The sequence below is a fragment of the Cornus florida genome, unplaced genomic scaffold (genome assembly GCF_030987335.1).
Source record: "Cornus florida cultivar Cherokee Brave unplaced genomic scaffold, ASM3098733v1 CherokeeBrave_3.0.0_Hap2_Chr06, whole genome shotgun sequence".
Classification (NCBI taxonomy): domain Eukaryota; kingdom Viridiplantae; phylum Streptophyta; class Magnoliopsida; order Cornales; family Cornaceae; genus Cornus; species Cornus florida.
In genome coordinates, this window is record NW_026775576.1 from 44,679,240 (window position 1) to 44,751,328 (window position 72,089).

A 72,089-nucleotide genomic window follows, 5' to 3' on the forward strand; every position below is an offset into this window, starting at 1 on the left:
AATGCAACTACCAAATAAATAAATCTACTCATATAGATAAAGATCAAGGGTACATGCAGCACGTCTCCACGTAAGCACAAAATCATGTCACTAAAGCGCAGTAACAACATGGCATCTCTAAGCATATAAAAAAGGCATACTAAAGCCACATAACAAAAAAAGAAAATGTGGATACACTTCCACCAACTCATGCATTACAATATCATAAATCAAACTACTAACATGGTAACAAATGAAACGACAGAAGATAAAAATGATGCAACAATGTACCCTATAGACATTGTGTCCTAGAGTGTCTAGGTGAAAGGAAAGACCAGTCCTAGCCATAAACTGACTCCAAAAACCAATGCGACAACAACTTGTCTCAAAGTAAATGTGAGCCCTTACCACAATGGTAAGACTCTAATAATCCATCTTTGAATCTAAAGGTGACATTACAAGTGACACTAACAATGTAATGTTCTTTCTACCTGAACATCAATCAATCGACTTGATCCCAAAAGCGTCATCATGCAAGGAAAACTCAAAGAAAATGGTAACTATAGCCATACCAACAACAACCAAATCAATCACTACAACTGATCCCCAAAACAACTATAATCATTATTGATCCTATCAAAACAAAATCAACAATGACTCCATCTGAACTGTACTTGTAGCTAGCCAGTACAGTAGCATGACAGTGCCATGCACCCGCCCATAACGTACCCGCCCACGAAAATTGCAATCCAAGAGGAATCATCCCGATCAACCAAGGATTCTAAGAGGTCCATAACCTCATCATAGCCCAAAACCAACAAATCTAGCACTACGGCAACACCAAATGACTCACCGCACGAGAGCCTAAACAAAAGCTGTCTCACCACCTACCTCAAAACCAATGCTAGGTCGACAACAACCTACACTACCATAAAACTATGTGGACAATCACCAATAACCTCAAGGAAGAATGCCTAAACTATGTGGACAATCACCAGCAACCATTGCACTAAGTGCAAACTCACTAAACAGCTCAACCTCAACTAGAACATCAAATGACTAATCCCAAGTCCTGCCAAAGTTGCAAAACAATCATGCATATACAATTCTACTCTAGCATACATCACATGTCATGCTCTTTACAAGGGAATAAAGTCATGCTAAACAACGGCATACCACATATAGCACATAAACACATAAACATGTAATCAAACCAAAACATGTTATAATAAAACATACAAACATATAGAGTATGACAACACAAGCATGATATGCACCCAAAACCCATCGTCCTAAGGTTTTTGAACCTAGGAGCTCTAATACCACTTGTAACGGCCCAAGTTTTTTAACCCGGTGCGTCAGTGATGAACCGAAAGTTAATCTGATAACGGATCCAAAATGCGAAAGCAAATGATAAACCAAGGTCTTAAGAGATAGGAATCACTCCTAAGACACTAATGTGACCTTTCATGAGATCACGGGACTTAAAGAGAGCAAAAGCGGAAACAAAGGTCTAAAAAGGACAAAAATCGTTATCAAAGGGGCAAAACAGTCAATTCATAATTAAAGAGAGAAACTTGACTCTAAACAAGTCAAATAAGGTGAATACAACCTAATCTAATCATTTACAAACATTCCACGAGGTTTTAAGAACATTGGCCAAGAATCCCACAAATTGCCCTTTTCCAGTTGAAGTGAAAACTGACACTACTCCACTAAAACATGAATATGTCTCACTGTGTTTGGAATCTGAGAATGACATAGGTACCATTGGAAATCTAACTCAAAATCCTTGAGTTTAGGCCTAAGAATCACCCCATTTGGATAAGGAACGAAGAAGTTATGGCCTTGAGAATCACACTATTTTAAGGCTTGGTTGGTTCGGTAGACCGGTTTGAGGCATTGGTCGACCGAAATAGAGTTTTGGTCGACCAAAAAACCCTGAAAGGTTGCTGAATGACCTATTATGAATTAAATTTGTTGAGGCTTCACCTAAACCTCAAACCCCAACATGAATGTGGACTAAAAACATAATTTTAAACTATACAAACATGCCAACAAGTGTAATTCACATATTAAAGTGTGCTACAATGGCCTATGGCCTTATTACATAACATTTACAAAATTTGACACGTCAAACCTCTAAGTTAGTGAGATTACATTTCAAAAGCAAAACTTGGAATCAAAATGCATATACTTGAACTTAAAATTTTGTGGCCCTTGGCCTCAGGTCATATATATCAAATAGGTCACAAATAGTGTATCCAAGTACACTTTACATGTTATAAGGCAAAAATGACATATTGAACCTAACTAAGTATTACATCTTTAAAAGCAAGACTCAAACATGCTAACACTTGCATGTGAACAAGAATACTTTAAAAGAAGCTTCAAATCTAAGAATTACCCAAGGTAAGTGCAAATATCCTATCTTGAATCCTGTACCTGAACAAATCCCCCAGTAACTTCGGGGTGAGTAAACAAGTTTACTTGTAGAGAATGAGCGTGCATTGACTCGATTTCTTTATAGATTTTTATTACGATATGAAACAATTCAAAAGGGTCATGCCACCTAACACCTATGACAAGGTGAGACTCAAGGAGCATCCTAAGCTACTCATGCAATTGAAATAAACTACGGCATACAAGTACACATGCTCAAGTATACTAAACAATGTTAAAACATGTTATAAAACATACAAACATACATTTCCAAGTATACTAAACAATGTTAAGACAAGTCATGCAATGTCTAAGCATATTTACACAAGTATGCATTTTATATGAAAATCTCGTAAATCAAGTATATCGACATAAGCATACTAAGCAAAAAGAGATACGCCTAAGCAACTATAAGACCTTAAATCCTCAATACAACAAAACCAACAACTCCAATGTCTCAAAACACTCCTATTAACAACACCAATCACGAATCCAAAGCCTGACAAGAAAAACAGTTCTCCAAAATCCCAGAAATCAACCTAAAATAGATTAACTATAAGACTACTCACCATAATCAAATATCGGATCAAAATCCCTATCACGGATAACTAAATCCTCGAAATACAAGTCCACCAAGTGGCATACACATCAAAATCCAGACAACAATCAAGATCACAAAACGAGTCTCTCAAAACCGTACTTGGCAACACCAAGTTAAATCAAAATTCCTTGATTTCAATCCATAAACAATCACTGGAACTTCGAATCCTTAAAACAATACCTAATCATAACTAAGACGAGAAAACTCCTCAAACAAGCCACATCCAACGACGATCTCTCAAAGCTCTTCCGAAGAGTCAACCACATGAAGGTCTCCAAACTGAAACGAGTCTCTAAAAGACATCCTCAAAAGAACATCGAGCTCACCTCACGAATCAAACAGATCCTCAATAATATGGACACAAGTCCTCGAAAAATGATCTCACACACCAATTCACTCACTCTGAGCACCACAACCCATCAACAATCACGGCAAAACTCCCCAAGGGAAGACACGAAGGAAAAAGAACCGCCAGTCCTAAGAAGGACAACAACTCGACTCTATCTCTGAAATGAAAGACAAAATTGTCAAAGACTTCACCCCTACATAGAAGTAAGCCAACCAAAATCAACCAAATCCTCACCAAGGACTCAAGACAACAATGGTGATCCTCATGCACTAGCCAACCCCAAAGTTGTGCATAACGCAACGAAGAGAAAAGACTCACTCCTCGTGAAATCCCTAACACGAGCCAAGAAGAAGAGGAGAAACTCTATTCCCCCCACAAGTGTTAACACGACAAATGAGAAATGGGAGCATTCTTCCCACCTTAAGGAAGTGGATAGCTCAAGACAACGCAAATGTGACAACTCCTTTACAAGGAATGTCACCACGAAACCATTACAGAAACCGGCGCACAAACAATGTGCGACCGTAGGAAACAAAATGGAAGACCAAGTATGGAAGTCATGCATATGACAAGGAATGCAACTACCAAATAAATAAATCTACTCACATAGATAAAGATCAAAGGTACATGCAGCACGTCTCCACGTAAGCATAAAATCATGTCACTAAAGCGCAGTAACAACATGGCATCTCTAAGCATATAAGAAAGGCATGCTAAAGCCACATAACAAAAAAAGAAAATGTGGATACACTTCCACCTACTCATGCATCACAATATCATAAATCAAACTACTAACATGATAGCAAATGAAATGGCCGAAGATAAAAATGATGCAACAATGTACCCTATGGACATCGTGTCTAGGTAAAAGGAAAGACCAGTCCTAGTCATAAACTGACTCCAAAAACTAATGCGACAACAACTTGTCTTAAGGCAAATGTGAGCCCTTACCACCATGGTAAGACTCTAACAATCCATATCTGAATCTAAAGGTGACACTACAAGTGACACTAACAATGCAATACTCTTTCTACCTAAACATCAATCAATCGACTTGATCCCAAAAGCGTCATCATGCAAGGAAAACTCAAAGAAAATGGTAACTATAGCCATACCAACAACAACCAAATCAATCACTACGACTGATCCCCAAAACAACTATAATCATCATCGATCAAAAGGATAACACCTATCAAAACAAAACCAACATTGACTCCATCCGAACTGCACTTGTAGCTAGCCAGTACGGTAGCATGACCGTGCCTTGCACCCGTCCACAACGTACCTGCTCACAAAATTTACAATCCCAGAGGAATCATCCCGATCAACTAAGGATTCTGAGAGGTCTATAACCTCATCATGGCCCAAAACCAACAAATCCAGCACTATGGAAATGCCAAATGACTCACTTCATAGGAGCCTAAACAAAAGGCGTCTCACTACCTACCTCAAAACCAATGCTAGGTCAACAATAACCTACACTACCATAAAACCATGTGGACAATCCCCAACAACCTCAAAGAAGAGTGCCTAAACAAAACCAAACACACCAACCATTGCACTAAGTGCAAACTCACTAAATAGCTCAAACTCAACTCGAACATCCAATGACTATTCCCAAGTCCTGCCAAAGATGTAAAACAATCATGCATATACAATTTTACTCTAGCATACATCACAAGTCATGCTCTTTACATGGGAATAAAGTTATGCTAAACAATGGCATACCACATATAGCATATAAGCACATAAACATATAATCAAACCAAAACATGTTATAATGAAACATACAAACCTATAGAGCATGATATGCACCCAAAACCCATCAACCTAAGGTTTTCGAACCTAGGAGCTCTGATACCACTTGTAACTGCCCAAGTTTTTCAACTCGGTGCGTCAGGATGAACCGAAAGTTCATCCGATAATGGATCCGAAATGCGAAAGTAAATGATAAACCAAGGTCTTAAGAGATAGGAATTACTCCTAAGACACTAATGTGACCTTTCATGAGATCACGGGACTTAAAGAGAGCAAAAACGGAAACAAAGGTCAAAAAAGGACAAAATTCGTTATCAAAGGGGCAAAACGATTAATTCACAATTAAAGAGAGAAACTTGACTCTAAACAAGTCAAAAAAGGTAAATACAACTTAATCTAATCATATTAAGACATTCCAAGAGGTTTTAAGAACATTGGCCAAGAATCCCATAAATTGGCCTTTTTCGGTTGAAGTGAAAATTGACACTATTCCACTAAAACATAAATATCTCTCACTTTGTTTGGAATCTGAGAATTATACAGGTACCATTGGAAATTAGACTCAAAATCCTTGAGTTAAGCTCAAGAATCACCCTATTTGGATAAAGAACGAAGAAGTTATGGCCTTTCGAAGTTGGACCATTAGTGTTGAAACTGAACTAAAGAGCTGCGCAAATGAGGGCTATTTTGGTCGACCGAAATAGAAGTAGGGTGAGTTTCAATCGACCAAAACTCATAAAATACTTTTTGAAAATATGGTTTTAAGCCTTGCTTAGTTCGGTAGACCGGTTTGAGGCATCGGTCGACCGAAATAGAGTTTCGGTCGACCGAAACTCCTTGAAATGCTGCTGCATGACCTGTTATGAACAAAATTTGTTGAGGCTTCACCCAAACCTCAAACCCTAACATGAATGTGGACCAAAAACATGATTTTAAGCTATACAAGCATGCCAACAAGTGTAATTCACATATTGAAGTGTGCTACAATGGCCCATTGCCTTATTACATAAAATTTACAAATTTTGACATGTCAAACCTCCTAGTTAGTAAGATTACATTTCAAGAGCAAAACTTGGAATCAAAATGCATATAATTGAACTTAAAAGTTTGTGGCCCTTAGTCTCAGGTCATACATATCAAATAGGTCCCAAATAGTGTATCCAAGTACACTTTACATGTTATAAGGCAAAAATGACATATTGAACCTAACTAAGTATTACATCTTTAAAAGCAAGACTTAAACATGCTAACACTTGCATGTGAACAAGAATACTTTAAAAGAAGCTTCAAATCTAAGAATCACCCAAGGTAAGTGCAAATCTCCAATCTTGAATCCTGTACCTGAATAAATCCCCCAGTAACTTCAGGGTGAGCAAATAAGTTTACTCGTAGAGAATGAGCATGCATCGACTCGATTTCTATATAGATTTTTATAATGACATGAAACAATTCAAAAGGGTCATGCCACCTAACGTCTATGTCAAGGTGAGACTCAGGTAGCATCCTAAGCTACTCATGCAATTGAAATGAACTACGGCATACAAGTATACATGCTCAAGTATACTAAACGATGTCAAAACATGTTATACAACATACAAACATACATTTCCAAGTATACTAAACAATGTTAAGACAAGTCATGCAATGTCTAAGCATATTTACACAACTATGCATTTTATATGAAAATCTCGTAAATCAAGTATACCGACACAAACATATTAAGCAAAAAGAGATACGACTAAGCGAGTATATACGGCACAAGAATACTAAATGAAATTTAAACTCACGGAGAAAGTATACAAGTTCAAGTATACTAAACAGGATTTAAATATCCAAAGCAAGCATTAATTCTCAAGCTACAAGTAATCCATGAATAACAACTTGAAATTAAATGCGAAATCAAATAATGGAAAGACTAGGACATGCAGTCTCTAGACCAAGCAAATATTTTCGGGTAATTACGACCCACAAGGTACCACCTAGTGCGCACTTATGACTTAGAAGACTCTTATCTCCGTACTAGAGCCAAACCCTTGCCACCACATAATTTATGTCAACACAAGCTTTCCAAATTAAATCAATAAGTTCAAAACTTTTGCAAAATCAAATGCAAGTTACCATATTCCATGCACAACTAAGGTTAAATTCACCTAATTCATGTCATAGAATTTAAGTCTAAATAGCATATGACAAGTCACGTCCTTAATATGTAATTTATACACAAATATAGAATACTTCACAACAATTGAGCCACATTACCATCCTAAACCACAAGCACTAAATAAGCTTCAATTTAGTAACTAGCTTCCAAAGTAAACAATTATGACATTTTAACAAGCTATATACATACACAAGATATATTTAAACAAACTTTGCAAATCAATGATACTCTAAATCATATTAATCCAATTACCATTTTAAGCGGCCATGAGTACTAATTATACATCAAGTTAGTAGCATGCTCACAAGGTAATTAGAATACTACATTTTAAGAGATTTTCAACCTTATTATGGAAAGTCACTAGATTTCAAATCTATCCCAAATAACCTCAAATTAATAGATGTTAAACAACATACCATGCTCATTGCATATATCAAATCAAAAGAGCAAAATGAGTAAGACATCATCTTGTAGATTTTAATTAATTTAAATTAATTAAATCTCTAATTTTGCAAAGTTGTTCAATTGATCCCAAATAAATATATAACAAGAACTAAGTCATGGTTATGCCATATATCAAGTCAAAAATGGAAAACAAGCATGGTACAATTAAATAGAATTTAAATCAAATTAAATTCATTTAAATCTCTAGATTTGAAAACTCATTTAAATGGCTCCAATTAATTATATAACAAGGATCAAGTGAAGGCCATTCCATATACCAAGTCAAAAGTGAATTATATGCAAGTTACAACAATCATTAATTTTTCAAAGTAACATTAAAACATACAAATCACTTGTATTCCATTACAAAAGCAATTAAAATCAGTTGAAAAATAAACTATAACACCCCCTACCTCAATAGATAATTGAATCTCTATAATCCCAAGTAACCAAGCTCAAAAATGGAAAACAAGACAAGGGTTTTAGAGAGGAGAGCAAGAGGAAACTTTTGTCTCCCAAGGTTTAAAGTCTAAAGTAAATGGAAGGCTCTCAAAAATCAAGGTCAAAGCCTAAGCATCAAGCTCCTCTAATGGTGGCTAGGGTTTGTGGTGAAGAAGATAATGTTACAACTGAGATTAATTGTGAGTGGAGGAAATATAAATCCTCCATTCACTATGTGATCTTACACTACCTCTCACACACACACTAATACAAGACCAATTTGTGAGCCTACACTTGTCACAAATCCAAGGCTCCTTCTTAGGCTTAATCTCAAGCCTACACTTGTCAACCATCTAAGCCAACAAGTGCTCCAATCCTAGGCCAACAAGTGGGTGAATCTCGACCTTCCAAATGTCAATAAATTATGCTTCCAAGTCTCCCCACCCAAATGCCGACAAGTGGCTCCATGAGAATGTGACACTTGTCACATTTTTCAAGAATTATAAAAGGTCCTTTTTTTAAAATATCTTCCAAATTAAATTACAAAATGGTCCCTAAGACGAAAAAAAAATACTTTATTTAATTACACTAAAACCCCACAAGTTAAGAATAATTACAATAAAATATACATCCATGCCCCTTTATGAAACAAGTAAACAACTAGCATGCTTTTCTACAAAAGTAAAAATACCAATGTCATGAAAATCAAATATTATGAATGCATGTAGAACCGGAATCAAATCCGAGTACAAGAAGTAAGGTTCTGCAAGGAAAAATGATAAACGGGAAAAAGACAAAAAGTGAATGGTGTCGAAAAAATAAAAACGTGGAATTGACGCGGTCCTCAAAGAAAGTTATCAATCCAAGGAAAAAAGTCTCGGAAACCATTACAGAGCACTCAAGACAACACTAAGTGATGAGAAACCGAACTTAGAAAGGAAAAGATCAACGAAAAAAAAAATATTCGCGAAAATCTGAGAAAAAGAAAAGGAAGCAAAATGACCGCGTCATTACAAGTAGCTCATCCATATACCTCATTAACTTTAACATAGCTTCTGTACGTTCTACTGGTCTCCAAGGTGTGCAAAAATCCGTCAGCTGCATCCACATATCCTTATAAAGAAGTTTTGATTTCTTACAATGATTTTATCGCTGGCAATATCCTTGAAGAGTTCTTACACCGCTTCACTAAAACCCAATTTGTTACTTATGACTCCGACTTCTTCAAGCAATTCAACATCTTCTGCAGAGTCCAAGAGGATGCTTATGGTGACAGCATGCGATGTGAAGTAGTTGTCAATACTGGGACAACAATACTCGAATACAATGAGGTTTCTCAATAATAATTCAATAGATTCATTGATAGAGAAACGTGGGATTTTAAAATGAGCTCTTCTCCACAAACAAAAGCGACGACGATCCGTGCTAAATATAAAATCAAATAGGCTTTCTCTTCTAATACGTGGCCTAAACATGACTCCTACACTCGGGAATTTTGTTGCACTGTATTTGAATGTAGGTTTCTCTTTGTGTTGTACAATATCGATGACTTCTGCAAAGGAGATTGGTGGGAAATGTGTAAAAAATTGAGTATGTGGAAAGGGGAATTGTTTTTTAGGTTTTCTATTTCACTAACAATATTTTTTAGTGCCATCGTATCTCCAAACAATGAAAGGACACATCTACGGAGGGAGACTGGGCCGCGCTTTATAGTAGTACTACTTACCTGGATAGGTTCCACTGTTAGCCTGAACAATTCTTCAAGAACGAAGAAGGGGATCTAGTTCTTGAGCAATAGCAGGTCGCGTTTGACCTGATCGTACTTCAAATGGTTCTGCAAAATTGTATCAAACATCTTTACGTATTTCTTGTAAAGAAGTTCAATTATGAAGCAACTATCTTATTGGGGAAACGGAAGTTTTTAAAACTTTATAAGGATTTTCAAATAAAGATCTTGATTCATGTGTAGAGACAAGTTCTATGCATGAAGAACATAATGATACATTCAATTTAGGGATAAAAAACTTACATTATGGTTTGAGTAAACCTTATATCTCTCCTATAAAGTGAATGTTCTCACTTATTGTAGTTCCCTTTGCAAGATGCCTTCTCCTTGAATCTCCATCTTCTTAGTAATGATCTTACTTTTAGGAATCACCCATAAGCCTCCATGAATGACCTTGGAAAGCTAGGCTTGTGGAAGCCTCCATTAGATGAGAAAACTAACCCTAAAATTTTAGAGAGAGAATATTTTCTTGTCTTCTAAAATTATTTTACAAAACGTAACTTAAAATATACATAGACTCCATGTATATATAAGCAACATAAAAATAATAATTAAAGACATTATATTTTTCTCAATCTCTAAAAGTAACGTGATATCTCAAATCTAATAGAATTCCAATATCAAGTTCGGCTATGAGTGAGAATCTTATTAGGCTCATTATTTTCTTGGCTACAATGAATTAATAATTGGTCCGGTCCATGGACCCAATTAAATTAATTCATTAATTAATTTCTACTCCATTAAAAGAAATTAATTGAATTCTAATTAAATAATAAATAATCTCTAAGTCAATGTTGCATTTTGACCCCTCTATGCATAATTAGTAATCGAATAAATAAAGCCATCAACTCAACTACTTAATTAATATATTTATTTTGGTACCTTTGATTATTTCCGGCTTGATCATAATAAAATATTTGTTTGACAAAAATAATAATTTAAATAACTAAATATATAATAAATCATTTTGTCTAAAAACACACGAAGGCCTTCGAATTTACTTTGTGATCAACCATAATCAATACAAAATAAATTCAAGTAGCAATGATGCAAATATTGCAAATATAACTCTCTAACTATTAATTACATAATTACCCAAAGTGTCAGTCTATGGATTCCAAAGATTCCGCCAAACAAATCAAAGTAATTAATAATTAATAAAAGAGTCTATATTTCTCTCATGCTTAAGTGTTAAATGCCATGACCAAGATAGGGAGGAATTGTATATGACGGCTTTCGCAATATATCTCAACCTAACGCGAATCCAGTTCAAGTCTTAGTTAATAATGAGTCCATCCATAATTATCGACTATGAACAATTTATGATTACTATTTATATTCATGTATTAATCACCATCAGATACATATATAAATATCTTTTGTAATCAAGTGGACACTATCAATTCCAAAATGAATTGAAACATAATACATTGAATTCACCAATTATATAAATTATAAATATTTCATATATGTCAGGAATATATGTCACTATAATCAAAATAAGAATTTGCTATGCTAGGGCATATAAATCCCAACAACTCCCACTTACCCTTATATTCGAATTGCATCTAACTCCCATGTTATCCAAATGACGATCAAAAACTATTGATCCATGACACCTTTGTTAATAGATTAACGAAGTTGTGTTCCAATGCAATGTTCTAGCCACGAGTACATTTTTCTTACCAGACAATATCATATAAGACATGATACTTCCTCTTAGTGTGCCTTGTTCCTCTACTGAGCCTTGAGTCATTGGTTTGGGCTACTTCTGCACTATTTTTGCAATATAGCTTGATACGCAGGCTAGTATGCTCCACAACCTCTAAATCAGTGAGATCAAACCAAAAGGCTTCCTTTGCTGCCTTTAAGGCTGTAATGTACTCCACCTTCAGGTTTAAGTAAGCAGCTGAAATCCGTGTGACAATCTACCAACTGATTTTCCTTCCATTGAGTGAACATACACCAAGTCATGAACCTCATAGTATCTACATCTGATTAAAAATCAGAACTAGCATACCCAACTGGGACCATATCATCATATCTATAAATGAGTATGAGATCATTGGTTCTCTTAAGGTATTTTATGATATTTTTCATAACAGACCAACTATCAGTCCAAGATTGGACTGATATCTACTGACTATCCTTACATTATAGCGAATGTCCTATTTGGTATAAACCATGGTATAAATGATACTCCTACATGACGAATCATATTATTCCAGTCTCATTTGCTCAATCTCCTCTGCTAGTCTTGGAAAACTACTTACTAGATAGAGCAATCCGTATCAATAAAGTAAGAACTCATTCTTTGAGTTTTGCATACTAAACCTGGTCAAAACTTTATCAATGTAGGATTATTAAGATAAGCCTATTTTCCTTTTAACTTGATCTTGCAAAAGCTTGATCCTAGGAATATAGTTTACATCTTGAAGATCCTTCATTTCAAAGTAATTGAACAACTACCTCTTTACTGATGATGAAACTTCCACATCATTATAAATGAGTAGGATGTCATCAATATATAGAATTAGAAAAAATAATGACATTATCCTGTATACACATGGTTCATTCACTAAGAAATCTCCTGGTATCCTTTGGTAGATTAACTTGCCTTCCATAGGTATCACCCTACTATAAAGTTCTACAAGATCCCAGATATTATTAGAATACATAGATTTCAACTTTGATTTCATAGCAACTTGCCAAAACTATCTATATCCATATTGGTTTACGCTTTCGTGTAGCTTATTGGGTCCAACTTATGTTTAACAGGGATGTCCATAACGGTCTCACCTAAAACATGATTTTGTCGGATTGGATGATAATCCTCCCACTACATCAATGTAACGATACAAGAATTTATGTACTAGATAATGCCGACACATCAATAGGGAATTCATATATAATTCTTAATCTCTATAATAAGTATGTTCGTATGTGATACATCTGGTACTTCTATCATATTCTCTAACATTATGCTACTAGGTATATGATTCATAATATGATACTCCTATGGATAAATAGTGAGTGTAAACAATCAAATTTTATGATTTAGTTCATAAAATAATCCATCATAGTGCCTTTAGAGTAGCCATCAAATCAATCATACCTACGATTTGCTTCCAACTTACTTGTCCATATCAAGCGCACATGTGCAAGACTACCCCATATGTGCATGTGATTCAAACTAAGATTTAGTCAAAAACACAGCTCAAAAGGTATCCTTAAGATAGACTAAGATGGAATGCAGTTCATTTTGTGCATCGATATTATTAAGGCTAAACTATAAAATGAAAGAGATAATATAGCATAACTGATCATTGATCTAACCATGTTAAGTATAATTCTGTTATTCCTATTTGACACCTCAATTCATTGAGCGTTAATTACGGAAAAACTGGTACACATCACCCTCATTGACCATATAGTCTTTGCGCTATCCCAAGAAATACTCATATCTACGATCAGATCGAAGTATTTTAATAAGTTTATCTAATTTGCGCTCCACCTCAGTCTTGACACTCTCAGAATACACCAAAAGTTTAAGACTTGTGTCACATCAGGTAAATATATCCAAAATGTGAGTAGTCTTGCTTTGATGTTCATAAGACCACACATGTCAATGTGTACCTATTCCAATTGTTCTTTATGTCTATTTTATTTGGCTAATTAAAAACCTTAGCATTACTATCATTCAATACATGATTCACAATTTGGTTTAGGTTTCCCTGCCTCACTGGGTAATAAATCTTCTCTAACCAATCTTTGAATCTCATTTTGACTGATTATAACCCAATAATAGACACTAAAAATACAGAGTCAGGAGTAACAAATATTCTCTTAACATTCAATCTAGAGATGCAACATTAGTTTCTATATCCTGCAAATATTAAGAGCTTGTGGTTATAGTATATTAACCATCTTTCAATACACTAGAAGTAATCGCACATCTATTCAATTTTATAAAAGCAGTTTTACCAAAAGTAACAGTACAATTTTTATAAACCAAAAGTGAAACAAGAATGAGATTGCGTCTAACATCTGTGCATAAAGATAGTTATCTAATACTAATATCCCCATACTCTCTAATTTCAGATGTAATACTTCCACTGACTTAGCTACAACCTTGGCATCAGGTCAAAAGACAAATATATATCTATTTCATCAAGACTTCTGGATTCCTGAAATTCTTGCAATGAATTAGAAACATGTTTAGTGGCTTCAGAATCTATCCATCAGGAACTAATAGATACAACCATATATAAGGATGGCAATTTGACTCGCCCCCGCGGTTACCCGCCCCGCTCCGCCCTATTTTTGGCGGTTTTAGAGGACCGTTTAGCTAATTTGAGATGTGGCCAAGTTTTACATTTAGAAATTGCCACTACTACCTTTCACTAAAAATATAGCTGGGGTGAGTAGGGATCGTCCCAAGGGATTGAGGGTCGCACTATAGTTGAGGAATCCAAATTAGGGTTAGTAGGTCGAGTGATCAAAATAGCGGTTAGTTGGTTGGATTAAACTAGATGCAAATTAAATTAAAGTAAACAATAATGTAATAGAGAGAATAAAAGAGAGAGAGATCTTGGGGTTTAGAGATCACCACTAAGTATAGCTTTTTTACACCTTTAATGAATGATTAATGAGGGGGAGAAACATGTATTACAACAAGGTGTGTGTGTGTGGTTGTTCCAACAAGCATGGATGACAAATTAAGCATATATTGTTTAAACAACATGGTGGATAGCATAACATATCAAATTAAGCCATTAATCATTTCTTTAAGCTCACAATCCAAACACATCACAAGGTTAGAGATACATGTTACTTGTTTTTCATAAGTATGGAACATTAATAACAAGCATGGATTGTCCTCCCATTTAACAACTACACTACAACTAAGCTAATGGCATGAAATTAAACTAATTAAACTAAGAAGGAGGTACAATCCAGCAAGAAATGAGTATGAACCATCAAATAAACCACAAGAACATGACATTAAGTACTATGTCTTGACAATTTCTAGATCTATAGCATCAACACACATAAACATGCATCAATAACACAAGAAATAGAGACGAACACATGAACATCTACTCTAGCATACATAGACATATGGATAGAATGAAATGATCAATTGGAAGCATTAAACCACATAAATCATTGAAGAAACAAGATCTATATATATAAAAGTGTCAAAACATGAATCACAATACAAATCCCCTCAAAATACATAAATCAAGAATAGAAAGCATGCTTAGGGCTAACTCTAACCCCAAGAGGATGTCTAGCCACTCATGGATGATGTCCTCCAACACTCAAGGGCAAGCTCCATGGAAGAAATCTGCTCTTTGGTTGATGAAGAGTCTTCAATGGGGTCTCTAGCCTCCTCCTCTTCTTTGCTTCCTCCCTAAGAGTTCTACAAGGTATGATATGATATGATATGATGTAAAAAGTAATCCTTATCCTTATATAAGTAGGACAAATGACACCCAAAATGAGCGGGGGTCGTACAACAAACATTCCCCAATGATTGGATAAAGGATAACTTTTTGTGAGCTAGAAATTTAATTTTTTCGCACTGGAGGAAGTTCGATCGATCGAACCTTGGACTTGGATCGATCGAACATGGCTGAGATTTATCGAACTTAGGCTGGATCAATCCTCAATGGCGGTACCTTTTTGGATAAAAATAAATCTGAGATATTTTGAAAATATTTTTGGGAAAAGGACTAAAGCGGTTGGTAGAGTGGTACAACTGGATAAGATCAATCATTTGGATAAAGACTGGAATGTTCGATTGATCAGAGAAGGATGTTGGATTGATCAAACTTTTGAGATCTTTGTACAGGGACAAACATGGCTCAGATCCATCTTGAAGTGCTGAGATCGATGAAAGTTGGATCGATCGAACTTTTCTTGAGATCGATCGAAGTTGCTGAAGTTCCATTCTTTGCTTCCTTTTGCTCTACTTTGCTCCTTTCTTTGATTTATCTCAGAATTGCTTCAATTATTCTCTTATTTGGCTGAGTTAGCTTGTTTTGGGGATAAGTACCTGAAAATGGAAATAACACGAAATCAATATAAAATGGTAAAATAAGATAGATGAAGTTCCTAGAATACTTACGCTTAAGGGGTATAAATACGTACTTTTCTGCGCTCATCACACCCCCAAACTTAAATATTGCTAGTCCCTAACAATGAACTAGAAAGTAAAGGAATGAAATGAACAACTAATTAACTATGAACTAGAAAGTAATAAATGGATAACGCCACTTTCATAGGGAACACGATTGCATTTAGCATATGCAACAAGCCTTTTAAACCCCTAGGTTACCCCTAGTGGACTAGTGAAGTCTCGTGAGGGTTTCCAGAAATGATACCCACAAACATTAAGCTCATTCTTTCAAAAGGGGCACCAATATTGCAAACAAGCATTTGGAGAAAACTACCTGTAAATGCAAGAAAATATCTCTCCAAATTTCTTTTGAGTTTCATTACATTTTTCATTTTCTCTTCCAATTTCTTTCTCTTCTATGCCTATTTATAGGCAATTACAAGTGTTATAGCTAATTTCTTATGTTGGGTTCTTAGTCTTCGGGCCTTCTTCCTTTTGGGCTTGACCCAATTCGGTGGATCTCAGGTGCTGGGCTTGTTGTATTACTCTTTAAGCTTGGGCTAGAACCTGCTACCCAACCCGATGCTTTCCTCTCGGGTCAGATCCGGCCCACTCTATCTTTAGTATCCTCAACTGCCCCTATAATTACTCCCTAATAAATTAGGGGTTAATTATTAATGGTTGCGAATCATGATTTTGACGGCTCATGGAGATCTTATGGGAAAAAGGACGGTTGGACCTAGAAATGATGCTTCAAGATTCACAAAACTTCTCGTTTTCCTGACGCTTCGACCTTCGGGCCCACTTTGTCTTTATAAGTCTCAAAGATGTTCCCATAACCCTCTTTACCGTCTCCATCCTGCCTTGTTGTTAGTCAAATCCTCGCTTGTCCCTTTTGAATCAAATCAAATCTCTTCTGGCGAACTCTTGCGAAAGCTTCTTTTCCTGAGGTTAGTTTTGCTTCTATTTCTTCTTTCTAGGGATTTGCTTTACTTTCCCAGAATTCTTATTCGCTTTCATCATGAAAATCAACCTGGATATCCTTCGTATGAAACTTAATCTCCCCAGTGACGTTTAAATTAGGGTATGTCCTAGAGATGTACATGTCAAAACTGGTACAGGTCTTCTTCCCGGCGAAGTTCTATTTTCTCATCTTCATCTTAACATCATTAGGTTCCCTCTGCACCCCTTCTTTAGCTACGTTTTTAATAGATTAGGGATTTCCCCTCTGCAGGTAAATCCAAATTTCTTTAGAATATTATCCATTCTGCTGCTCCTAACCCATGACAGAGGTCTGGATCTTGATATCATAGATCTTCTCCTCTGTTAATCCGAACTGATGAACCGTTCTAACACTTTTACCCGTTTGAAAAGAAATCCATATGTAAGGACACAATCAAATCTGAGAAGGGTTGGAGAAAGAACATAATAGGGGTTAGGGGGGCCTAGTCTTCTACAACTACAAAGGATTATCCAATCCTGAGCGCCTTTGGCGTGTGCTCTGTTTCTTCATATAAGAAATTCAAAACACACAAGAACGATTTTCCCTGTGAAACTTGTATTCCTCGCTTTTGCACTTTTTTATGCCATTCCCTAAGCATTCCTTGTAATGACTTGAGTTATGGTGTTTGCAGGGATAGGGTTAATTACTTGAAGAAGTATGTTCTGAATAATATTCCTTCCTGCTCAGATCTCCTTACTTCAGATAACCTTTTTTCCCTTTCAGTCCTCGATAATACAATGAGTTAGCTCAAGATCCCATCCTTTGGTAGGAAGAATGACCATCCAAGGACTAATGCCGCTTCTATTGCAACCTCTTCTCCAGCCTCGGCATCTTCTTCTACCACTATCTCTGGCACCTCCCCTTCTATCAATCCAACCGTGGTAACTGTCAGCCCGGTCACTAACGTTCTGCCTACCAATTCGAGCACAACCTCTTTAGTTAGCAACCCTCCGAACACTACCACTGTTGCTGCTCATGAAAATGAGAGAGGGAAGAGGCCCCTGCGTGATGGTACATCTGGCCCAGATGGTATCCCTTCGACAAGAAGACCTCTAGGCCGAGTGTGCCTGTGTCTCCACCAACTAGGCCCCCTGCCCCCTCTTGGTCTGTTACAGCCACTACTTCTGCCTCCGTAATGGCACCATGGAGTCCTCGGTTCATCTGAGCGGATAGGACAACCGTGAAGCCGAGCGAAACCATGTTCAGAGATAGTCCTACTGCCATGGCATATTATAGGAATATGTGGACTCCCAATGACATTGAGGTGCCAGAGGTTTGTCTCAAAAAGAAGTGTTCAGCCGCTTCCCCTTATCTGCCATGGAGGTAACTTTTCCCCCCTTAATCACCAGATCTTTTCATAATCTTTACATTTGACCTCCTCTGACCATGTGCTCCATTTAACCAGTATTCATGCATATCTCTACAGACCTTGTTCGGTATAATGGCCATGTAGAAGCAAGTGGAATTAGGGAATGCCAAGGCTCGTAAGTTTTTTGATAGCCTTGATGTGGCCAAAAAAGATAATGAGATCATCAGCACCAAAAATGCTGAGTTGATGGTTCAGCTTGACAAAGTTGAAAAAGAGAGAGATGCTCTGAAAAAGGAGGCAGGTTCTCTCCAGGACGAAAAGGACACTCTGCAAATTGAGAAGAGTGTTTGGTATACTGAGCGTGAATTACTTAGGGCTGAGAAAGGAGAACTTTAACACCTACTTAGTGATGAGCAGACCGCGCGAATGGCTTTTGAGAAAAGGGCCTTGGAAGAACGTGATGCCCTGCTTAACATTATTGGCAAAGTAAATGGCGGCATGATGGCTCTTCATGCACGCTTTTCTAGGGTCAGTGCCCTCAGGTATGCACAGGGGTTTCGAGAGGGTTATACCGATCGCGTTCCTGCTGAAGGCCAGACCAGTTCTACTCCAGATGAGGTTGATAAGGAGTTAAAATTTGATCCCCCAAGAGCCTATGTTGATCCAGACTCCACTGCTGCTGAGCATATTTTTGATGAGTGTCAGGAGATTGCTTCTTCCAGGGTCACTCCTACTCCTACCACTGATCAGCCTTTGGACATGCCTCCTCTGTCCACCCTGGTCCCTTTTGCGACCACTGTCGAGGTTGAGACTCAACAGAACGACTTTGTTATTTCAGCTTGATTCTCCTTCTCATGGAGATGGGGTGACCAATGGTGGCGAGGAGATGGGTCAGCTCAACCAGGAAGGTGATAGAACAGAGGAAGTCAGTTAGGGTTTTCCTGTTGCCATAACTTCTTTCTTTTTGTATTCATGTCATCTGTATACTTCTCGGGTTGTAACCTCAAAATTCTTATTATAAATGAGATGACAGATTTTTTGGCTGAACTTTGTTTCAAAAAAGATTTTTTACATTTTCCCATTGATTGCATATGTTCATCAGTAATAACAATTAATTTCATACTCAGCTTCAGCAAGTTTTAGCTTTCGGCTCATAGTGCCAGCTGCCACTTACTTTTCTTAGTGGTTAGCGCTCGGCTAGAATGCCAATTGCCACCTTCACTCTTTATTTTTTGGCAAGTTTTTGGCGTTCGGCACATAGTGCCAGCTGCCATTTACTTTGCTGAGTGGTTGGCGCTCGGCTAGAATGCCACTTGCCACTTGCCACTTTCACTCTTTATTTTTTGGCAAGTTTTGGTGTTCGGCTCATAGTGCTAGCTGCCACTTACTTTGCTGAGTGGTTGGCGCTCGGCCAAAATGCCACTTGCCACTTTCACTTTTTATTTTTTGGCAAGTTTTTAGCGTTCGGCTCATAGTGCCAGCTGCCACTTACTTTGCTGAGTGGTTGGCGCTCGGTTAGAATACCACTTGTCACCTTCACTTTTTATTTTTTGGCAAGTTTTTGGCGTTCAGTTCATAGTTCCAGCTACCACTTACTTTACTGAGTGGTTAGTGCTCTGCTAGAATGCCACTTGCCACCTTCACTCTTTATTTTTTGACAAGTTTTGGCGTTTGGCTCATAATGCCAGTTGCACTTACTTTGTTGAGTGGTTGGCGCTCGGCTAGAATGCCACTTGCCACATTTACTCTTTATTTTTTGGCAAGTTTTTGGCATTCAGCTCATAGTGCTAGCTGCCACTTACTTTGCTGAGTGGTTGGCGGTCGGCTAGAATGCCACTTGCCACCTTCACTCTTTATTTTTTGGCAAGTTTTGGCGTTCGGCTCATAGTGCCAGCTGCCACTTACTTTGCTGGGTGGTTGGCACTCGGCTAGAATGTCACTTGCCACCTTCATTCTTTATTTTTTTGCAAGTTTTTGGCGTTCGGCTCATAGTGCCAACTACCACTTACTTTGCTGTTTTTCAAACACTCAATTTTTCAGAAGAAGATAGCTCTTTATAGATTCCCAAATTTTGTACAATCATACGTACACAATTTGAAAATCAGCAATGATAAAATTGGAACTCGACTTTCTATTGATAATACCTTTTCAGAGATGTAGCATTCCATAGTTTGTTGACCAGCCTTCTGGCCATGGTCTCTAAGGTGTAAGCCCTCTTTCCTATGACTTCTACAATTCTATATGGGCCTTCCCAAGGTGACACCATTTTTTAACCATTCCTACCTTCCTCTTCAGAACCAGATCACGTGGTACAAAGTCTCTGTGCTTTACTTTTTTGTTATGGCTATTCATAAGGGTCTACTGGTAGGATGCGAGCCTCACTGCCACTGCATCCCTCCTTTCCTCCAACATATCGAGGTTAAACCTCAACATACTGTCGTTTTGCTCTCAGTTCCATGCTAAGCTTTGGACAGTCGGAACCAAGTGCTCGACCGATATAACTGCCTCGGTACCATATGCCATGGCAAATGGGCTCTCTCTGGTCGGCCGTCTTGGGGTCGTTCTATAAGCCCATAAGACGTTTGGCAGTTTATCTAACCATTTTCCTTTCTGATCCTCAAGCTTCTTCTTGATGTAAGCAAAGATTGTTCTATTTGTGATTTCTACTTGGCCATTTACCTGTGGATGACTTATTGCTGCCAACTTCTGGTTGATTCCATACTCCTCTAGCAACTCCTTTACTTGTTTACTATCGAGATTAGTTCCATTATCCATGACAATCGACCTTGGAACACTAAAGCGGCAAATAATATTATTCCAAATGAAGCGCCTCACATGAGTTTGGGTTACACTGGGATATGGCTCTGCTTCCACCCACTTGGTAAATAATCCATTGCTAACAGAACGTACTTGTTTTGTGATCTCGCGGTCAGCGGAGGGCCAACCACATCCATCCCCCATTGCGCGAAAGGCCAGGGCGTGGCTATTACATGCAAATCTTCAGGTGGTTGGTGAATCAGTGGTTCGAACCTTTGGCATTTATCGCATCTTCTAGAGAATTCTTCTGCATCTCGTGACATGTTCGGCCAAAAGTACCCTTGCGTCATTGATTTGTGCGCTAAAGACCTCCCCCCTGAATGATTCCCATATACACATTCATGAATGGTTCGCAATAGCTGCCGAGCCTCTGTGGGGGTGACACATTTTAAGTATGGCCCAGAAAAAGACCTTCGGTACAACTAGTTTTGCACTATGGCATATTTCACTGCATTCGACTTGATTTTCTGAGCTTCATCCCTTTGTTCAGGCAGAATGCCATCCCGTATATAAGTTATGATCGGATTTATCCAGCTCGGTTCATATGGAGTGACATTCACCTGCCAAGGATCTGAGCCTGAAGGTTCTTTGAAGATGGATGGCTGGTTTAATATACCTACTGGGATCACCCTCGCCAATGTCACCCCAGAACCCAGAGCACGGCATGCCAACCGATCGGCGTCTTCATTTTGCTCCCTCGGTAATTGGACGAACTTGACATTATCAAAGTTTTTAGCCTCGCGCATGACGACAGAATGGTATACCTCCATTGTTTCATCCTTAGTTTCACATTCACCATTCACTTGCCGAATAACCAACTGTGAGTCACTAAATGAGGTTAAGTTCCTGACTTTCAGCTTGTTGGCTAACTTAAGTCCCATCAGCAACGCTTCATATTCTGCTTCATTATTAATGGCTCGGAATTCAAGTCTGAGCGCTTGACTCATGAATGTGCCTTCTGGCGTCTGTAGTTTGATCCCAATGCCTGCCCCCATCTGATTTGAGGATCCATCTACGAAGAATTTCCATAGACAACTGCGAAGGTCTTCCTCCACATCTTTTGAATCACATTCTAGCAAAAAATTAGCCACTGCTTGCCCTTTAATAGCCGTTCTGGGTTCATACGTTATGTCAAACGAACTTAACTCTATGTCCCACTTCATTATTCTCCTCGAGAGGTCTGGCTTATGCAGGATTACTCTGATTGGAAAAGTGGTCATAACGATGATAGGATGGGATTCAAAATAATGCCTTAACTTCCTTTTTGCATTTACGAGTGAGAGTATCACTCGTTCGGCATCGGTTATTGTTTTGCTGATATAGAACACTGGGTACTGAGCTCCTTCCTTGCAGCGGATCAGAACAGCACTCGTCACAATATTAGATACCCCGAGGTATAAAAATAACTTTTCTTCTGGTTTGGGAACAGATAAGATTGGAGGGCTCCGCATATATTCTTTCAAACTAGTTAGCGTTTGTCGCTGTTCATCCCCCCAGGCCTATCTCCTATGGCTTCTTATGGTATCAAAGAATGGCTTGCAGCGATTTGACAGCATAGAAATAAACCGGCTCAATGCAGCTATCCGACCGGTGAGGGCTTGTACTTCTTTAATTGTCTTTGGTTCAGCATTCTTGGTCAGAGCCTCTGCTTGGGCTGGACTAGCCTCGATTCCTCTATGCTTAACCACATGCCCTAGGAATTGACTAGAACTCACGCTGAATGAGTATTTGGTTGGATTAAGCTTCATTCTATATCTTCCCAATACCTTAAACACGTCCTACTGATGCTTCAAATGGTCAACTCTTCTCTTGCTTTTCACCACCATGTTGTCAATGTAAGCCTCTACAGTCTTCCCCATCTGATCCTTGAAAATCTTGTTGATCAGATCTCTGATAAGTTGCCCCAGCATTCTTTAATCTGAACGGCATAACTTTGTAGCAATAGGTCCCTCGTTCGGTTACAAAAGAAGTTTTCTCCTCCTCAGTCGGGTTCATGGGGATTTGATTGTATCCAGAATAAACATCCAAGAAAGTTAAACGTTCGTATCCAATAGTGGCGTCCACCATTTGATCAATCTTTGGTAGCGGGAAACTATCCTTCGGACAAGCTTTGTTTAAATTAGTGAAATCAATGCATACTCGCCACTTCCCATTCTTCTTTCGCACAACTACAACATTCGAAAGCCAGTTTAGGTAATATACTTCTCTAATGAATCCCGCATCAAGCAATCTATTAACCTCCTCGGCTATGATCCGGTTACGCTTTGGAGCGATTCTTCTCTGCCTCTGCCTTATAGGCTTCGCATTCGGATTGACGTTGAGGGAGTGGCAAGATGCCGAAGGGCTTATTCCGAGCATGTCTGAGTGGCTCCAAGTAAACACATCAGCATTTCGAGACAAGAAATCAATTAACTCATGCTTCTCTCCTTCGTCGAGTCTTATTCTCGCTCTGGTCGTTCGTTCCGGTTTATTATGATCGATCTGCACATTAACAAGGGGTTCTTCAGTCAAGTTCCCCAACTCCTCCTCCCCACTTCAACTGGGTGGAGGCTCCTGTAATTGCTATCTAGGGCTTGCAAAGCGGATGGGAGCTTTTCTCTTTGCAGCAGATTTTAATGTTACGAAATAGCATTCTTTTGCTACCACCTGATCGCCATGAATATCAATCACTTTAGTTCCGTCTGGCCCTAGACATTGCATGACCTGATGCAGAGTGGAGGGAACACCTTGTACCCTGTGAATCCACCCTTTTCTCATCAGGAGGTTGTAAGAGGGGTGGATCTCAATAACAACAAAATTTTTCATCAGAACTCTTTCCGCAGCTTGTACTTCCACTTCCACCATACCGATGGGTTCTACCCTCTTGCCATCAAATCCTAATAAGGGGTTTCCAGTGGGCTTGACCTTTTCTGGCTTGATCTCAAACCGATAAAATGTGTCCCTCGGCATGACATTCGCACTACTTCCAGGATCGATTAGAACTCTTCGTACAGGTATTCTGCCACTGTCAAACTGACAACCAACGGATCTTCATAAGGAATTTAAATATGCAGCAGATCCGTCTTATCAAACTTTATCTGTGTTGATGCGCTCTGCTGGTGCAGGGCATTCACACTGCCGATCCTCTTCTTCATTTGTGCTTGACAAAAACGCGTTCAGAGTAGCTCATCTTACTCCTTGCTAGGTTCCGGCCGACCATGAATTGCATTGATTATACGAACTAGATGTGGGTTGTGGGAGCTCGGCTTCTTATTCCTCTTCACTTGCTCCATCAGTCAGTTCTGTTCTACCGCCGGGCCTTGAATATAACTTGCGAACTCCCCTCTGGCTATCAGCATTTCTACTTATCTCCTTAAGTTCCTTCATTCATTAGTTTGATGGCCAAAGTCAGAATGGAATGCACAATGCTTAGACTGGTCCCTCTGTTCGAGGGGCTGTCTAATTGGTAAAAGAGTTCGGAACTTATCTTTATTTTCTTAGTACAGCCTCGCTAAAGTGACTTTTAATAGAGTAACCAGCTCTTCCTCTTTGGGCCTCTTCTCAGATTTCTTGGAGGTCTGACGCTGTGGCTGAACCTACTTTTACCTGATCTTTGCTTTGGTTTTTTCTTATGTGGATATGATGGATGTCTTTCGAGCGTTGGCTGTCTCTTCTTTTTCTAAACGCACAAAACTATCGGCTCTTTCATTGAGTTCATCCATAGTCTTCGGTGTATTCACTACTAAGCTTGTGTAGAATGGAGTGCCATAAGTCATGGCCAATTTAAACACTTGAACCACTGTAGAAGGATGATATTTAATCACCATGCTTTTGGTAAGGTTAAGCCTAGTAAGAAAAGCTTGGAGATGCTCGTCCTCATGCTGCTTCATTGTGAATAGGCTCGAAATGTCTTTTGCTGGATGTTTATTCCCATAGTACTAGCTTATAAACCAATCACATAAGCTTCGGAAACTATCCACTAAGCCCCTCAGTAGGTTCTTGAACCAATTGAGCACTGGTCCAGCTAGACTTGTAGGCCATTTTCAACTGGATATGATATACATGATCAATCGAATCGGTCGTCCCGTCAAACAGAATAAAAACGGGCATGGAGAATTTCCTCGGACTCGGAGCATTCAGAATTTCATCGGTAAACGGCGAGTCCACCATTCAAGCTGCTGAGCGGAGGGCTTCATTCTCCCTTTGGAACCCTGTGATAGCTCTCTGATCTATAGATCTCCTTTCTGAACTTCGATAATCGAATGTTGCCATGGAAGGCCGATAAGACGGATCGAATGATCTTTCCTCCATAAACTCCTTGCGCCACGGCAATATAGCTTTGTGCTGATCAAATCCCATTGCTTCTTCTCGGTCGAGCATTTCGTGATATGGATCGAAAGTTATGGCTTCGTTTCACCTGATTTGCTCACGCCGTGGATCCACGTGAGTTGATCCTTCACGATCATCAACACGATGAGAATTTGGCGGCAAATCATTTGGTCGGACCTCCTCGTGGCGAAGATATATTTGGTTGTTCCCTGCCTCCTAACCATGATGTGCAGCACCAGGACATAGAACTAAATCTCCTGCCAGGAGCGGTTACGGAATCACCGGAGCTTCTTGACGCTGCATTTCAGTCATTAGCTCTGCATTCTCTTTCCTGAGATCTTCGATCATGTTCATCAACTCATCAAGTTTCATCTGCTGGACATTCTCTACCGGATTGGAGCTTTAACCCCCAGTCATCATTCCGGAACGGAGCAAAGGCATGAATTACAAATTCCAAATCAGATATGAGTTTCTCTAACATGAATCACGTCAGATTTGGACTCAAATTTTATGAATTACGTTCACCATTTGCTAGATCTGAGTTTTCCTGGCTTTGAACTTGACAGATCGAGCCACAATAGAATGAATCACCACTGCATAAATCTGACGTCAATTTCTCAAAATCAATCAGGAATCAAGAACCTCTCAAGGACAAACCGCAATCCCTCAGATCTGGATTCAACTTCCAGAAATCAAGCTTCGTCTTCGCAAATCAGTCTGAATAAACATGATGTTGATCAAACATGAATCAATCTTCAACGTTTCCCACAGACGGTGCCAATTATAAATGCAAGAAAATATCTCTCCAAATTTCTTTAGCGTTTCATTACATTTTTCATTTTCTCTTCCAATTTCTTTCTCTTCTATGCCTATTTATAGGCAATTACAAATGTTATAGCTAATTTCTTATGTTGGGCTCTTAGTCTTCGGGCCTTCTTCCTTTTGGGCTTGAACCAATCCGGTGGATCTCAGGTGCTGGGCCTGTTGTATTACTCTTTAAGCTTGGACTAGAACCTGCTGCCCAACCCGATGCTTTCCTCTCGGGTCAGATCCAGCCCACTCTATCTTTAGTATCCTTAACTACCTCAAGTATGCAATGTTTCAAACATTTCTAAGCAATCTCCCAAAATCTCAATATCAAGCAAACAAGTATGGTCCTCCACACATCAAAACAATGATCATACAAATCAAAATAACTCTAGAATCCTTTTTGAGTGGACCGGCATCAAATATGTTGTTATCTTAGCCAACTAAAGAATTAATCACATCCTTACCCTCAAACTAGCACACAAATCTAGTACCGATCATCAAGACAAAAGTGGACCTTTTTATTAAAGCTTTATTGTTCTAGGTGCGCTTATTCTTTTCACTCGATTTTTTTTTATTTATTCATAGGATCAAAGATGGAAGCATAGTGCAATGTGTTGATCTATTAAGCTTTCTAGCGATTCATGAGGTTGAGCGTTAGGTCAATGACTCCCAAACTAGATGGCTTTAGGGCATTAGGTGTTCAAACACCCCTACGGACTTACAAGCTCAAATTAACTAGGCTACAAATCAAGACAACCTCCATCTAATCATTTCCCACTTCTCACTTTTTGGGAGAAGTCCTCACTTTTATTGATTTTGCAACTTTTTTTTTTTTTTGATCATTTATTAACCTAGAGTTTGGGCCCTCCACCTTTCGGCGCGAGAAGTTCAATTCTTGATGAGGCTAAAATCCTGGCTACTTAGTGAAAAGGGGTTGTTATCCACCTTTATCAAGAATTAAAGCTTTCAATGCACTACTAGTCCAATTGGAATATAACTAATTCAATAATCAACAAAGCATGTACCCCACAAATGAATGCTAGTGTGTGCCTGTGCTAGTGTAGAATCCTAGAGTGAATCTCAAAACAATCACAAAATCGGGATGATGTAAACCACAAATGCAAGCAAGATATCAATCTTTCAAAAAGTTTACTCCTAAATGGCATCCACAAGGCATACAAGGAGTATTGAACTCTTAAGTCAAGCAATTTTTAAATTATAAGCAATATAGTCCTCGAAAGATCAAAATCATCACTAAAATGGACTAATCATAGAAAATTCCTCAAATACACAAGATATGCTCAAAATTTTGCATTTAAAAACAAACACTGCAAAGCACTATTACCCCCAAACTTAAATGGTACAGTGTCCTCAATGTGGAAAGAGGATAAAAGGAAAGAGTATACTAGTCCTGAACTTTGGCACTTGGATAAACTCATCAGATAAAAAAGGGGATAATACAGTGCACAGTGGTCATGCAAGTGTAAATGGGATAACAACTGAAAATTAGAGAGTGGTAAAAGGGTGGTCCTAAAAATTTTAGGCAGTATTCTCTCTCACTGAAGTCACTGAGATACACCTGATGGAGTCAACAGACAGATATAAAAATATAAGAATATGACATCCATAAAGAAAGCATATATATAAAGCAGGATAAAGTGCATAGTACATCATAAAATCAAAGCTGACAGACCGACTGCAAAAATAGTATGCAGTGACAAAAATGTAGCAAGTATCACAAATATCAAGTATAATAAGGAAGAGGGACTGGGAATCTTAGGTGGATGAGGTAGGATGGGCAGGGCGTGCTCTGCGGATGTCTTAGGATAGATCACGAAATGCAGCTATGATATCCGTGCAGAGGGAAGCAATGTCAGCTCTAAGGGCGACAGTCTCTGCACGGATAGATACCACTATATCCTCCAGAGCCTAAAGATGCTCTCCAAAGCTGCGTATATGATCTGGAGCCTCAGGTGTTGGATCTGGAGAATGATAAGCCTGAGTCTGCTTATGTGTGTGAATGGGTGACCCAGCTGGAGAGTGCTACTCTGCGTCCTTGGCAGGCTGCTCTAAATCAATGTCCATGTGTACGGCAGCCGGATCGACTGCTGCATCATTCGCTGCCGGGTCTACTGCTGCTGCTGCCTCCTCAGCCTCTAACTCCTCTACCGCTTCTACTGCGTCATCCTGTAATTTCCTAATAATAGTATTGTAACTCTTATCCCAGTCCTTCTTCTGGAAGTGACAGGATCCTCTCTCAAGGTGCTCCCGTGGATGGAAAAGATAGCACTGGTCTAGCAAGATCTGGGTGATGAGGTGGCCAAATGGGAGAGACTTAGCCCTTTTGGGCCTCTCCTTGCTAATGTGATCATCATAGAGCTTCCTCATTATACTCCAGATGAGCGCAGGGCATTGGCTGTCTATATCCAGGTCATGCCATTATCCACATGACTGCCCTCCCATTTGGATAATGGCATGACCTGGATAATGTATCCATAGTGATAGAAATCAGATGGCCATCAATGGAGGTCCTCAGCTCTGCCGTGTTACACGGGGCAGGCCGGAGGTTCTAGAAGAACATCCGTACTAGCCTTGGGTAACACCAGGTATGTGACAGGTGCAAGAATGGCTGCCAGGCCTCTCCGTAATATATCATCATAAGTGGATCGGGTAAGCACCGATCGGGAGAAGAAATCTGTGTCGAAGACTAACTTGTGCGCCACTGGAAGGCATGAGTATCTGCGTAATGGCTAGTCTAACTCCTCGACTAACTGAGCTGGCTATGGTGGAGATGGTATGTGCTCAGCCTCAGCGTCATCGTGTGAAGGAGATGCAACGGCATCAGAGTGTAATCTGCTGTCAGAATGTGGAGACTGTGTGGGCTCAGCTGGCTCCTCCTGGATGGGGTCCTGGGCACGAGATGGACCGGCCTTGTCATCCAAAATCTGCCTACCTCGGTGGTGATAGTGTCCGTGAGCTACAGTCTTGACCCGAGCCAAGGCTTGAAAAATAATTGAAATCTTACAAGGGAAGTCAGTGCCAAAATAAAAAGTTTAAATCACAAAATAGAATCATGTATGTCAAGCATGATAGACAAAATAGATAAATGACATGAATCTTTGGAAGTGACAGGATGTGAACATGCTAAGCAGTATAAGTGTAAAATGCATCCAATGTGGAAAATCACAGGCATTGGGCATGAATGAGATAACATGGACACAAGATAAGATGCATGGAATATGTATATGAAATCTATGAAGTTTGATCGATCACAAAAAATTTGAGATCGATCTCTCATAATCGATCTGAGAAATTAAGTAACTAAGTTGGATCGATCTCACTCGATCAATTTGAGAAATATGTTCGATCGATTGAACTCGGCGAAGAACGTGGACAGTCACAGATCTGTGACGTGGATGGCACGGGGCCTTCACGAACAAGTCATGGGCCTATCAACACACAAGGCATCAATCCTAATCACCTAAGAAGGCCTATACTCCCAAAATCAAGTTGAAAATTAGAAATCTAACAAAATATATATACACATATATACACAAATATACAAAGTGAGTCGAAGCTTCATCAATGGAGATTTCCATCATCAAAATAGCATAGATCTAACATTTAAAGCATGTATGTAGCAAATCAAAGCTTGAAATACAAGATAAGATTCGGATCTTACCCAAATTGAAGGATGAGATGAGATGAAGATCCGAGAAGAGAGAGAGAGAGAATCGACGTTTGGATCTCGCCAGAGATGGGGAAGATGGGTGCAGTGGCGATGAGAGGGATAGGGTTTGAGAGGGTTAGATCGATCTATGAAATTGATCTTCAAACCCTCAGTTCATTTTTAAAAACTTCCCCGAACTAGTTCGATTGATCGAACTGAAACCTTAGATCGATCGAACTAAAATGATCTCTCTTTGAAAAAATTTTGGAAATTTTTGAATTTTTTTTTTTTTTGGTATTAAAAATTAAAAATTTAAAACTAAAAATTAAAAATTGAAAATGAAATTTTTTGGATTTTTGAATAAAATAAAATCTTTTTGGGAATTTTGGAAAATAAAATAAATTAAATTAAATAAATAAAATATTTTTGGAATTTTAAAGTAAAAAAGTCAAAGCAAGGTCAAAGATAGTGAGATGAAGAACAGAGATCGATCTGAGTAAAATGTTCGATCGATCTGACAGAGAGCTAAAAATATGCAGGTTTTTGGATTCAGAAATTTTTCTAAGTGTTGGAACTCAAGATCGATCAAACTTTAAGTTTGGATCGATCTAAGAACTTGTGATCGATCTGAGAACAAGTTCGAACGATGGGACAAAGAGGTGATTTGGATGCAGGTGAATGCAGGTTGAAAATTTCCTAAGTGTTGGACGCAGGACAAAGTTTGATCGATCGAATACTCCTTGGAGATCGATTGAACTTTTACAAAATGCTCAATTTCAACATAAAAGTGCATGCAATCCTAATCAAAGTTCCTAGCAATGAATATGAACCAAAAACAAGTATCTAGACTTTGCAAGAAATGAAATTAAAGATAGAAATGAGGGAGGAATAGGGTTTTGACACCCTACAAAATGTCTTGCTAGTCTTTAACGTCTCTAGCAAGAAGTTGGGCTCTTTTAACCCGGATCAAACATCTGGTAGTGCATCCCCTCCTCAATGGGGTGATAAGTGTTTTGATCTCCACCCAACAAATAGTTCTTTAAGGAGCTTGTTGGATTAAGTTCAAAAGACATTTTTAGTCCTTGGTCAATGCAATCTTTGGGCTTCCACGCCCTTTCAAAACAAGATTTTAAAACAACTTTCTTTGATTTCAAGTTTGAAGATGGACTTTTGGAAACCTTGGTCTCACACAAAAATTCAATTCCTTCATTTTTAAGGTTATGACATTTTTCTACAACATTAATCTCTTCATGCTTGTCAAATGAATTGGGGGTTGGATTAAAAATATTCAACTTTACCTTCATGTGGCCAAATGAGATCTTCATTATCCCTGTCCTATAATTAATATTGGCATTCACGGTTGCCAAGAAAGAATAGCCAAGGATAACGGGAATTTGGCTCTTAGGATTTGGGATCGGTTCCGTGTCAATGACAACGAAATCAACAAGAAAGAAGAATTTATCAATTTTAATCAAGACATCCTCAATGATACCCCTAGGCTTTTTAATTAATCGGTCGGCAAGTTGTAAAACTACCGACGTCGGTTTTAAGTCTCCTAAACCTAATTTGACATATACCGAGTATGGAAGAAGATTAACACTTGCTCCTAGGTCAAGAAGAGCCCGATTAATGATATGATCACCAATGATGCATGAAGTGGTAGGTGAACTGGGGTCCTTAAACTTAGGGAGAGTGTTATGCTACAAAATTGAACTTACTTGTTCGGTTAAGACCACTTTTCTAGGTGTTTGGCTTTTATTCTTCCTCTTTTGGGTGCATAAGTCTTTCAAGAATTTGGCATAAGCTGGAATTTGCTTGATTACATCCAAAAGTGAAAGATTGACTTTCACTTGCCTAAACACGTCCATGATTTCATTTACTTTGGCCTTTTGCTTGTCATTTGAAATGGATTCTTTTAAAGCATCCGGAAATAGAGCTTTTGGCTCAAAAACCTTTTCAAAATTTTTCTTCGAAGTCTCTTCAACACAAGAAGTTTTCAAATCATTTTGCACATCTTTCTTTTCAAAATCACTTTTCAAATCACTTTTCATAACTTTCTCATTCATATGGTTATGCACATGCAATGAAGGAGGAATATGATATGAAACGGAACGGGTGTCAACTTGTGGTTGCACCGGTTCACTCTCTTCATTGGACACACCCACTTGGTTATCCACAATCCTTCCACTTCTCAAGGTAGTCACCGCATTGACATGCTCTATTATGTGACCTTCCGATGAGGAATGAGTCTCCACAACACATTGTTGCTTTTGTGGGGCATTCAAAGGCATTTTTCCCTTCTCTCTTGCATTCAAAGTACTAGTTATTTGCCCTACTTGGGTTTCTAGTTTAGCAATGGATTGAGAGTGAGAATGAAATAATTGTGTGTTTGCCTCTAAAGTGCCCAAAGAGGTCAAAACTTTCTCTTCAAAAGCGGGACTTCTAACATTTCCTTGGGAATATGATTGAGTGGGAAAATTAGAATTTGAAAATTAGTTTCCTTGTGATTGGTATGATGATCTAAAACCTTGGGAACCTTGGCTTTGCGTTGGAGGTGGACTATACTTTCCTTGAAAACCGCCTTAGGAAGGGTTTGAGCCCTCCCCTTGGTTTTTATAAGAGAAATTCGGGTGATTCCTCCAACTAGGATTGTAATGATTGCCATAAGGATTGTTCCCTTGATTAGCAAAAACAGCACTTGCTTGTTCATGATGCTCACTTTGCACATATCCATAGGAACAATTGGAAGTAGAATGTAAAACACTTGAACAAGTTATACATGTCTCATTAGATGCATAATAAGAATAGTTAGGGAAGGAAGATACTTGATTCGCTGAGTTTTGATTGAACAAAAATTAATCAAACCTTTGAGATAATGATTTCATTTCGGCGGCAATTTCATTGGAGTGGTTGACTTGATGTAAGCCAACACTATTCCTACCACTAGAATTTCTACCATTCTTTGAAGATAAAGTACGATGCAAAGAATTTTCACTCATTCTCTCATAAAGACGCCACACATCATCCTCATGCCTATCAATGTAAGAGCCACCCATGGAAGCATCAACCATGCCTTTGTAATTGTCCGATAAATTCTCAAAGAAATATTGAACTAATTGCCATTTGGGTATGTCATGATGTGGACACTTCCTAAGTAATTCATTAAAGCGTTCCCATGCGTCATGAAATGTTTCTCCATCCCCATGTGAAAATTCTCGAATTGAGGTTCTCATAGCATTGGTCTTAGAAATCGGATAGTACTTCTTCAAGAACTCTTGTTGCATTTCCGCCCAAGAAGTTATTGAAGAAGGCCTAAGATTGTTAAACCAATATTTTGCCTTATCTTTAAGGGTGAATGGAAAAAATTTAAGCCTTAAGACCTCTTCCGGCATGTCCGTGTATTTTACGGTGGAACATACTTCAAGAAACTCATCCAAATGCTTGTAAGGTTCTTCACTTGGAAGTCCATGATAATTAGGAAGCATTTGAATGGTTTGTGGCTTAATTTCATAATGGTGTGCTCTAAATGGTGGCAATTGAATGCATGTGGGTGTATTATATTCATTAGGCACATAGTGATCTCTTAAAGCAATGAGAGGATTAGCAATTGGAGGTGCAACATGGACACCTTGGTTGCCTTGAATAATGGGAGGTGGTGGAGCATAGATTAGCCTTGGCATTCCCAATGGAACTTGGCCTTGTTGTTGTGGTGGATGAATGAATGGCCTAGGCATGCCTAATAAAACTTGTATGTTATCATGATGCATATTGGGGTGGAGGATACCTTGTTGGTCTATATGACCAAGGTCCTCCACATGGTCCTCATTGTGTCCTTCCATTGATGAAATGGATTGACTAAAACTACCTCTTCCCCTAGGGTTTCGAACAATGGATTCAAGATGAAAATTTAAAGGGACAAAAGTGGGTCTCAATGATCTACGACCATGCATGCACAATGCAACACAACAAGCAATGACAACAAACACTTCACCTTCACAATAAATCAATAATAAACAAACTTCCTCCACATACAATGTTCTCATACTCCCATGCTTTAACAATATGCAAGAAAAATAAATTGCTTCCACGCGGGCTCACGATTTATCTAAGAATTGAAATGTAAGCCTCCACGCGGGCCGACAATTTAACTAAGGGTTGAGTAAAGAAAAGCTCACAAAGGTCCTTTAGCACTTCAACTCTAAATTTATAGCTTCGCTTAAGAATTTTTTTTATATTTTTAGCATTTTTCCCTACTTGCTTAGCTCCTTTGCTTGTTTCCTAGCTCAATGCTCCTAGTCAAACAAGAACAAACACAATAAGTAACAAAACTAAAAATAAAGTAAAGACACAATCAAAAGAGTACTAATTCCTAATTGATTCCACAAATACGACATTGTCAATCAATTAATCCCCGGCAACGGCACCAAAAACATGGTGCGTCGTCAATTCACACCCAAAGTTTATGAGATGTGGCCAAGTTTTACATTTAGAAATTGCCATTACTACCTTTCACCAAAAATATAGCTAGGGCGAGTAGGGATCGTCCCAAGGGATTGAGGGTCGCACTATGGTTGAGGAATCCAAATTAGAGTTAGTAGGTCGAGTGATCAAAATAGCGGTTGGTTGGTTGGATTAAACTAGAGGTAAATTAAATTAAAGTAAACAATAATGCAATAGAGAGAATAAAAGAGAGAGAGATCTTAGGGTTTAGAGATCACCACTAAGCATAACTTTTCTACACCTTTAATGAATGATTAATGAGGGAGAGAAACATGTACTGCAACAAGGTGTGTGTGTGTGGTTGTTCCAACAAGCATGGATGACAAATTAAGCATATATTGTCTAAACAACATGGTGGAAAGCACAACATATCAAATTAAGCCATTAATCATTTCTTTAAGCTCACAATCTAAACACATCACAAGGTTAGAAATACATGTTACTTGTTTTTCATAAGTATGGAACATCAACAACAAGTATGGATTATCCTTCCATTTAACAACTACACTACAACTAAGCTAATGGCATGAAATTAAACTGATTAAACTAAGGGGAGGTACAATCCATCAAGAAATGAGTATGAACCATCAAATAAACCACAAGAACATGACATTAAGCACTATGTCTTAACAATCTCTAGATCTATAGCATTAACACACATAGACATGCATCAATAACATAAGAAATAGAGACAAACACATGAACATCTACTCTAGCATACATAGACATATTGATAGAATGAAATGATCAATTGGAAGCATTAAACCACATAAATCATTGAAGAAACAAAATCTATATATATAAAAGTGTCAAGACATGAATCACAATACATAAATCAAGAAGTAGAAAGCATGCTTAGGGCTAACTCTAGCCCCAACAGGATGTCTAGCCACTCATGGATGATGTCCTTCAACCCTCAAGGGCAAGCTCCATGGAAGAAATCTGCTCCTTGGTTGATGAAGAGTCTCCAATGGTGTCTCTAGCCTCCTCCTCTTTTTTGCTTCCTCCCTAAGAGTTCTACAAGGTATGATATGATATGATGTAAAAAGTAATCCTTATCTTTATATAGGTAGGTCAAATAACACCCAAAATGAGCTGGGGTCGTACAGCAAATATTCCCCAATGATTGGATAAAGGATAACTTTTTGTGAGCTGGAAATTTAACTTTTTTGTACTGGAGGAAGTTCGATCGATCGAACCTTGGACTTGGATCGATCGAACATGGCTGAGATCTATCGAACTTAGGCTGGATCGATCCTCAATGGCGGTGCCTTTTTGGATAAAAACAAATCTAAGATATTTTGCGAAAAGGACAAAAGCGGTTGGTAGGGTGGTACAACTGGATAAGATCAATCATTTGGATAAGGACAGGAATGTTCGATCGATCAGAGAAGGAAGTTGGATCGATCGAACTTTTGAGATCTTTGTACAGGGACAACCATGGCTCAGATCCATCTTGAAGTGTTGAGATCGATGAAAGTGGATCGATCGAACTTTTCTTAAGATCGATTGAAGTTGCTAAAATTCCACCCTTTGCTTCCTTTTGCTCAACTTTACTCATTTCTTTGATTCATCTCAGAATTGCTTCAATTATGCTCTTATTTGGCTGAGTTAGCTTGTTTTGGGGATAAGTATCTGAAAATGAAAATAACACAAAATCAATTCAAAATGGTAAAATAAGATAGATGAAGGTCCTAGAATACCTAAGCTTAAGGTGTTTAAATACGCACCTTTTAGCGCTCATCACTTATTTCCTTTAATCTTTTGGATGCCCGTGTTTTGTGTTAGCCTGGTCCTATTATCATCCTTGTTCTTTTCCTTTATCCATCCACTTGGGCCTAGAAGAAGATGGTATAGACTAGGTTAAATTAATAGGAACGCCTATACTCTTGATTATCCCTTCATATGTTACCAACTCTATAAGAATATCAACAAGTGTGAACTCAAACTGGTTCCTTATTTAGTTCACTCTAAAAGAGCCGAACGAGTTTGATAACAAGGCAATAATCATGTTAACTTGAAACTTACCACCCAAGTCAGCCTTATTCACCTCCAGTTAATTTTTAAATAATAAACAATCATTTTTAAACTACAATCTTTTACTGGAGATCCTTAGGTTATCTCAATGGTATTTAAGTCTGACACAGTACTAAGGCATACATTCTATCTAATCTCACCAAAACATTTTATTAACATTTAACATGATGCTTAAGAAAATAAATAATGCAAATGTTAGCTTTGGAGCGTATTCGAGATAAATTCTAGAATGTTGCACCGAGCCATATCATTTGTCTTATTTCACTTATTAAAAGTATTAATGTTCTCTTGGGTATCTTAAAGCAAAAGGATTAGGTATAAGAGTAATAAATACATTTTGTATCCTTACGTTGTGAATAAAATATTTAAGTTCTTTTTTCAGTCCGTATAAATGAGGTTCAGTTGCATTGAATTTATTTAGCAAGCAGATTAAATAGATTTGACATAAAATCTGAATATAAATGTATTCATACAATAAATAAGGTGAATTATTAATACTATCATGCATATTTAAAATTAAAATGAGTTTGTCAACCACATAATATAATAAATCTCAATGGAATAAGAGTTCATTATCACTATTGGTGAACAATCCCTTTTAATTAATGTGGGTCCCTCAACTTCGTAGTATAATAAATCACACAATCAATATGTCAATAACTTATCCTAATGGAGGAGTTCATTATTACTATTATTGAGATTTATTTGCTATTAGGCGAGCACTTATATTAAAATAATGTGTGGGTCCCTTAACGACTTTGCATGAAAAATCGGATAACAAATATGCCAATAACTTATTCAGCTGGCGAAGTTCATTATTGCTATTGGAGGGGCAAATCCCATCATTTTTATATCTCTTAAGACAATGCCTTGTCTATATATATGAAATGATTTCTGATCATGTTTAGCCTTTCTAAAATCACCTAGTGCAGACCACTCCGTTGGGGAGCTAACACTATTGATTTTAGATTGAGTGTATAACGTTATTAATACTCCAATGAAAAATAAAATATTAAATATCTTGTCATTATAATCCAGACTCTTTAAATCATGTGTGGGGCTTTATTTTTAAAGATCTAATTATAATGAACATTTAATATTTTTAATTTCATGAGACAACCATTCTTATAATATTTAGACTCTTCAAATAATGCGTGGGGCCTTATTTTTGAAGATCTAATTACAATAGTTATAATAACGAAAGCCATGGGATAATGTATAAAAATCTCCGCTTCCACTCAATTTTTAATCATTCATAATTAGGGTTTTCAATTTATTCATTTACATGATATAATATATGTAAGACGCCTTAAAATTAATCTAATTAAATTTAGAAAATATTTGGACTTTAAATGATTTACTAATATTTAATTTGAGGCACACATTTTTAAAAAATAAAAATAATTTTCATTTCCCCTTAAATGCCCTCTAATTAATTCATAATTTAATTAATATAAATCGAGTCATTTAAATAAATATCATGGATCCAATGTATGAACAATAATTAATTAACAATTATATATTTCATGCATTACAAATATCACATAAATAATAAATAAATGAAAGACAAACAAATAAATGAAATGGCTAATGGACTTAGTTTTTAACATTTAAATGCTATAATTACTAAGTCTATAATTATTGCACCACATTAAACTCCCACTATCTTTAAATAATGGAGAATAACTTTAAAATCCACTTTGGGGTAATAATTAACTCTTTAATATGCGAAAACAGTACAAAATAATCATAAAAATAAGTCTGGAAGTCCACTGTAAGGTCATGTGAACTTGCAGGAGCCAAAAACCGTACAAGACCATGCCCCTACACGCGCGTCCATGCGCTGACCAAGTTTTATGCATCCATGAATGATATAAATTTGGAACCATGAATGATGATTTTCTTCAATAAAAAAAATATGAACTTTATACATGAATCAAACCTCTGATACCACTGTTGGGGAAACGGAAGTTTTTAAAACTTTATGAGGGTTTTTCAAATAAAGATTTTGATTCATGTGTAGAGACAAGTTTTATGCATGAAGAATATAATGATACATTCAATTTAGGGATAGAAAACTTATATCAAAGTTTGAGTAAACCTTAAATCTCTCCTCTAAAGTGAATATTCTCACTTATTGTAAATCCCTTTGTAAGATGCCTTCTCCTTGGATCTCCATCTTTTTAGTAATGGTCTTGCCTTTAGGAATCACCCATAAGCCTCCATGAATGACATTGGAAAGCTAGGCTTGTGTGATCCTCCATTAGATGATAACACTAACCCAGAAATTCTAGAGAGAGAAAATATTTTCTTGTCTTCTAAAATTATTTTACAAAATGTAACTTAAAATATATATAGACTCCACGTATATATAGGCAACATAAAAATAATAATTAAAGGCATTATATTTTTCTCAATTTCTAAAAGTAACGTGATATCTCAAATCTAATAGGATTCCAATATTAAATTGGGCTATCAGTGAGAATCCCATTGGGCTTATAATTTTCTTAGCTACAATGAATTAATAATTGGTCTGATCCATGGAATCAATTAAATTAATTCATTAATTAATTTCTACTCCACTAAAAGAAATTAATTGAACTCTAATTAAATAATAAATAACCTCTAAGTCAATGTTGCACTTTGACCCCTCTATGCATAATTAGTCATCGGATAAATAAAGCCATCAATCCGACTACTTAATTAATATATTTATTTTGATACTTTTGATTATTTCTGGCTTGATCACAATAAAACATTTGTTTGACAAAAATAATAATTTAAATAAATAAATATATAATAAATCATTTTGTCTAAAAACACATGAAAGCCTTTGAATTTACTTTGTGATCAACCATAATCAATACGAAGGCCTTTGAATTTACTCTGCTACATTATACATGTAACGCACTTCAGGAAGTGATTGCTAGGGTTAGGGTTTACATGTGTTCAGGCTTTTGTTCAGAGGCTTACCATCATGGAGGAGGACAACTCCTGCTCCACCCCACCGCCAGTTGTGTCTCCGGGCCAACACATTCCCCTTACCCAGCCAAAACTCTCATGGAGGAGCTGTTTTGTTTCTTCATCTTCTCCTTCTTCAGCTTTTACTAATCTGGAATATCACAGTGCTAGTCGTGGATTAAAGGTATCTATCTCTATTGATGATGTAGCGAATGAGATCGAATATTAGAAATCCTCAGTTATGGGTTATGTGCTAGGACGTCGTCCATATTTTCATAATTTTAAGGCACTTGTGGAGAAGCGATAGGCCAAAGAAGTTACACTGGTGTATCTCCAAAATGGTTTTTTCATGGTTCAGTTTTAAAATAAAGATTTGGTACATCAAGTTCTCCCAAGGATCCATACTTTTGAAGGACGTCTGATTAACATGAAACAATGGCGTAAGAATGTGGTGTTGGAAAGAGAAGGCTTGGATTTGGTACCTATTTGGACTCGTATTCATGATCTCCCAATGCATTGTCGTAATGCTTTATCGGTTTCTAAAGTTTGTTCATCATTCTCGCATCCTATTTACATGGATGACCCAGTAAAGTATAGAGATAAAAGCGGATTTATTTGTGCTATGATTGAAGTTAGTATTACTGACATTTTGCCAGAGAATATGGTTGTTGACATGCATGGTCTAGATTGTAAGGTCACATTTGAATATGAATGACAACCGCGGGTATGCTCTTTGTGTAAGAGGATTGACCATGTGGCAGTTAATTGTCCAAAGAAAATCATTCTAGCTAAATCGAAGAAAAGTAATGATAGATAGGTGATAAAACAGAAAGGGAAAATAGTGGATAAGGAAGATACAGAGAAGGTTAATGATCAAATGCCTCAACGAGTTGAAGGTTCTACTGTGCAGGTAACCCCTGTTGTTGCTGAGGCTACTAATATAATAGAGGTATCTAATGCCTTTGCTTTGTTGGGTGATGATAATGAAGAGATGTTGGAAGAAAAGGGTGAAAACAAGACTGGGGAAGTTTTGGAGTTATCTTGTACAGCTGCAGTGGGAAATAGTCTAGCTACTGAGAGCTGTACTCCAGAGAATAATGGTGAAAATGATGAGAGTTTAATCAGGGTGTTTGACTTAAATGTAGCTGATGAAGAGGGTTCTAAGGAAGTGAGTTCCAAGGGGAGAGTGGAGGAATCAGCTATTGAGGATGTTCCAATACTGGTTTTAGTTCATAAGGGTGATAAAGGTGATGCAGGTAGAGATAAAAATGGTATCAATGAAGTGAGTTCTAAGGGGAGAGTGGTGGAATCATCTACTAAGGTTATTCTAACACTGGCTTTAGTTCCTGGGGGTGATAAAGGCAATGCAGACATAGATAAAAATGATATTTCAGTGTCTGGTCCAGATTTTGATGTTTTATTGCAAGAGCAAATAGAAGAATAGCAGATGAAACCCAAAAAGAGATATCAAGCCCTACCTTCTGATAGGGTTACCAGAGGAAAACAAGTTGGTGGTTTACCAACTAAACATATTTCTTAACGCTGGGAACTTGGAATGTTAGAGGTCTAAATAAACCTAATATGCAGGCTGTTGTTAATGCCTGGATGGAAGAGAATAAATTTTCTTTGGTAGCTTTGGTTGAGACTAGAGTTAGGCAAGGTAAAGCTAGGAAAATTCAGCGCAAAATAAATGTTAAATGGGAATGGTTGGATAATTATGCTTCTCATTTTTTGGGTAAGATTTGGATTGCTTGGGATCCTATGGTGTTTGAAGTTCAACTCATTAAGGAAGATGTTCAAGTGATGTTTTTGAAGGTTAGACATATTAGTTCAGGGGAAAATGTGTTTTTTTTTGCTATATATGCTGATAATACTGTTCAAGAAAGAAGGAAATTGTGGACGAGTCTCAAAGATCAAGTTGCTGTGGTGGATTCTCCTTGGCTTACTATTGGTGACTGGACCATATCTAGATTTCATTGTGAAAAAATGGGGCGTCTGAAAGTGCCTCAATATTTCTTGGACGAATTTAATCAAGTGATCAAAGATATTCACATGGATGAGCTGCCTATTAATAATGGTGATTGGTCTTGGAGCAATAAGCAAGAGAGGAATAGAAGGATTCATGTTAAGTTGGATAGAACTCTAGTTAAAGAGGCTTGGATTCATAAGTTTACTGATACCAAAGTGCAATTGACAGCTGCTTCATTATCAGGCCATCATAGGATGGCAATTAAGTGGCATTTGGATTGTGCAGCTAGTCCAAAACCTTTTAAGTTTTTAAAAATCTGGTGCTTTCAATAAGAGGTTGAGGAGTTGGTGCTAAAAAAGTGGAATGAGCAAGTTGAAGGAAACCCTTTACACAAGCTTTAGAAGAAACTCAAAGCTGTGAAAGCTATTGTTAGAGAATGGAATAAAGAAAAGGGAAAGGTCTCAGACCAGGTTCAAACTGTGACTGAGGATCTACATATGGTTCAAATGGACTTACTTAAAGATCTTATAAATCATCTTCTGATTTCCAAAGAGAGGGAGGCTGCTTTGAAGTTGCAAGCTACTTTGGATTTAGAAGAAATTTTGTGGTGTCAGAAACCAAGGGTCAAATGGCTTAAAGAGGGGGACAAATGTTCTGCTTATTTTCATAATATAGTTAAACAGAGGAGATGTTATAATTCAATAACCTGTTTAAAACATCCTAATGGGGAGATATCTTCTGAGCCTCAAGTGATCAAGGATTGGTTAGTTAATACTATGAAGATTTGTATTATGCTACTAATGGTGTTGTGTCTGATGTTGTTGCTCCTAGAAAATAACTTGAAGCTGAAGCTTTGCAGGATCTTGATAAAGAGGTTACAACTGAAGAAATTAAAATGGCTATGATGACTTTTAGTTTAAACAATTCCCCTGGTCCTAATGGGTTTCCAGCTAGATTCTTTCAAAAATACTGGCCCATTGTAGGTACTGACTTGATTGATGCAATTGTGTATTTCTTCAAAGCTGTTGTGATGCCTATGGGGAAAAATTTTACCTTTCTTGCTTTGATTCCTAAATAAAATCATGGTGACAAGCTTGAGAATTATAGGCCTATTTCCTTATATAATCTTACTTATAAGGTCATCTTAAAAATCTTGGCAAATAGACTTAGTGTGGTTCTTCTAAGTATTGTTGGGCTGGAACAGTCTGCCTTTATCTAGTGAAGAAGGATTCATGATAATATTCTTTTGGTAACAGATATGATTAAAAATTTTGGTTTAAAGTCAAGTGGTCCTGCTATGGCTTTAAAGATGGATCTTAGAAAAGCTTATGATTCTGTGAGTTGGGATTTTATTCGAAAAACTCTTCAGCTTTATGGGTTCAGTGCTACATGGATAAAGTGGATCATGCAATGTGTTACTTCTTCCAAGTTTTCTGTTCTTTGTAATGGTGTGCCTACTGGATTTTTTGCAGCTGGGAGAGGGATTAGACAGGGCTGTCCACTTTTTCCTCTTCTTTTTACCTTAATTACTGATTATTTCTCTACCCTAATGCATCAAAAAATTCTTGGAGGTCAGATTAAGCTCTGTAATTTGGTTCAGAAGACTAGTTTATTGGTTTCTCATGCCTTTTATGCTGATTATTTATTCATTATAGTGAAGGCAGATATTTCTATAGCAAAGTCAATTGATAAGGTGCTTAAGAGGTTTCATGAGGTGACTAGTCTTACAGTGAATAAAGATAAAAGCTCAGTGATTTTCTCTAAGGCTGTTAGAGGGAAGAGAAGGATATTACAGGTTCTTCAAATGAAAAATGAAGCTTTTTCAATTAAATATCTTGGAATTACTCTGGAAAATAGGGCTCTGAAGGCTGTAGACTGTAAGGGTCTATTTGATAAAGTCAATGCCAGGGTTGATCATTGGAACACAATCAATTTGTCTTTGGCAGGCAGGATAGAGCTTATTAAATCAATTTTTTATTCTTTCCTTTATCATTGGGTTTTTGGATTTAAAATCCCATGGGGTTGTATCATTGCTTTGGAAAAAAAGTTTAAACACTTTTTATGGAGCGGGAAATTGGATTCAAGGAAGATGTCTCAACTCAAATGGAGTCAAGTCACATTGCCTTACACCGAAGGAAGTTTTAATCTTAGAAGAATTTCAAATATTGATTTTGTTGCAAAAGTTACTATCTGTTGGGATTTTTTTAAGAACAGGGAGGCTTTGTAGGTGCAGTGGATGCATGCTCGTTATTTACATCATAAAAATTTCTGGATGGTGGTTCTAAAGGTTCAAGATTCAAGTATCTGAAAGCAACTACTTGATATTAGGGATTTTATTCAAGAAAATGTGCTGTGCAAAGTTGGAAATGGTGCTTCTTTTAACATGTTATTCAACCCCTGGTGTGTAGGTTTGTCTTTGGTCCAGAGATTTGGTGCCAATATGTTTGGAAATTTTGATAAGCAAGCAACTGCAAGAGCTCTTTTTGCTTATGGAGTGTGGTTATTTCCTCCCTTCTTTTCGGAGGAGGCTGTTGATTTCATTGCTAATATAAATTTAAAGGCTGGAGAAGATGAAATTAGTTGGATTTCTGGTGATTTCAGTCTGAAAAATGCTTGGTCAGCTTGTAGGACTAGGGGGCAAGTGGTAAAGTGAAGTTGCCTGTGTTGGAAATTTTGCAGACCTTGGATTTCTGCTGTGTTTGTTATCATTATGCATAATAAAATCCTGTCATGTGTGAACTTACAGAGGCGTGGTTTTTATGAACCATCAGTTTGTCACAATTACTTTCAAGATGAAGACTCAACTAACCATTTGTTTTGTATGTGTTTATGTTGTTACAATATGGTAGCAGGTTGTGATTTGGTTGGGAATTCATGCTATTAGGTTTCATAACCTAAGATCATTTGTGGAATGGATGATGCAGATTACAAATAATAAGGGGAACAAGTCTAAGATTTTGAAAGGGCTATTTTCAGTTTTTATTTGGAAGATTTTGTTGGAAAGGAATTCAGCCTTACATAGAGGTGTCAAAGCTTCTTCTTCTACTGCTGCAAATGATATTATTTGGGAAGTTTTGAATTTCTTTTCTTTTGGTCTAGTTGATGTACCAGTTATTTTTGATGTTGCTTGATGCTTTTGTTGTTGGTTTTTCGTTTGTTTTGGAAATGGTTTTGTTCCATTTCATGTCTTCTTGTAAAGAGAGGTATGCCTCTCTATTGTATTCTGTACTTTAGTTTTCTATTTTGAATTTTTATAAAATCAACCCATTCAGGAAAAAAAAATAATTAATACAAAATAAATACAAGTAGTAATGATACAAATATTAAAAATATAAGTCTCTAACTATTAATTACATAATTACCCAAAGTGTCAGTTTATAGATTCTAAAAATTTTGCTGAGGAAATTAAAGTAATTACTAATTAATAAAAGAGTCTATATTTCTCTCATGCTTAAGAGTCAAATGCCATGACCGTGATAGGGAGCAATTGCATACGACGGCTCTCGTAATATATCTCAATAATCCAGTTCAAGTTTTAGTTAATAATGAGTCCATCCATAATTACTAACTATGAACAATTTATAAAAACTATTTATATTCATGTATTGATCGCCATCAGACACATATATAAATATCTCTTGTAGTCAAGTGGGAACTTTCAATTCCATAATGAATAGAAACATAATACATTAAATTCACTAATTATATAAATCATAAATGATAGGGACAAATAACCTACCTTGACCAGCTGCCAGACCTCTTCGACATAATTTGTTATCAGAGATAAAGATTTCCATTGGATAAGAATGATGACATTTCTTATCCAGGATAATGAATGACGACGTGGTTCAATACGGTAAGGATAACCTGGGCACAATTTGAGAAAGTCAAAGGAGTAAATCATATCCCCGAAAAATCTGGCAACAAACGATCTCCTCTGATCTCGCATAAGCGGATATCTTGCGAGACCAATTTGATTCCAATCGACAACCATAAATAGGGCACCGAGCCGTTAAAGAAGGTACGAGAAAAAACCCCTCAGAGAATTTACATAATGATTATGTGATACGATTACAAGTATTAACTTGATCATCGGAGGGTTCTCGGCTGGCACCCCACTGGTGCCAGTCGAGATGACGTCCTTTTGTTTTGCAGGTAAACGCCGTCGTTTCGAGTTATGAGGATTTTCGCATCAATAGCTGGCGCCGTCTGTAGGAACGATTAGTTCTCAAAAGAAATAATAATCTTGATGCGACTTGGCTCAGACGGCAAAACGACAGTTTTCGATCATAAAAACCATCCCAAAGTCATTAGTTGACAACAGGTTTCCATGTTCTTATATAAGGACGGGTCTCTACATCATGATTACCTATCCATCATATTGGGGGTAAAACGATGGGTTCCGTGATGCCACCCAGTGTACGATGACAATAATCATAATTTGGCACGTCGACCTAAGTAGTCCAATGTGGTATTTTCCATTTAGCGATGCTTGGACCCCTCACTACTGAGGTTTGTTCATCTAAGACCAAACTCTATCTCTGGCCACAGTCAACTACCAAGGCCTAATCGTTAAAGACTAAGGCCTGGTCCTTCTGCACCTACATAAATGAGTTGGTCTCCACCCATCAAGAAGATCACTACCAATAAGGTGGTTTCTACCTACTAATAAAGCCTGCACCTACCAGACGACAGTTGTCACCTCTCTTCCTTTACAGGAATTGCCTATCGACTTCAGATTATGTAGAATTTTGGATTGATAATCCATAGCAGGTTAATTTTCAGTAATCATTTCCAACACAATCTAATATTTTTAGATAACTGTAAATTGTTACAGCACCAGGCACCCCATCCGCTGTATAAACATCTATAGAATGGGTCATCACCTAAGATCCCACCATCGGGGGCAGAATAGTGAATCACATAATATCAATCATCGATCTACATATGATGACAAGGTTCAAAAGATTGACGTACCAACTTTGGTACATTGGACTAGTCGGGTTTCTAGCTTCTCTCCTTTAGCAAGCCCTCGGGGAACAAGTCGCCTAAGACCAGTGCCCGATCCTCCAAAACCATAACTTGGCAAGTCTCTACACACCAAGGAGGACTCTAAGTCCAGTGAAATTTCTACAATCAACGAGTCGACCGTGTCCAAGGTGGTCCCATAAGGTTTTTGACCATCAAACACTAATTATGGTCTTTTCAACCTGGAACCAAGCTTAGTCACATGTGCTTTAAATTTGATGGGTCACTACCACCATAGCCATAAAGCAAGGCAAACATAAAGGATAAGTCCACGAAAGTGAAAAACTTTGACTCCCTTATTAAAGGGCAAGCATATAAAGCTTAGGCAAAACATCCCCTTATTAAAGGGGCGAGCTGGGTGAAGCTCATAAAAAATAACCCTTTATTAAAGTTGAAATATCCCCGTATTACAAGGAATGATAATGAGTGTCTTATATTATAAGGACCAGGGCTGAATGAATCTCGTAATCAATATCCTCGTATTACAAGGGATGATAACAAATGTCCTGTATTATTTTTTCCCTTACTAAATGGACGAGCTAAGTGAAACTCGTAAAACCTAATTCCCTTATTAAAGGGACGAGTTGAGTGAAGCTCGTAAAACCTAATTACCTTATTAAAAGGACAAGCTGAGTGAAGCTCGTAAAACCTATTTCCCCTACTAAAAATAGTACCCAAGGGCAGAGTACCCAAGGGTACCAAAAATAGTACCCAAGGGAAGAGTACCCAAGGGTACTAAAAATAGTACCCAAGGGTACCAGAAATAGTACCCAGGGGCAGAGTACCCAAGGGTACAAAAAAGAATACACAGGGGTAGAGTACCCAAGGGTACTAAAAATAGGACCTAGGGGCAGAGTACCCAAGGGTACCAGAAATAGTACCCAAGGGTAGAATACCCAGGGGTAAAATACCTAAGGGTACAATAAATAGTACCCAGGGGCAGAGTACCCAAGAGTACCAAAAATAGTACCCAAGGGCAGAGTACCCAAGGGAAGATCACCCAAAGGTACTAAAAATAGTACCTAAGGGTACTAGAAATAGTACCTAGGGGCAGAGTACCCAACGGTACTAAAAATAGTACCCAAGGGAAGATTACCTAAGGGTACCAAAAATAGTACCCAAGGGAACAATACCCAAGGGACCATTACCCAAGGGAAGAGTACACAGGGGAAAAAATAAATAAATAAAATAAAATTACTACTGTTCATGTGAAAGATAGGGCAGTGGGCATTACATTCCAAAAGCTAGACGAGTAAGCTTGGGAATGGGGGGCAACTGATAGGGACAAATAACTGATGGTGGGTTCAAAGGCTGCTTTACCACCGTCAAGCTTGGAGAGTGTGAAATTTAAGGCGAGGGCCAAGTTTACATTTATAAAAGCCACTACTACCTTCACTAAAAATATAGTTAGGGTGAGTAGGGATCGTCCCAAGGGATTGGAGTCGTACTTGGTTATGGAATCGCAATTAGGGTTAGTAGGTCGAGTGATTAAACAAATGGTTGGTTGGTTGATTAAACTAGAGAGCAACTAAATTAAACTAAATAATTGAATGCAACAAAGGGTAAGTAAGAGAGACAGAAATCTTGGGGTTTAGAGGTCACCACCAAGCAATGTTTTTCTACACTTCTAACTAGTGACTAATGAGGGTAATGTGTGTTGCATTATTGGTGTGTGTGTGTGTGTTTGGTTGATTCAATTAGCAAGGGTGACCAATTAAGCATACATTATCTAATCAACATATGAAAAGCACAATATATCTAGCAATTAAGTATATATTGTCTATATAGCATGTGAAAAGCACAATATATCTAACAAGTCATTAATCATTTCATTAACCTCACAAGCCAAATACACCACAAGGTTAGAGACTTATGCTACTTGTATTTAAAAGTATGGAACATCAAACAACTAGCATGGATTGTCTTCTCATCTAACAACTATGCTACCACTACACTACAATTAGGCTAATGACATGAAATTAAACTAATTAAGCTAAGGGAGAGGCATAATCCATCAAGAAATGACCATGGACCATCTAGAAAATCACAAGAGCATTCTTTTAAGCACAATGTTTTGACAATCTCTAAATCTATAGCATTAATACACATAGACATGCATCAATAACACAAGAAATAGAGGCAAACACATGAACATCTATTCTAGCATACATAGACATATGGATAGAATGAAATGATCAATTGGAAGCATTAAACCACATAAATTATTGAATAAACAAGATTTATATATATATAAGTATCAAAACATGTACTACAACACTAATCCCTCAATAATACACAAGATTAAGATATAGAAAGCATGCTTGGGGCTAACTCTAGCCCCAAGAGGATGTCTAGCCACTCATGGTGATGTTGCTCCAACCCTCAAGGGCTAACTCCATGGAAAAGATTTGCTCCTTGGTTGATGAAGAGTCTCCAATGGTGTCTCTAGCCTCCTCTTCCTCTAAGCTTGCTCTCAAGTTGTGATATGAAAATGATATTAGCCCCCCTTTGTAAAAAACAATCCTTATCCTTATATAGGTAGGTCAAATGACACCCAAAAATGAGCTGGGGTTGTGCACACAATATTCCCTAATGATTGGATAAAGGACAACTTTCAATGAGTTGGAAATTTAACTTTTTCGCACTGGAGGAAGTTCGATCAATCGAACCTTGGACTTAGATCGATCGAACTGGCTAAGATCCATCAAACTTAGGCTGAATCGATCTAACTGGTTGAGCTTTTTGGGAAAAGACAAATCTGAGATATTTTGGGAGATATTTTTGGGAAAAGGACAAAAGTGGTTAGTAGGTGGTACAGCTGTGGATATGATCAATCATTTGAATAAGGACAAAAGTGTTCGATCGATCGAAGGGTGGTGTTCGATGGATCGAACTTTGGACTTTTTGGTTTTGGGTCAAGGCTTGGATCTATCTTGAGGTGCTGAGATCGATCATTGTTTGATCGATCGAATCTTGAAGTTGGATCGATCGAACTTTGCTGCTTCCCACCTTTAGCTTCATTTGCATCTTTCTTTCTCCACTTTGCTCATTTCTTCATTTAATCCAAGAATTGCTTCAATTAAGCTCTTATTTGGCTGGTTAGCTTATTTTTGGGATAAGTGCTTGAAAATGGAAATAATACGAAATCAATCTAAAATGGTAAAGTAAGATAGATAAAGGTACTAGAATGCCTAAGCTTAAGGGGTTTAAATACGCACTTTTCAGCGCTCATGAATAACCTACCATGTGACGGCCCAAGTTTTTCAAACCGGTGCGTCAGTGATGAACCGAAAGTTAATCCGATAACGGATCCGAAATACGGAAGCAAATGATAAGCCAAGGTCTTAAGAGATAGGAATAACTCCTAAGACACAAATGTGACCTTTCATCAGATCACGGGACTTAAAAAGAGCAAAAGCGGAAACAAATGTCGAAAAGGACCAAATTCGTTATCAAAGGGGCAAAACGGTTAATTCACAATTCAAGTGAGAGACTTGACTCTAAACAAGTCAAATAAGGTTAATACAACCTAATCTAATCATTTTAAGACATTCTAAGAGGTTTTAAGAACATTGGCTAAGGATCCCACAAAATGCCCTTTCCTGGTTGAATTGAAAACTGACACTACCTCACTAAAACATGAATAACTTCCACTATATTTGGAATCTGAGAATGGCATAGGTACCATTGGAAATTTGACTCAAAATCCTTGAGTTTAGGCTCAAGAATCACCCCATTTAGGTAAGGAACGAAGGAGATATGACCGTTTAAAGTTGGATGTTCAATGTTGGAATGAAACATGGAAGCTGTAGTGCACAGGGGCTATTTCGGTTGACCGACTTAGAGTTTCGGTCGACCGAAACTGGTCACAAAAGGGATCGGTCAACCGACTTAGAGTTTTCATCAACCGAAACTCACAGAATGTTTTTTGAAGGCTGGTTTTTCACTATTCATTTGGTCTCAAAAGGGATCGGTCGACCGAAACTCCTCGAAATGCTGCTGAAAGCTCCTCCAAACATGTGAAATTGCAATGGAACCTATGGGATGCATTCTACCCATATGCATAGATCAAAAATTGATTTATTTTAAGGAAAATTGAATATATGCACATACCATTTACAAGAAATTCATGTGGCAAGCCTCCAAGATGGTTAAAAATATATTTTTGAAACAAAAGTTTGATACCAAAAGAGTATAAGTACAAAAGTAATCATGCTTGGCCCTTGGCCTCCATACATACATGTTTATAATGTCAAAAGTGAATACTTAAGTATCATTACATGTCAAGAAAGCTACATAAGCTTCTAAAATACCATACACCCATGGTATACAAAATATGACATCCAAGTTAAGCATGTTAAACACTTGTATGTCAATGTACAAAAATGTTCCAAATTGCTCATAAGCCTCTAAGGATGATGAGCATCCAAGCATAGTCTCTTTACCTAAAAAATAACCTAAACCACTAGCGTGAGTAATCAAGTTACTTGTAGGAAGAAGCATATACGTATACCCTAAAGTTTCAATATCATTGCAAGATCAATATAGACGAATACAAAGGAGTATTCCACTTAACGTCTATGTTCAAGGTGTTCTAAGGGATCATCTTAAGCTAACTTAGATGAATCTAGCAACACAATATCAAAAAGGATGTACTTAACAACATCAAATCGCATGAAACAAAAATTACAAGTAACAATTTAACCATTGATTGTCAACTTGGAATTGAATGTGAAATCAAAAGTGAAATCCTTGGACACCTAAGCTCGGAATTCTACCGAGACCTCAACGGTTATTCTGGGCATTAACCCGCAGGGAAGACCACCCTAAGTGGGCACTATCTCAATTAGGGAGAACTCATACCTCCCGCACTAGAGCCAAACTCTAGCCATGTCATTTGTAACCATGTCCCAAGAGAATCCAAAATATATCAAGCTTAAAACTTATACATAAATAATAAGGCATATCAACCACCTTACAAGCACAAGTACTTTGAAACCATACAAACCATGTCTTAGGGTTCCAAGTCTAGAATGACATGCTAAATAACAAGTCATCATCATGATATTATGTACAAGATAATACTACCAACTTATTAATTTCAATCATGCCTCAATAATAAACTTTATATACTAAATATCAACATTTAAAGCAATAAGCTTCTATGATAATTACAATTTGTAATCCACAAGAACATAGAATTACTATCTCAACAAATATAGCAATTCAAGTCAATGAAAATTACATATAACATTAATAATTCCACAAGAGTTCTATATCATCACTAAATGTGAAAATACAAGAATTTAGCATACTACTAAATTATATAATCCTTCTACACATGGTTTATACATATCATACATGCTTAAATCCATAAACCGTAAGTCAAGATGTGAGGGTTTCCTATAATATGCAAGACTATCATATTAAAAGCATGTATACAATATATATTAAACCCCAAGGATTATAAAACACTTAAAATATAAACATACTACCACCCCTACCTCAATAGAGAATTGAATCTTTATAATCCAAGCAACCAAACTCAAAATGGTAAACAAGTTTAGGGTTAATGAAGAGGAAAGTGAGGGGAAACTTTTGTGTTCCAAGGTTCTAAGTCTATAGTGAGTGGAAGGAAGCTAAAAATGAAGTCAAAGCTATGAACCAAGCTTTTCTCCAATGGTGGCTAGGTTAGGGTTCTTGAAGAACATGTGAAATGAAAAAGATAAGGTGTGAAATGGTGAGTGGAAGGGCTAAAAATCCTCCACTCACTATGTGTTCTTACACTACCTCTCACACACATACAATGCAAGACTAAATCATGATCCTATACTTGCCACAAATCCAAGGCTCCTTCCTAAGCTTAATACTAAACCTACACTTGTCAACCATCAAAGCCAACATGTGCACCAATCCAAGGCCAACATATGGGTGAATCTCCACCCTCCAAATGTTAAAAGATTACACACCCAAGTCACTCCACCCCTTTGCTAACAAGTGGCTCCATGAGAATGTGACACTTGTCACATTTTTTAAAAATTACAAAAAGGTCATTTTTCAAAATATCTTACAAATTAAATTGCAAAGAGGTCCCTAAAACAAAAAATAATTACTTTATGTAATTACACAAAAACCCTAAAAATAATGAATAATTACACTGAAGTATGTATCCATGCCCATTATGAAAAAGTAAGCAACTAGAATGTATTTTCTACAAAAGTAAAAATACAAATACCATGGAAACCAAGTATCATAAATGCATGCAAAACTATAATCAAATCCGAGCACAACAACTGAGGTTATGCAAGGAAAAATGAAAAATGGGAAAAAGAGAAAATAGGGAAAAGACAAAATAAGAAAAAGACAAAAAAGAAAATCACCGAAAAAGGAAAAGGAGGAAAAAGACCGGGTCATTACATACCTTAACCTGCTGCCAAACCTCTTCGACATATTTTGCTATCAGAGATAAAGATTTTCATCGGATAAGAATGATGACATTTCTTTTCCAGGATAATGAATGACGACGTGATTCAATAGGGTAAGGATAACCTGGGCACAATTTGAGAAAGTCAAAGGAGTAAATCATATCCCCGACAAATCTGGCAACAAACGATCTCCTCTGTTCTCGCACAAGTGGATATCTTGTGAAACCAATTTGGTTCCAATCGACAACCATAAATAGGGCACCGAGCCGTTAAAAAAGGTACGAGAAAAAAACCCTAAGAGAATTTACATAATGATTATGTGATACGATTACAAGTACTAACTTGATTGTCAGAGGGTTCTCTGCTGGCACCCTACCGGTGCCATTTGAGATGACGTCCTTTTGTTTTGCAGGTAAACGCCGTCGTTTCGAGTCGTGAAGATTTTCGCATCAACAATAAATATTTCTGATATGTCAGGAACATATGTCACTATAACATATGTCACTATAATCCAAATAAGAATTTGCTATGCCAGGGTATATAAATCCCAACACATCTAACATCATGTCTCTTACAAATCGGAGTCAAAATACCGAAGAGACCTTATATCTACACAATTCTGGTACATTAACTTTAACATAGCTTCCGTACATTCTGCTAGTGTTGCCACAAGTGCTCTATTTCGCTCAAGTAGCTCACCCATATACCTCTTTTTTACCGCCTCCATCTCCTGCCTATAGTGAGGCCCAATAGATACGCAGCTTGGACTATAACGACCCTAGATTTTTCAACCCAGTGTGTCACCTAGGATGACCCAAAACAGGTCCAAGATGCGGAAACAGAAGAAGAAAAATGGCCTTAAGGGATGTATGTTATCCCTAAGAAATCAAGATGACTCTCCGTTGACCCACGGAACTCAAATGAGCCAAGCAAATGAAGCAAGAATGCCTAACCCGAAAGGAAATGAACCAAGGGTAAAATGGTCATTTCATACTAAAATGGGTGCTTTCATGTACACCATTGGAAAGACAACGAAAAATGAACAAAGTTAGACTCAAGAATCACCTGATTCTGAGTCCGAACGGAAAAGATATGAATGAAAACAAAATGACTTTCTTCGTTCAAGGATTACCACGACCCTATCTCACTAGAACTAGAATAACTCCCACTATAGGTGGATTTTTGATGAATGGTTAGCACCATTAGAAAGCTGACTTTGAGCTCTTGAACTTAGAATCAAGAATGACCAAATTTGGATCTGAAATGAAAGAGTTATGACCTTCTGAAGTTAATGTAACAAAGCTGAACAAGGAAAAACTAAAATGGGAAGTTCCATGGAGGATCGGTTGACCAAAATACAACCATCAGCTGGCCGAAACTCAACCATCGGTCGGCTGAACCCTAATCATCAGCCGGCCGAAACAAGGTTTTTAAAGAAAAACCTACTGGAATGGTTTCGAAGGAAACGTTATCCGGCTGATGGATCCTCATCAACCGACCGACACATCTGCTACAGCTCAGAAAAGCTGCTGCAATGTATGTGTGTGGTGTCCATCTCTAAAGTACTATATACTTTCTACATGATCCGAACAAGTTTCAAAACACTTTCCAGGCCATTTCAAACATCTAAAACAAGCCAAAACAATGAGGAGCTCAAATGATACTCTCATGTATGAATTTTCATGAAGATTCATGAAAATTGTCTAAAAATAGGTTAAAAGTTGGAACTCAAAGGTTTTGTGAAATATGGACATGCATGCAAACGTAAAAAGACATTTGAGACGCGTCCCAATGGTCCGCGGCTTCAAAATGTCAAGAAAGCAAAATATGACCTCTCAATGGCCAAAAATGCCTAAAAACACTATAAATGGAACCACAATGCAAAACCTTGAATGAAATGGTGTTTGGCCCTTGGCCACACCTCATACTTGATAATAGAAACCCTATGAAAGAAAAAGAATGGAATTCCCATACCCGATGCAAAAGTTATGAAGAAATGACTTAACATTTTTCAATATTTTCATAATATTCCTTGAAAACGAAAGTGTATAGAATACAAGATACATGTCATTGGCCTCCGACCTCATTTGATACATGTTGAATACAATAAAAAGAGTGTACTTATGCACACTTTACATAGATGGAATCAAATAATACAAGTTTAATACAAAAAGTTATAACAATGGCATTTCATGCAAACACTTGCATGAAATGGAAACTTTAAGCTACAAGCCATCCTAATGAACGATATGCATCACGAACCAAGTCTTCGTACCTGAACAAATCCCCCAGTAACTTCGGGGTGAGTAAACAAGTTTACTCGTAGAGAATGAGCATGCATCGACTCGATTTCTTATAGATTTTTACATTGACTTGAAACAATTCAAAAGGGACATGCCACCTAACGTCTACATCAAGATGAGACTCAAGGATCATCCTAAGGTACCATAGAGTAACATCAACAAGAATCATGATATACATACATATATGAAATGAATCAAGGTTGGGATAATCCAAAGAACATGACAAGAAGGATGCTTGAACATAGATTTATATGAATTAAATTATCAATACAATTGAGCAAGGATTAGAATACTATACACAACACGACAAGAAGATACTAGAATACAAAGATCAAATTGTCAAGGCAATTTACATGATTGGAACATTCTAATTTAACAAGATAAGAAGTATACATGGATATAAGTCAATAAGAATTACATTATCAATGCAATTAACATGATTGGAGGATTCCAATTAACACGATAGGAGTAACACGCGAAATCAAGAACAAGGCATAATATCTATGTGATTAAACAAGGATGAAACATTCCATGCAACATGTAAAGAGTTATACATGAATCAAGAACAAGGCATAATATCTATGCAAGTAAACAAAATTGGAGCATTTCACATACACGACAAGTTTAAATCTCTAAGGAATAGCAACTTGAAATTTAAAGAGTGAAATCAACCAATGTGGAAAACTCGGATATCGCCCAGATTAAAACCGTACTCTTAAGATCACTTTAGGGCTACTAACCCATGGGTACCTTTCCCTTAGTGCGCACTATAGTGTAGTAGGACATTTCCCCATACTAGAACCAAGTCCTAGCCATGTCAATTCTTGATTGATATCCCAAGTCCCAAAATCAACAAGTTGTGCAAGTCAAGATTGTATCAAATACAAGAAATGCATTAACCACGTTTCATGTACAACCAAGATTTTGGAACACACAAGTCATGCCCTAAGTTCTCAACTATAATGGCATGTGAAATGTCAAGAAATCATAGTGTACATCTATATAGACTATAACCAAGATATATAGCGTACGAAATCTATTGAAGTAAATATACCACAAGTATAAGATACATAATTCAATTACTCGCTAAACAATACATGTGTAATTAAACCATTCCAAGACAAAGATGCATGTTCATTAAGTACATTAATGAAACCTAGATACAAGGAGTCACGATGCTTGATAAAAGATGAAAGTACATGAAATACAAGTCCAATTCATGAGTTTAACACGAGTTCAATATCAAAGCATGATTAACGCGATGGAAGCATATAAGGTAATTTAATCTACTTAAGGGATTAAATTGTCAAGATTACAAGGCAAGTCAAGAGTCAAGTTAAGTTACAAGTTCATTTCATACAAGACACGACCATGTGAATTTAATTCCATACAAAGGAAATAAATAAATATAAGTTTCAAAACTTATTCGATTATTCTCAAATTGATACACGTGAGGGAACTTGTCAAGGAAAGCATGATTACTAAGTTAGAAACTTAATCAAGACCAAGAAGCTATTGAATGGATTTTAATTATTTCATTTAATTAAAAGCTCTAGGTTTTGAAATTCATCTAAATGATCTCAAATTTATGTATGTTATACAACATGTCAAGACTTTATTCAAAAACATGATACAAGTGAATTCTAAGCAACACACGGCCATGAGTATTAAACTTTAATACTAGAAAAAATAATAAATGAGAAGTTTCAAAACTTAATCAAATATTCTAGATTTAATATATGTGAAACTATATGTCATACATATCAAGAATATCAAGTCAGAATTCATACGGAGTGAAAAGTACGCATAGAATAAATTAATTAATCAATTAATTAAATATTCTCTAGATTTTAAAACACCTCCGATTACTCTCAAATTCACCTATGTTGAAGAGCATGCTAGGAGCTAATATAATATGCTAACACACATTGATTTCAAGCTAGTTAAGGCCACATGATTTAATATTTTATTCAAGATAAATATTAAATAAAATCTTCGTTACTTGTCTAAATGATCTAGATTTAATATATGTCAATCAATATATCAAGGGATAATATTCTATCATGCCACATGTTTAAACAAAGCTATGAGCAACTGGGAAAATCAAATCTCATACTAGAAAATAAATAATCGAAAGTTCTAGATTTAATATCCTAGCATGTAAACAAGTTGTATATGCATCACAAGCATGCAATATAACAAGAAAATAAATTATAACACCCCCTACCACGATTTGAGATGAAAATCTCAAAAGCCCACTAAAAGAAAAGTGCTCCGAATCCGACGATACCGAAGGGTTTTGTTGGAGACAACACGATGAACAAGAATCCCAAGGAAGACCATGAAAATCACAACTTGACTATGAACCCAAACTCAAGAAATGGTCAGAAATGGATTCTAATAAGGGGAAAAGGTGCGCGGCGTCAAGACAAGCACAAAACGTGAAGGCACTATGACTTTTTAACAAAGGGAATGAGGTTTACTTGAGAGAAGAAGGGTGGCAGCCCCCTTAGGCAGCCATGGATGCTTCTGGTCGTGCTTGAAGAGAGGAGAAGATAGCTTTTTAATTTTATAACCTCCTATTTATAGAAAATCTCAAAAAGTGTCCAGAAAGGGCCCCGCCGGGTCCGAAAAAGTGGAATTTGAGTAAACGCACTCAAACGGCAAAACTCCATGAACAAAAAAGATTCAAAATGAGAAAATATGAATAATGGAAGAAACGGCATTGAAAACTGAGTCCCGAGTAGAGAGATAAACCCCAAACAAGTTCGGCGGCAACCGGATCCAAAAACTCTGAAACTGGAGAAAAATGATCAAAATGGAATTCTTAGAGTACATGACTTGATGAAATGTGAAAATGAATCTCGTATGAGGATCCAGGCTCCAGACGAGGTATTTTTGCAATAACTTTCGTTAATTGCATAATAGCCCCTATAAAAAGGGTTAACTATGAAACTGCCCCAGAATGAAAATATCTTCCAGAAGATATTTTCTTAGATGCCCCTGAAATAAAATATCTTCAAAAGATATTTATGAAAAATACCCCAAGAAAAGAAAAAGATTCTGAAGAATTGTGCATTCATGCCCCTATAGACACCGGGATCAACTAGAGTACTTTCTTGCAAAAGTAAAGACACGTGAAGTCAAAAACCAACTCCGAGCACGAAAAGTGAGGTTATGCCTAACAAACGGAGAAAAGACAGAATAGGGAAAAAGACGAAATAGGGAAAAGGACAAAAAGTGAATAGTATCCGAAAAGTGAAAATATGGAAATGACTCGGTCCTTAAAGAAAGTTGTCAATCTAAACGAAAGAGTCTCAGAAACCATTTCCAAGCACTCGAGATGACACTAAACGGCGAGAAACAAGACTCAGAAAGGAAAATTAAACGGAAAAAAATTATCCGTAAAATTTCAGAAAAAGGAAAGGGAGGTAAATGACCGGGTCATTACATGGACGATAGACGTCCTCATTTTGTACATGAAGCACATCCGGGACCTTATACATGCCATCGACCCAATTCAATCTCATTGTCCTAGGCAATTCACCAGCCATGGGCGGAGACTGTGTGTTACTTGATCTGTTTTCATCTATATCTCTCTGAAGAAGCTCAAACATCTCCTGAAACTCTGATTTTCTTTCTTCGGCCATTACCGATTTATTATTATTTAGCTAGCTTTGTGTTTGTCTTAGGTTGGTTTGAGCAAGCAAGCCAATACCACTGCACTACACTGCAATGGATTTAAGCGGACTTATATGTGTTGTTTTTATGTACTGTAATCTTATAAATTTAGAGTAAAGAAATACAAAACAAAGCAAAAGCTTGTTGGTTTCCTTTTACATAAATCTTAAAAGCAACCCCAGCGCAAGCTCAGTTTGTACAACATCTATGATTATGTAGAAGCAAATTGCTTGTTCTGCAGCTCACACACTTGCGGGGCCAATTGCATATTGTACACTCCATACTACACTTTTGGAGGCTTGAGTAACGCTTGACAAAGCACAGCTTTGTGCCTAAATAATAATATAATATGTAAAAATGATGGTGTGTAGAATAAAAATGATATTGCCTGATAGTATTGTGTATGTTTTTCTATGTGTATTGTATTAAATAATTAATGTAAAAGAGTCTTAATTTAATTAATTAAAAAAGAGTTATATTTTTTAAATAAATAAAAAGAGTTATTTAATTTGCATAAGAATTTAATTAATTATTTTTGTAAATGTAATTGTACTTTTTGATTTATCAATTTAATTTTTTTATTTATGGAGCGTTATGCCAAAAAAAGGACAATTAATGGTATGTTTACCATATTTTTTTATTTTATTTGTAAAAGTATTAATGTATTTTTTTTTCTGAGTTGTATTGTTTTATTTTATTTGTAGGAAGCTGTGTAATGTACTTACATATATATATATATATATATATATATATATATGTGTGTGTGTGTGTGTAATATTATTGTTTTTTAATTTTTAAATCTTGTATCTAAATATATAATTGGAGCAAACAATTATAGTAGTTAGTATTGTAATTATTGAGAATAAAATTGTTGAAAAAAAAAATTATTTTATTTTTTAAAAAATAATAATATAATAAAGTGTAAAATGAAAAAATGAGTGTACAATAAGAACTTGAAATCTCTAAAATAAATACATAATCAATTGTTGATGTGATTATATACTTTATACAAAGTTGTTGACGTGACTATATACGTTTTATATAAAGTGTAAAATGGGAAGAGTGCCTGCACTGGGTTTGCTTTAACCATTATCTCAACCACACAACCATCATCTAACTTTGATTGTTTGTTGTGAAATCTCACTGGAATTGGTTCGTACCTAATCCGCTAGAGGGAATCCTATGCAACCCTTCCTTCCTGTGCTCAAAACCATGGCCTTTTATATATTTAGGATACATCTAGGTTTTCTTTATTTAATTCATTTTTTATTATTATTTTGGGATTTACATCCCACTGAATTGATCAAGCAACACTATGTCTTCATTAATGCAACATTGTGCGTGTTCATGGTTTCAATCTTACATTAGTTTATTATGTTTGTTATTATCTATTTGTTGATATTGCATAAGTAGGATTCTTTTTCTTTTTAGTATTAAAACACTTCTAGCTATTACTTATTACTTCCTCTAATCTAATTTTATAAGAAGATGATTTTTAGTATTTTTTTATTATATTGTTAGTATATAAATTATTAAATTTATTCATAATAAATTTATAGTGATGTGATGATTTGTTTTTTATAAATTTAATGTAAGAATGTTAAAATGATAATGTTATCAAAAAAAAATAATTGTAAAGATTCGAGAATTTTAAATAAAACTTTTGATTTATTTAAATTCTAATACTTTAAAATACTTCATCATACACTCAAAATCATAAAAATAATATTATTTTTTTATTAATACAACATCAATTCCTCAAATAAATACAAAATAAGAATACTATACACAAGGTCAACAGCAATAGCCACCAAAGAAAAACATGGCTGCGTGAAGAAAATAGCCAGGCCAAAAACTTTTTGGGCCACAAAGTCACTTTAGTGGGACCCGCACTACATCATTCATCATTACCCATGCCATACTTTTCCTTCCTTATCTTCATATTCATCCTCTCTCTTAGTCTCTCTCTCTCTCTATATATATATATATAATATATATCACCAATAAGAACACTAATCAATTCAACCATATATATATATATATATATATATATATATATATATATATATATATATATATATATATAGATACATATCACCTAAAAAAAACATTAATCAATTCAACCATGTGCTTACCAAGAATTTTGGCCAAAAATTCAACTAATGGGACCTACCAAATCACAAATATCTCTCTCTTTCTCATTTTCCACGACTGGCTGTTATCTCCACCAAGGATCAAAATCGTCTCCGGCGCAACAGCAAATCTGTTGCAGCCGGTGAGCGATGTGCGGTGGAGATTGTGCCACGTCACTTACTAATAAGAGGATAAAAACTGGGTAAATCGTTTTTTACCAAATACGTATTATAAGTATATATACCAGACAAATCTGTTAGATACGTATTACAAGCCATACATACACAGACAAAGTGCACTATTTGTATTTGTTCGTTGTTCTCGTCTTCAGATATTGAGACGATTTTTGAAGCGACTGAAGGTGGTGTCTGAAATGAAGAAGAAAAGTCCGATTTTGAAGCGACTGAAGGTGGATGAATTGAAGAGTCCTTCGATCGTGAGGAATTTGTTTCCAATCTTGAAGCCGTATGAAACCCAGAAGGTATGATTTGTATCAAAATTTGTATTGTGAGTGGTGTTAGGGTTTCGTTTACAGAGAGAGGGTAAGCTTGAATATGTTGTATTTTGTTCCCAATCTTGAAGCCGTATGAAACCAGCAAAGAAAAAGATCAAAACCCTCTCAAATTAGCTCTCCAATCCCCAAAATCTCCAATCAGAAACCCTAATTCGAATAGATATTTCTACGAAACCCAAAATCTAATTTAGAAAGAGAGAAAAAGTGAACAGAAAGAGATGGAGGGGAGAGAGAGAGAAATAATTGAAAAGTCGAGTTGCAGAGATAAGGAAAGGATGAAGAAAATTATGGAGATCCAAGGTGTAAAGGTTATGGGATGTTCAAAGCACTCCAATATTTATAAGTGTAATCAGAAAATGAGAGTGTGTGTTGTAGGGGACCAAAATCAAATCGTGGGACCAAAATTGTTGTGTGCCGTGTGAGTCATTTGGGTGTAATTTGTCTTTTTCGTTTGAAATGCCATATATATATATATTTATGTTTATCATCTTTAATGTGTTTTTATGCAAGATCTGTTAGTAAAAGACATTTTGTGGTCTGTTTGAACGCACATAAAAAACTGTTTCTCAGATCTCTCAGATGCTGTTCTCTTCTACAAGTGAAGCAATATTGCACTTTCATCATTCTTGGCTTTTCCTTTTGATTTCTGAAGCATCAATTTCTTCTTTCGACTGTTATTTGTTCTGCATTTATTAATTGGACAAAAAAAGGGTCTGACCCAACTAAACCTAATATACATCATAAGTAAGTATATATCACTTTCAAGTAGTTGGATTCCATTTCAACATATGAATATTGATACATGTATCTCTTAAAATAAAATCTAATATTTATAATTATACAATGCAAAAAAGGGAAAAACAAATTTGAATTGAATAATCCCAAAAACTGTATGAAGTAAACGTCCCAATATGTCAGTGTGGATAATCCCCATCTCTAAGATTACCACATCTCAACTCAGTTCTAGCGTGTGCTGTGGGGCCAAAATTGATGTGTGCCGTGTGAGTCATTTGGGTGTCCCAGCTGTCTTTTTCGTTTGAAATGCCTTTTAGTTTTATATATATATATATGTGTGTGTGTGTGTATTTATGTTCATCGTATTTGCTGTATCATTTACGTATAATTTGTCTTTCTACTGTTAATTATCTTCTACAAGGTAGTTGGATTCCATTTCAACATATGAATATTGATACATGTATCTCTTAAAATAAAATCTAATATTTATAATTATACAATGCAAAAAAGGGAAAAACAAATTTGAATTGAATAATCCCAAAAACTGTATGAAGTAAACGTCCCAATATGTCAGTGTGGATAATCCCCATCTCTAAGATTACCACATCTCAACTCAGTTCTAGCGTGTGCTGTGGGGCCAAAATTGATGTGTGCCGTGTGAGTCATTTGGGTGTCCCAGCTGTCTTTTTCGTTTGAAATGCCTTTTAGTTTTATATATATATATGTGTGTGTGTGTGTGTGTATTTATGTTCATCGTATTTGCTGTATCATTTACGTATAATTTGTCTTTCTACTGTTAATTATCTTCTACAAGGTAGTTGGATTCCATTTCAACATATGAATATTGATACATGTATCTCTTAAAATAAAATCTAATATTTATAATTATATAATGCAAAAAAAGGAAAAACAAATTTGAATTGAATAATCCCAAAAACTGTATGAAGTAAACGTCCCAATATGTCAGTGTGGATAATCCCCATCTCTAAGATTACCACATCCCAACTCAGTTCTAGTGTGTGTTGTGGGACCAAAATTGATGTGTGCCGTGTGAGTCATTTGGGTGTCCCAGCTGTCTTTTTCGTTTGAAATGCCTTTTAGTTTTATATATATATATATATATATATATATATATATATTTATGTTCATCGTATTTGCTGTGTCATTTAGGTGTAATTTGTCTTTCTACTGTTAATTGTCTTCTACAAGGTAGTTGGATTCCATTTCAACATATGAATATTGATACATGTATCTCTTAAAATAAAATCTAATATATATAATTATACATTGCCAAAAAGGGAAAAACAAATTTGAATTGAATAATCCCAAAAACTCTATGAAGTAAACGTCCCAATATGTCAATGTGGATAATCCCCATCTCTAAGATTACCACATCCCAACTCAGTTCTAGTGTGTGTTGTGGGACCAAAATTGATGTGTGCCGTGTGAGTCATTTGGGTGTCCCAGCTGTCTTTTTCGTTTGAAATACCTTTTAGTTATATATATATATATATATATATATATATTTATTTATTTATGTTCATCGTATTTGCTGTGTCATTTAGGTGTAATTTGTCTTTCTACTATTAATTATCTTCTACAAGTGAAGCAGTATTGCACTTTCATCATTCTTGGCTTTTCGTTTTGATTACTGAAGCATCCATTTATTTATACTGTTAATTACCTTATTTGTTCTGCGTTTATTAATTGGACAAAAAAAGTGTCTGACCCTACTAAACCGGATAAAAATCCTCTCCTGCGCAACAGGACATATGTCCTAGCCAGTGAGTGTTGTATGGTCCTAGTAGTGCCACGTCGCATAAGTGGGAATGGGTTAAAATTTGTTACTACATCCTGCAAATACAGTACTTTATACAAAATACCAAATTTTAGTAGACGACGCTTTTTTTTTTCCTTACCTCTCAAAACTCTAAATTCTTAGCATTATCTTATCAAAATCTCTGGTTTGGTGTCGATTAATTCGGGGTATATGTGTTTAAATCATTTATTGTTAGTATTATATCTCTGGTTTTGCTATTGATTGATGGGAAGAAGATCTCCACGGATCTCAAATTGGATAGCTAGATAACTATGGTTTTGTAATTGATTGGTAGGAAGATGATCTCCACGGTTCTGAAATTTGATAGCTTCATCAGAGCATGACAAAACCTTTTTTACATACACACACACACACACATATATATATATACATAAACATGTATGGATGTATATATATCAGTTTGTACCAATATTCACTATACATCCCAATGTTCTCCTTAACAACATTCCAATCTTTTCCTTAACAATATCCCAACAATCTCTTTCTCTTGTTTGGGATACATGTTAGAAAAATGTTTGGACGTTGGTCGCATCACAATATTTTCTTAATATACATCCCAACTTTCTCTTTACTAGCATCTCAACAATTTTCTAACCTACATCCCAAATAAGATAAAAAGATGAATAGTGTAATATTGGTAAGTAAAAAGTTAGGATGTTGATAAGGGGAAAGTTAGGATGTAAGGTAGGAAAATGTTGTGATGTACAATTTGTACCAAGATATGTTTAAGTATTTGTACGATAAGTGGGATGTTGGTAAGCTGAAAGTTGGGATACAAGATGGTATGTTGTAGATGCAAATGATATGTTGCATCTACCACATACAAGAAGTTGCGGGTAAACCATCTGTTATATTAATGTTGTGATATACAAGAAGTTGTAGATTAGGGAAATGTTTGTGTAGAAAGAGATTGTAGAGAGAAAGAGAAAAAAAAGCAAGAAGTTGGTCTGATTTTAATTTGGTCCCGTATATATGTGTGTATATACAAAAGTTTTCCTTTCTAATTTTTTACCTCGTGTATTTTTACTTTTCTAATTTACTCACCGGTTAGGACATATGTCCTGTTGCGCCGGAGAGGATTTCGGTCCCACTAAACCTAAGTAGTTGAATTCCATTAACAAGTGAAAGTAGTGTTTGAACTTACTAGTCTTATATATATATATATATATATATATATATATATATATATATATATATATTTATATTTATGTTTATCGTATTTGCTGTGTTTTTTTGCAAGATCCGTTAGTAAAAGACATTTTGTGGTCTGATTAAACGCACATAAAAAACTTTTTCTCAGATGATGTTCTCTTCTACAAGTGAAGTAATATTGCACTTTCATAATTCTTGGCTTTTCGTTTTGATTTCTGCAGCATCAATATATTTCTACTGTTAATTACCTTATTTGTTATGCATTTATTAATTGGACAAAAAAATGGTCTGACCCTATTAAACCTAATATACATCATAAGTATATACCACTAAACCTAAGTAGTTGGATTCCATTAACAAGTGAAAGTAGTTTTTGAACTTACTAGTCTTAATTGTAGCGCACAAGCCTCCTTGTGAATGATTCAAGTTTGGGAATCTCTTAGAATTAAGGGGTAAAAAAAATAAAAAAAGGAACTAATGTAGAAACTAACTTCTAAATTGTTTTGTCTAGAAATTACTATAAATTATTCAATGAAATGAAAAAAAAAAAAAAAAAAAAAAAACATATAGCAGGAAACTTGCTTGTCTTAACAGAACATGAGGTTGAAAAATCTTTTCCTGGACCTAATGGTGGTCGTTGGTCTATTTATTTATTTATTTGTTGTTGAATTACTATGTTGTTAGGGTGGTAACCTCTTGGACCTTGGTTGTTAGTTTGTTGCCTATTTGTAGATCTTGATTGTAACTTTTAGTTTAATATGAAACTTATGGTGGTACTCCATGCTAGTTCGTGGCATGTACACCACTAAAAGTTTACTTCACTTTAGTGAAATGACCATTCATTTTTCCTCACATTTTAGAAGAGTATTCCTTTTTCCTCACATTTATAAGACTATTCCTTTGTCCTTACATTCATAGAATTCTGAAAGCCGCAATGTTTTGAGAACTTATTCAGATTTGATCTACTTTAGAAAACTTAGGCAAAATATTTAAATGATAAGAAAATATTGTCTGCAATAGGCGACTGTTGTTTACTTGTGTATTTATTTTTCTTTTACTTATATTCTCTTGGATTATCAGAAGATGATGGGGAACGACCTACCAGCCCATCTATAAAAAAAATACTGAAGAGGAGGGTATTAAGGTAGTACATGAAGTCAAATGCAAGCTTTATGTAAAGGTAATTATTAATGCGAATTTATGTGATATCATTCTTTAAAAAGGTAATTAGTGAGTTGTGAGAGTGCATTTGTAGTCCGCCCTTACTTTTACTTTCAATTTCGATGTAGGAGACCAGAATTCAATGTTTACATTTTATGCACACACTCATATCTTTAATTGTATTTATGAATTCCTACAATAATGACACAGTTATTAAGTTTTAAATTATGTATATAAAATTATAAAATTATAGGATACTTCTACTGTAATATTCCACTGTTTGCAATCTATTCTTGCTGCTTAACTTATTTCTTCTTTGCTTTGCATTGTGTTTCAGGATTGGAGTAATTGAAAAATGTTTTAGGCAGGACACTATTGACTAATTTCAATCCATCAAAAATAAATTTAATCTTACTTTACCTTATTACAAATTGAAAAACCATATCTTTTAGGGTTGTAATGGGTAAGAAGACGGGAAAGAAAATAATTCAAAAAAATAAGGTAATATTTTATATGATATGTGATTTTGTTTGAAAACATATAATATCTGATTCTTAATAATAATTAATTTTTTGATTTAGAATGAAGAGTTCAAATTAAAAGATGGGTGGCATAGATGCACTTTGTCGGAATTCATTGAAGTAGTATCCAATTTGAACGAGGAAAAGAGGAAAAATGTTGAGGATATTGGTTTTGGCAATATGCTTAACCTGAAATGTTCATTTTTGTCAACTAAACTCTTCAATTACTTCGTAGAAAGTTTTGATGGGCAAAAATGTCGGATTAGACTTCAAGAGGAGAATGTGTATCTGCCCATTAATGCAATTGATGTCCAGTCCATTCTTGGCATACCTGCTGGCATTATCCCAGTGCCTATTTGTAAAAATATTGATTCTGATTGGGTAGACGAAGGTGGGTATCGCAATGATAAAGAAATGCATGTGGACCAATTGATGGATAGGGTAAAGAATTTGGAGGCTGGCAAAGATTTCAAGAGAGCATTTGTACTATTTGTTTGTGCAGCTGTACCGTCTCCAAATGGATGATATCATGCACACGTAGGCTTGTGGAAAGCTGTTGACGATGTGAATGCAATTACATCTTACAATTGGTGCACCTATGTGCATAATTGTTTGGTGAAATCGTTAAAAACTACTGAAGATGGGGATGGGAAGCAAATGTACATTGATGCGTGATTTTCTTGCAGGTATAAATTAATAGATATGTTTACACTAGTTAGATCATTTTATAAGTGATGTTATTTACTAATATTAATCATGTCTCATATGTTTTGTTAAATGAAATTCAACTTCTTTATTTAATGAGATGTGAAGTGCAATACCCATATTATGAAAATGTTGATACCCAAAGCCTTGGATTTTGGGACACAAAGCTTATCTGTGAATGATTAAGATGGGAGCATGAGATGGGAGGTTTTGGATACGGTCAAGTATTAATAAAATTAATTTATTTGCACGTACCTACAATTTGTATTATATATATTTAATTGTACAATATGCAGTTCAATATATGACAATGACATTTGGGAATGATTGAAGATTGACTTATTTGTTTTAATAACATACAAAAAGTTAGTCACAATTCAGGCGAGACCATATTGCGGGAATGCTAATGTTAGCCCATCTCGACATCGGTTATCCCCCTCTCAGTCTGAGTCTTGCAATGATAGTTGTTCGGACACCGTGTTGGAGGTAAAAATACATTCAATTATGTTAACGCACTATTAATACATTTTGTTGGCAATTTAAAATTAATATAATTATCTCTTTATGCAGCATTACATCAAAGATCTTCAGGTGGAAATAATGCAGAATGCAAAGAAATTGAAAAAGAAGCTTCACAGACTAGAGTCTTTGTTGAGGCAGCGTCGTACACAGAAACGAGCAAGAGTGTTTGGTAAGAAGAATGGGGAGGGCATAGCTGATCGGGATGTGGAAGGTTTAGCTGAGGGGGAAGACGCGTCCGACTATGAAAAAGAGACATACATGAATGAAAATATTGCTTCCCCCATTTACACATGTGAGGGGGAACAATTCGTTGGGGAGAAGATGGACACAATTGGTGATGAACAAGATGCAGCTCTAAATGTTGAAGAGACATGCACGAAGGAAAACATTGCCTCCCCCATTGACACGTGTGAAGGGGAACAATTGGTTCGGGAGGAGAAGGACAGAATTAGTGAGCAACAAGATGCACCTCTAAATAATGAAGATACATGCATGAAGGAAAACATTGTCTCCCCCATTTACACATGTGAAGGGGAACAAATTGTTCCGGAGGAGATGGAGACAATTGGTGAGCAACAACATGTACCTCTAAATGATGACGACACATGAGATATACCCATCAGTGGGCTATTTTAGATGATGTATGGAGTCGATATGCTCAGCAAGGAAGAGAGATTAATTATGGATCAAGAGGCCGTTTAGAACGATGTTGTTTCCACCAGTGTTCCTGTAAGATCGTTACTTTTTTATTTGTTTTGATTTAGTTCTTTATTACCTATTATGTTATTATTATTGTATATTTAAGCTTGAATTGTGATTATTATTATATATTAGCTGTGGTAACTTAAAAAATAATTTATATCAGTCCAATTTTTAAATTATAGCAGAAAATAGAAAAGAGTAATGACATTATATAATAACGAAACCTTCTGTCAAAATCCTATGATCATGATAGGTCTTCAACATACTAACAATTTATTTTGGATATTTTCGACTAGGTACTTCTCATTATAAGATTTTTTAACCTATTAGAATCAGCAGAAGACACAGTAGACCATTAGTTTTTTAGTAATTTGACTGAGAATAGAAGGTTTTTTTATTCAAACCTACTTTTTTTCATACAAATTCCTATCGTTACTCAAATCATAACTTAGGTATCAGTCATGACAATCCCTGCTGTGACATTTCCCGTATATAAAAGAGTAACTGAATCCCCTCCCAACATAGAATTTGAGCGAAGTGCTACACCATCCCATTTTCCAGTTGCAGTATCAGACTTTGAAGTTGCTGAAAATATTAAAAAGTGTGGAAGAGGCACTAGGATATTAAAGCCCGGACCATATTCCTTCTCTCCTTGGACCATTCAAGATGGTAAAAATATTCGGCTAAAAAAAGACCAGACCAAAATGTTAAGTTATGTTGCAGCTACTTGCCATGAAGATTGGTAAGTGTTGAAAAATCTTTTGTACAGCATAAAGTGTGTAATTTGTTTAATACGAGTTTCATTTTATTATTAAATAATTTTTTTTTTTTTGTTTTGGACAGCATAAAGTGTCTTATATGTTCAAATTTTATTTGCAACTTGTCATTCATTTTATCAGTGAAACATTGTGTGATATCCCTCGGATCCGAGACACGGGTTGATCAGGCCCAGGCCCAAACCCGAGGGAAATATCAAATAATTAATATGTAACCGAACACAGAATACAAGATGAAATAAATAATAACAATAAGCTGGAAGAATACTAACTGAAATCCTCAAAATATAATTATTGAAATCCGATAAATATAATTATTGCAATCCGATAAATCCAAACTCCAAACTCCATAAGTAACAACTCGGGAATCCATCCAGTGGACCCTTATTAAAAATCCCAAAAGAAACTAAAACATCTAAAATAGAAACTAAAGGTAAATATAGCAAAGATTCCTACGTAATCGGAGGAATGAGTGTCTGTATCTGCTCTGCACGTCCAAGCTCTAACCATGGAACTGACGAACACTTGAAAAATAAAAGAGTTGGTTAGGCCCACATGCAAGTCCTATTCTACTACGATCCAAACAGTAATCTGATACGCAGATACATTCCTAGAAAGACTCAACAATATCTAGAATAGTCCATATATGTATATATAGTACACACTATAGGACGCTCGCTAGTCTAGTAGGTCTGTCTCAGCCTGAATAGAAGGCAACATGCAAATACGCACTCGGAGGTGGGCATGAGTACCTAGACCTACCAGGGAACAACACCTATGTCCAGTTATCCATCCTAGGCGATATACGCGCCCTAACCATGGTCATGAGACTCAAGCTCATACCACGGCACCATATAATATATATGTAAAGTCCGTACTCCTCCTAATACAGTATACCATCCATCTGTGTAGTGGTCTGACATCTGTATAACAAATCCATCCTAAAACCATAGTAGGTCATTCAATTCACAATTGATATGACACATGTAGGTAATGGACTTAACCCGTGATTAATCCATACCTTAATCCAAATTAAGTAGGATTTAGTGTTTGAACTAGTCCATACCTAGTACGTCACCGTCCCATACCAGTACATACAATCCTCCAATTAACACAGTTGACAAAAACAGTGATAAATGCATATCAACTATACTCCAAACTAAACATACATATAAATCTAATAAATGTATGATTAATTTATAGATCCAGTATATGATCTAGAAATCAAATTTCAGACCTTTAAATTATTAGAGTAAAATACAGCATTCAACTCCTCCAGTCAGTTCATGTATTGATATAGTTTATATAAGTTATAACATCAAATGCTCCAATTAAAACATAAATATTTCAAACAATAACTTATGCTCATTACAGTACTACCACATGATTAATAGAATTAAACCATGTAAACACAAACCAACCATCTTCAGTAAATAATTTAAACTGAATGTTCAACCTTCCCCGTACAAGCTTATTATTTTAGCTTATATTGATTCAACTTCCAAGATTTAATAAAGAGTATGCTTCCTAGTAGTCTGTACCAGTCTGTAACAGATGTATACATCATACATAACAACTAAAAACTCTTAAACCAACCCTTACTGTCCAATTCAAGACCCAGAACGCGAAAAACTAAAGAGAGAAGAGGTTGGAGCCGCCTCCAGAACATTGGAGCCGGCTCCCCCCTTAGTGGAGCCACCTCCACTTCATGTGGAGCCGGCTCTACCCCTTGTAGAGCAGGCTCTACACCCTTGTGGAGCCTGCTCCTCAAGCCCTAGAGCCGGCTCCTTCATTTGGTGAGCCTGCTCTCCTTTTCTGAGAGCCGTAATCCCCTTTTTCGATTGTCTTCTTCGCCTTCGGCGAAGTTCAGAGCCTCTGTGGTATGTTAAACTCCTATTCTGGTGTTTATTTAATGTACCAGATTGTTTAAAAACCCCCGATATGCAACATAATCCCAATTAAACCAAGCTCAAACTCAAGAACAACATGCTTCAAATCACAGAAACTATAAGAACTTGCACCAGTTTGATTCACGAAAATTTATTACAATTTAAACCTGCATACAAGATGAATTTAAACATTTATTTAATCCATTTTAATGTTGGTTTTAATCCCTGGAGTCTTTCTAAACATGTATAGAACACATATTAAAGAGATAGAGTGGAACAGAGACTTGCCTTGAGTTTCAGACTTTGAAACTCTAAACCTCTGTCTCTAAATTATCCGTTAACGTCGTCAACTACTGTCCTACTCCTCTAACGCTCTTGGCTCAACCCAGAAACACCCCGTCCAACCTTCCTTGAACCTCTCCGTATAATACTCAAGTTCCCTCTCTGTTTCTCTGCTCTCACAACTCTATGTATCACTGTATACGGGAATAGACTTTTATGTATTTTTTCTCCAACTCTAAACCCACATAAGG

The 72,089-nt window shown here is 36.5% G+C and overlaps 2 protein-coding genes and 1 pseudogene across 2 annotated transcripts; 2 read left to right on the forward strand and 1 right to left on the reverse strand.

Moving 5' to 3' along the window:
• Positions 1 to 23,044: 23,044 nt before the first annotated feature.
• Positions 23,045 to 24,486, reverse strand: LOC132314009 (uncharacterized). Its single transcript, XM_059812933.1, has 3 exons — positions 24,389 to 24,486; positions 23,861 to 24,242; positions 23,045 to 23,695 (listed from the first exon to the last, which is right to left on the reverse strand). Exons 1-3 carry the CDS (start codon positions 24,484 to 24,486, stop codon positions 23,045 to 23,047), a joined length of 1,131 nt encoding a protein of 376 aa, XP_059668916.1.
• An 8,645-nt stretch (positions 24,487 to 33,131) lies between these two features.
• LOC132315316 (small nucleolar RNA R71) lies at positions 33,132 to 33,230 on the forward strand (annotated as a pseudogene).
• A 9,536-nt stretch (positions 33,231 to 42,766) lies between these two features.
• On the forward strand, positions 42,767 to 67,487 carry LOC132314010 (uncharacterized). Its single transcript, XM_059812935.1, has 4 exons — positions 42,767 to 43,415; positions 43,878 to 44,113; positions 61,371 to 61,520; positions 67,023 to 67,487. The coding sequence occupies exons 1-4, from the start codon at positions 42,767 to 42,769 to the stop codon at positions 67,485 to 67,487; spliced, it is 1,500 nt and encodes a 499-aa protein (XP_059668918.1).
• Positions 67,488 to 72,089: the final 4,602 nt, after the last annotated feature.

Coding starts and splice junctions, on each gene's coding strand:
- LOC132314009 (XM_059812933.1), bottom strand. CDS start 24,486: ATGGAGCAAGTGAAGAGGAATAAGAAGCCGAGCTCCCACAACCCACAT. Junction 24,243..24,388: donor CGGCCGGAACCTAGCAAGGA/GTAAGATGAGCT, acceptor TTCCTTATGAAG/ATCCGTTGGTTGTCAGTTTG. Junction 23,696..23,860: donor TTGATATTCATGGCGATCAG/GTGGTAGCAAAA, acceptor GTTAATGTGCAG/ATCGATCATAATAAACCGGA.
- LOC132314010 (XM_059812935.1), top strand. CDS start 42,767: ATGGCTTTAAAGATGGATCTTAGAAAAGCTTATGATTCTGTGAGTTGG. Junction 43,416..43,877: donor AATCAATTTGTCTTTGGCAG/GCAGGATAGAGC, acceptor CCTGGTGTGTAG/GTTTGTCTTTGGTCCAGAGA. Junction 61,521..67,022: donor AGCCGTATGAAACCCAGAAG/GTATGATTTGTA, acceptor TTTTTGATTTAG/AATGAAGAGTTCAAATTAAA.